The sequence below is a fragment of the Nelumbo nucifera genome, chromosome 2 (genome assembly GCF_055504915.1).
Source record: "Nelumbo nucifera cultivar China Antique chromosome 2, China Antique-T2T, whole genome shotgun sequence".
Lineage (NCBI taxonomy): Eukaryota > Viridiplantae > Streptophyta > Magnoliopsida > Proteales > Nelumbonaceae > Nelumbo > Nelumbo nucifera.
Window position 1 is genome coordinate 46,047,764 of NC_142650.1, and position 72,089 is coordinate 46,119,852.

Here is a 72,089-nt window from a genome sequence, read left to right on the forward strand (position 1 = left end):
ACTGAGCATGGGTTCCATTGGAGTCTTGATTGATTAAATGATCGGCCCAAGGGAATTTTCACTTTCCAACTGATGGTTTAGTGTGACCTTGGAAAATCCGGTACAGAAAGCCCGTGTAAATTGCAAGTATCCAGGTCCAGTTTGATCAATGATGGTGTGGATCTATTGATAAGAACAACAAAAAGATGAGGATCTATTGATTAGAACAACAAAAATATGAGGATACAAATAGCAGCGGCAGAAGAAGAAGAAGAGGAGAACGCACTAAGTTGATTTTGCACTGCCGCCGGTGGCTTCCATGTTTAGTGAGATCATCGGTTGCCAATGGATGCTTCTGGACTAGGCTTAGCGGAGGAGAGTATGGGAGGGAGACATGTAAGGTTGCGTTTTAAGTTTTTTTTTTTTTTTTTATCCAGTTCAACCAAGGGGAATCTTCGGTCAACTCCCCCTCATAAATCGAAAATTCAATTAAGGATGTATGAAAATCCGATTCAATTCCGCCCCACCTAATAAATGTAAAATTTATTTCGGTTCCCCCGCCACAACAGATAAGTTAAAGTTTTGATCCCATTATTGTTAGACAGTGTATGCCCTTAACTCCAATCATAATGATGTACATTATGACATTTAATGTAAATGAATAAAGTACATACTTGATTCATGTTATTATGGTGTGTTTTTGTGTAATACACTTAAACTGGACACATATGAGACTCATGTTAATTTAGAATCTTCACAGTCGTTGGATAGATCTGTGGAGATTTATCTTGCCAAGGCTAACATTGATGTGCCGCCAAGTTGGTTGGAGTGGCTTGTCTCAGCTGCCAGGGTAAGACCTGAGGTACATGCAGTGTGGGTTTTCTTGAAACTCTGAACCGGACCAGAATTCCAGTATTACCCTAGACCTTAGAGATAGATGGGCAAAACTGAAATGTTACACCTAACCCTTAGACTCGATTATGATACTACACTAGGTGTCGGATTGAACTATCTTTGATATGCCAATCAGTGAGATCCTTAAAGGGGGTCAAAACCTGGGTATGTTGGGACAGTTCGAGAATTCATCTGAGTGGGTGATCATAGTGACAGGATCAACCCCTTTCTCAGACAGATTGAATGATCGGGGATGCACTATCTTTGATGGAAACCAAAACTACCGGCAGTTGATTTTAACCGTTGAAATTTATTTTGCAAAATATATTTATATAGAAATATACATATATATTATGGTTTCAAAATGTTTGCAAAAGGTTTTAATTCCCGGGATCCATGTGAGTAGAGAATGCAGCACTGTACCTTGCAGCCGAGGGAGAGGTCCTCTCTTGTTAGGTAGTGTTTGATCATTATGGGCTGAGAGGTTAAGTGTAAGACCATTGAGGGTAATACCTGATGGGCTAATCTTGCATCTGCCCACAGTCCTTGGGTTTTTATAAGGTGGCTTGACCCAAGGACCATTTAGTGTAAATGTTGGGCCCATTAAGAGCCCATGGTGATGGACTCGGGGGTTCATTGTTTCCTACAGTGAATTCGGCCAGGCCTTGTAACAGAGGCTGGGCTGAACCCATGTGGCTGATGTGTAGATCAATGTTTGGGTCCCACGCCATACAAGGATATCCAACTGGACAGCAATTTGGAGGGTAAGTGAGCAGATAGACTTAATGGGCCTAAAACCCAATTTGAACTGGCTTAATGAGATTAATTAAAGGAGGGCAGTTTTGGGATTTAGATCAGCAGATAGGATAAGGGATTGTCCCTATCCACTCAGAGAGTCCAGATCTAAATAAATATTTGGATCATGAAACTTTTAATTAGATTAGGAGGGCTGATCTTTATCTACAGATTAGATAAGGGATTATTCTTATCTCTTAAAGAGAGTCTAGATCCAAATACAAGATTTGGATTAGGAAACTCCTAATGAGATTAGAAGAACCTCTCTTTAAGGCTATAAATAGAAGAGCAGGGCGGACCTCCAGATCATCTAACAGAATGTTGAAATCCAGAGAGAGACAACACAGTTTGATTGCACTGTCTCCTTCTCTCCTACTCTTGCCGCCATACCAGTTCGATCTCCACCTGTGGGAGCGATCAAGAAGGTTCTTGATATTATCTTTTGGTAGAAAAAGTAATATGAAGTCGTGCTCACTAGCCCTCCATCACATTCTTGTTGAAGAATTCAGTTTCTTATTGAAGAGTCGTCCTATTGATTCTGCTTCATCCTGCACCGTGTCATCTTCGGCGGAAGCAGTCTTTGGATTTTTCCCTGGGCGTGAACACCTTCATTGGAGGTTATTATTACTCCATATCAGGTATATCCCACCACTCTCTTTTGGTTTCAGATCTGGTCCGGTTTGGTTTCAAGATTGATCATTGAAAATATATTTTCTAAAATAGGGAATGCGATTCCCACATGGGAGAGAAAAAATTTTTGAAATTTCACCCAACCTTCCTGCAGGGTTCGACCATCCATATGATGGATCTCTCATCCCAACGGTAATCTTCTTCTTCATTCGAATCGAACACAGCAGCGACGTCTCCGTCGTCTTCTTGCTCACCCCAGGCGAAACATCTTCTTCCTCATTCGAACCAAACGCAGCAGCGTCTTCATCATCTTCTTGCTCACCCCAGGCAAAACATCTTCAATCATCGACTTCTGAGGGGGAGATGACTGAACCAGTAGTGTCTTCTTCTTCCTAACCGAATGCAGCAACGTCTCCGTCATCTTCTTGCTCACCCCAGGCGAAACATCTTCGATCGTCGACTTCTGAGGGGGAGCTGACCAAACCAACAGCGTCTTCTTCTTCCTCGAAGAACCGAGCCAACACTGTCTTCTTCTTCCTTGAAGAACCAATCGAGCAACATCTTCTTCTTCCTCGAAGCTACCAATGGTAACTTTCAGTTTTCTTCCTCATTCAAACCGAACGCAGCAATTTCAATCTTCTTCCTCATTCAAACTGAACATAGCAGTTTCAATCTTCTTCCTCATCTGAATCGAAAGCAGCAGTTTCAGTCTTCTTCCTCATTCGAACCGAATGTAGCATCTTACTCACCGAAGCTAAATTTCAAAGCTACCACAACGTCTTCTTCTTCCTCATTCGAACCAAGAGCTCTAAAGCATCTTACTCATCGAAGCTAAATTTCGAAGGTCAAGCATTTTACCGCAACGTCTTCTTCTTCATCATTCGCACAAAGACTGCCTGTTTTCCGGCACAACGCCTGTGCATCAGGTTCATTTTGGTTTGGCCAGCCGTGCATTTACTTTGTTACATTTTTCCCTAATTGGTTGCCGTAAGGACCTCTGTAAATGAATATTTGAATGTTAACTAATCTAAATTAAGTGTTTAATGTTGATTAAGATATGAATGTCGTTACCCTAGGTTATTGAACATTTGTAGGTATGAATAGCCAACGGAGTGTCGGGAATGAATGTCTGAATAGTTTGCAATATGATACTAAGTATTGCTATTGCAAACAAAAATGCATCCTCCGAATTTCAACAACTCGAAATAACCCACAGAAGTTATTTTATAACTGTCTTAAAATCCGAGGTAATATTTTTAGTGGGATGATATTATTTGTTAGCATCGATATAAGGCATGTATAGTGCTAATGACATGTGTTGCACTTGCAGGAGCAGGTGTTTGATAGCCTAACAACTAAAAGTTATTCTATTGGTGGTTGAAAATTTTTTGAATGGGCAATTCCTCGAGGTTGGTCCGATGAGGTTACATTGGGAAATCGTCATGGTGATGTTCTGGAATGCCTTGAAAAAGTGGAGAAAGCAGTCGATGTTTGCATAAGACAGATTGAGTCTATAAAATCAGTCCATGAGTTAGCTACTGAAGGGATGGCTACACTTAAGTAACTTGTTTTTGTTCTTTTTGTTATTATTCTCCTTACATTGGTGTTTTGGAAATAGTTCATCATTGATGGTGAATACGTAGGTTTTAGTGTTTTTAATATTGCGTTGAAAGACTCCCCCTTTTGTTTCCATGTTGGTGAACTATTTTTGTATCTTATTGTAATTATTTTGACTTTTTAAATATCAGTATATAAACATAAATTGCTTAGAAGATATTTTTTTCTTGACTAAGAAGTATATCTTAATTCATCCAAAATACCTTCCGACAAGGGGCAGAGAAGCTCAGGCTCACCAGGAAGTCCGTTGGATCGGCCTCCGAGCAATTTTGCCAATTCCTAGAAGCTGTCCCTGAGGGGGGCGCAGGGGTCGACAGGCGGCAGAACCACCTCCACAGTGTGGGGAGAGGTTCCCTGGACGTACCCAGATGAGGCGAAAATGCCCTAGGCCAATGGGGAAGGCCGACGGTGGGAAACAGTGCTTTTGCAGAACCATCGTTTTCCACCGCCGGCCCGGGCCATCAGGCTGATGGGAGATCAAAAGGTGTCGGGATGCTCAGTGGGTGAGTGGCAATAGAGGGAGTGGGTTTGGTGACCATTGCACCCCTTCGCACCCACCGGATCGGCCTCCGGGCGATTTTGGCAATTCCTAGAAACGGTCCTAGAGGGGGGGCGTGGGGGTAGTCGGGTGGTGGAACCACCTCCACGGGGTGGGGGGAGGTCTCCTATAGGTACCCAAATGAGGTGGACACGCTTCGGGCCAACAAGGAAGGCTGACGGTGGGAAGTTGTGCTTTCGCAGAACCACCGTTTCTCACCGTCCACCCGAGCCATTAGGTCGATGGTCAATTGGAAGGTTTCGGGATGCTCGTTGGGTTAGTGGCAGTAGGGGGAGTGGGTTTGGTGTCCATCGCACCCCTTCGCACTCGCCGAATCGGCCTCCGGGCGATATTGGCAATTCTGATAAGCGGTCCCAGAGGGGGGCGTGGGGTAGTCGGGCGGCGACACCACATGCACAGGGATGAGAGAGGTCCCCTGTACGTACCCAGATGAGGTTGAGATTGCCCGGGCCAATGGTGAAGGCCGACGGTGGGAAATGGTGCTTTTGTAGAACCATCATTTCCCACCGTCGGCTCAGGCCATTGGGCCGATGGGCGATCGTAAGGTTCCAAGATGCTCGTTGGGTTAGTGGCAGTAGGGGGGAGTGGGTTTGGTGGCCATCACACCCCTCAGCACCCGCCGAATTGGCCTTCGGGCGATTCTAGCAATTCACAGAAGTAGTCCTGAGGGGGGCACGAGGGTAGTCGGGTGGCGGAACCACATGCACAGGGATGGGAGAGGTCCCTTGGTGTACCCAGATGAGGCGGAGATGGCTTGGGCCAACGGGGAAGGCCGATGGTGGGAAATGATGCTTTTGCAGAACCACTGTTTCCCACTGTCAGCTCAGGCCATCGGGCCAATGGGCGATAAGAAGGTTCCAGGATGCTTGTTGGGTTAGTGGAAGTAGGGGGAGTGGGTTTGGTGGCAATCCCACCCCTCCGCACTCACTGGATCGGCCTCCGGGCGATTTGGGCAATTCCCAGAAACGGTCTCGGAGGGGGGATGCGGGGGTAGTCGGGCAACGAAACCACATGCACAGGGAGGGGAGAGGTCCCTTGGATGTACCCAGATGAGGCGGAGATGACCCGGGCCAACGAGGAAGACTAATGGTGGGAAACGGTGTCGTTTCCCCTTGGTCATTTGGCTGCAGCTCGTACCGCCACATCTTTTACACTCGAGTGGCCATCGGTCATTGACTTGCACCGCAATCCCATCGATTCTATGCCAGCCTTGGACCCCGTGCATGGGCGGCCAAGTTATGGGTCAATCACAAAATAGGTATGGCATATACCTCCAGCCTATGGTGATGTCTGTCGACGGGTAACCCACTGACCGATTGACATGCATCACGCTACAGTGCTCTTGCTTTGCAACGGATTGCCCCTTGGTCGTTGGGCTGTAACTCGTACCGCCATAGCCTTTACACTCGAGTGTCCATTGGTCATCGACCTGCATGGGCGGCCAAGTCATGGGTCAATCACAAAATAGGTATGGTCTATACCTCCATCCTATGGTGATGTCTGTCGACGGGTCACCCACTGACCGGTTGACATGCATCACGTTACAGTGCTCCTACTTTGCAATGGATTGCCCCTTGGTCGTTAGGTTGCAACTCGTACCATCATAGCCTTTACACTTGAGTGTCCATCGGTCATCGACCTGCATGGGCGGCCAAGTCATGGGTTAATCACTAAATAGGTATGCCCTATACCTCCAGCCTATGGTGATGTCTATTGACGGGTCACCCACTTATCGGTTGACATGCATCATGCTACAATGCTCAAAATACCCCCTAATCCTCCTATTTAAACCCCACCCCCATCGGAAGCAGTTATCTCATAAGCACCAACCCCCACTACCAAGGTTGTCGGAAGTCCACCTATCATTCGGCTAATACACGGTATTCTATTCGTTCTTCTTATAGACGTTTTCTATTTGCACTAGTAGTTATGACTGATGATCTATATCTTTTTTTGCAGGTGTGTCTTTCGTTCACAAACACATATGGACTCCAGGGTAGATAATTCAATCTTATGCATTTGCAGATTCAATGGTGAATCAGTTGGCATTACTACAAATGAGACAACAGAATTTGATTCATTCGTGCTGAACATTTGTAGTAGTTTTGGGATCAACCCACGTGACGCGAAGATATATTACATGATCCAATGCGAGGAGAAACGCACCCTCAAACTTCGTAACCAAAATGACATACAGACACTTATTCGGTTCAACACCAAAACTTCGGACATTACAGTTTTGTTGAATGAACCAACAAGGGATGTGGGCTGCTTGAATGATTATGGAGAACCCGACTCTGATGACAACGACCAAAGCATGCATACGTGTGTTGGCTCAAATGATATGTCTGACAGCGGTAGCATGGCAGCAACAATGTGGCTTGGTCTTATGACCGGAATTGGGCAAGTGTTCAACGATGTGACTACATTTCGGACTGCCTTGTCTAAATACTCTATAGCCCATAGATTTTCCTATACATATAAACGGAACGACAAGACATGCATTCATGCACAGTGCAATATGGACAACTGCCAGTGGATAATTCGAGCTAGTGCACTGGGAGGAGGGCCTATGGTCCAAGTGCATACATACCAATCTCAACACTCACACACCACAGCTGCATCATCCTCTGTAAGTCTTCTTAGGTCGAATAAGTTTGTAGGAAATCTTCTTGTTGAGAAGATACGAGATAGTCCATCATACAGGGCAACAGACATCATGAAGGACATCAAACGTGACTACACATTGCAGTTAACGTATCAATAGGTTTGAAGGGGGAAAGAGGTCACAAAGGTTCTAATCAACGATAGTGATGATGATTCATACTCACGTATTCCATGGTTTTGTGAGAAGATTCTCGAGTCCAGTCCAAGTTTGTATGTCACTTATAGTATCGATGAAGATGGTCGTTTCAAGCGACTCTTCTTAGCATTCCATGCATTTATTCATGGATTTCACTATGGGTGTTGGCCACTACTATTTGTAGATGGGGCGCACTTAAATGGGAAATATCAGAGGAAGCTTCTAGCCGCCACTGCAATAGATGCCAACAATGGAATGTTCCTCGTCGCACTTTCCATCGTCCCCGCAGAGTGCCTTGAGGATTGCACTTGGTTTATGGAACATCTTAAAGCAGCAATAAATGATGATAAAGATGTTGTGATTGTTTCGAATAGGGGCAATCGCTTGGTGGATGCGGTCCAACGGATTTTTCGACCAGATCTGCATGCCTTCTATTGTCGACACCTCATGGAGAATCTAAAATTGTACATGACACAGCTTCGTTTATCGAAGGAGTTGCATGATGCAAGAAAGTCTATAATGTTCAAATTCATGTATGCGAGATCTACCGACAAGTATGAGGCACTAATGGGGAGGCTTTTTATATTAAATGAATGTGTTGGCAGTTGAGTAAGGTCTATTGAACCTGAGCATTGGGCGAACTCCAAGTTCCCAGGAATGCGGTATGACCAAATGTCGTCTAACATTGCTGAGACGTTCAATGGATGGGTGTTAGACATTCGTGATCACCCTATAAGGACCATGCTGAACACGGTTGAAATTGATGGAACTCCTCTGGAGGAGACATTGCAAATCCCAGGACTGCACAACACCGGTAAGGAAAAGGATCGAAGATAAGTTGCATGTGACAATTCACAATAGCATCCAGTTCCAGGTTTTCCGTGCATCTGTTGATGAGTTTGAGGTCACAAAGGGGGAAAGGCAGTATACCGTCTGATTGGACCAGTAGATGTGCCAGTGCAAGGAGTGGCAAATGAGTGGCCCCTCATGTGCACATGCATGCATGGCCATATCGTACACGGGTTGGAATGTGTACGAATTTGTTGACCCGTACTACACGACTAAAAACAAAGGGTCATATACTCTCAATCGATACACCCTATGTCGTCCCATGAGTTGCATCCAACATCCATGTCATCGGTCGTGAGTGCAAACATTGATACTTCATCATCTACTACACTGCGCCCACTGATGACAAAACGATCACCTGGCCGACCCCGGACCAAACAAATTGAGTCCTAGCCTGTTGAGAAAAAGGGAGGTTCATTGCGGTTGGTGTGATAACACAAGACATTATAGGAGCACGTGAAAGGCACCTATTGAGTAGGGGTATCGTCCCTATCACACCCCACCCCCACCCAACCTTCCCCTTGCTTTATGTTTAGTACCTATTTGGAAATTTTAATGTTAGTAGTTGTATTTTCCCTATCTGGAAGTGTTAATGTTACTACATGTATCCACCCTATCTAGAAATTTTAAGATTTTAATGACAGAAGTTGTGTACTTTAGATACTTGTTGGTGGTTCTGTTGCCCGACTACCCCTGTGCCCCCCCCCCTCTAGGACCATTTCTGGGAATTGACCAAATCACTCGGAGGCTGATCCGGCGGGTGCGGAGGGGTGGGATTGCCACCAAACCCACTCCTCCTACTGCCACTCACCCACCGAGCATCCTGACACCTTTCAATCGCCCATCAACTCGATGGTCCGAGTCGACGGTGGGAAACGATGGTTCTACAAAAGCACTGTTTCCCACCGTCGGCCTTCCCTGTGGGCCCAGGGTATCTCCGCCTTATCTGGGTACTTATAGGCGACCTCCCCCACTCCATGGAGGTGGTTCCACTGCCCGGCTACCCCCCCCCCTTTTAGGACCATTTCTGGGAATGGCTGAATTGCCCGGAGGCCGATCCAGTGGGTGCGGAGGGGTGGGCTTGCCACCAAACTCACTCCCCCTACTGCCACTCACCCATCGAGCATCACAAAACCTTCCAATTGCCCATTGGCTCGATGGCCCGAGCCAACGGTGGGAAACGATGATTCTGCAAAAGCATCGTTTCCCACCGTCGGCCTTTCTTGTTGGCCCGATGCGTCTCTGCCTCCTCTGGGTACATATAGGGGACCTCTGATGGGATGAGAGATCCATCATATGGATGGCCAAACCCTGTAGGAAGGTTGGGCGAAATTTCAAAAAATTTATCTCTCCCACGTGGGAATCATATTCCCTATTTTAGAAAACTGCATTTTCAATGATCAATCTTGAACCTAAACCAGACCAGATCTGAAACCAAAAGGGAGTGGAGGGTTATACCTGATACGAAGTAGCAATAACCTCCAATGAAGGTGCTCACGTCCAAGGAAAGATCCAAAGACTACTTCCACCGAAGATACTGTGCAGGATGAAGCAGAATTAGCAGGATGGCTCTTCCGCAAGAACCTGATTCTTCAGCAAGAATCTAATGAAGGGCTAGTGAGCACAACTTCATATTACCTTTTCTTCTAAAAGGTAATATCAAGAACCCTTCTTGATCACTCCCGCATGTAGAGATCGAACTGGTATGGCGGCAAAAGCAGGAGAGAAGGAGACAGTGCAGTCAAACTGTGTTGTCTCTCTCTGGGAATCAGTAGTCACTCAGATGATTTTTGTTGTATACTAAGGGTTCGCCCTGCTCTCTTATTTATAGCCTTAAAGAGAGGTTCTCCTAATCCCATTAGGAGTTTCCTAATCCAAATCTTGTATTTGGATCTAGACTCTCTTTAAGAGATAAGAATAATCCCTTATCTAATCTGTAGATAAAGATCAGCCCTCCTAATCTAATTAAAAGTTTCATGATCCAAATATTTATTTAGATCTGGACTCTCTGAGTGGATAGGGACAATCCCTTATCCTATCTGCTGATCTAAATCCCAAAACTGCCCTCCTTTAATTAATCTCATTAAGCCAGTTCAAATTGGGTTTTAGGCCCATTAAGTCTATCTGCTCACTTACCCTCCAAACTGCTGTCCAGTTGGATATCCTTGTATGGCGTGGGACCCAAACATTGATCTACACATCAGCCACATGGGTTCAGCCCAGCCTCTGTTACAAGGCCTGGCCGAATTCACTGTAGGAAACAATGAACCCCCGAGTCCATCACCATGGGCTCTTAATGGGCCCAACATTTACACTAAATGGTCCTTGGGTCAAGCCACCTTATAAAAACCCAAGGACTGTGGGCAGATGCAAGATTAGCCCATCAGGTATTACCCTCAATGGTCTTACACTTAACCTCTCAGCCCATAATGATCAAACACTACCCAACAAGAGAGGACCTCTCCCTCGGCTGCAAGGTACAGTGCTGCACTTTCTACTCACATGGATGCTGGGAATTAAAACCTTTTGCAAACATTTTGAAACCATAATATATATGTATATTTCTATATAAATATATTTTGCAAAACAAATTTCAACGGTTAAAATCGACTGCCGGTAGTTTTGGTTTCCATTAGAGAGAGTGCATCCCCGATCATTCACTTTGTCTGAGAAATGGGCTGGTCTTGTCACTATGATCACCCCCTCAGATGAATTCTCGGACTATCCCAATATACCCAGGTTTTGACCCCCTTTAAGGATCTCACTGATTGGCATATCAAAGACAGCCCACTCCAACACATAGTGAAGTATCATAATCGAGTCTAGGGGTTAAGTGTAACATTTCAGTTTTGCCAATCTTTCTCTAAGGTCCAGGGCAATACCGGAATTCTGGTCCGGTTCAGAGTTTCAAGAAAACCCACACTACATGTACCTCAGGTCTTACCCTGGCAGCTGAGACAAGCCACCCCAACCAACTTGGCGGGACATCAGTGTCAGCCTTGGCAAGATAAATCTCCACAGATCTATCCAACGGCTGTGAAGATTCTAAACTAACACGAGTCTCATATGTGTCCAGTTTAAGTGTATTACACAGAAACACATCATAATAACATGAATCAAATATGTACTTTATTCATTTACATTAAATGTCATAATGTACATCATTTTGATTGGAGCTAAGGGCATACACTATCTAACAACCTCCCCCCACCCCATGGAGGTGGTTCCGCTGCCTGACTACCCCCGTGCCCCCCTTTCGAGACCGTTTCTGGGAATTGGCCGAATCGCCCAAAGGACGATTCGGCGGGTGCGGAGGGGTGGGATTGCCACCAAACCCACTCCCTCTACTGCCACTCACCCACTGAGCATCCCGACACCTTTCGATCGCCCATTGGCCCGATGGCTTGAGCCAACGGTGGGAAACAATGCTTTTGCAAAACCACTGTTTCCCACCGTTGGCCTTCCTTGTTGGCCTGGGGCGTCTCCGCCTCATCTGGGTACTTATAGGGGACCTCCCCCCACCCTGTGGAGGTGGTTCCGCCGCCCAACTACCCCGTGCCCCTTGGGACCATTTCTGGGAATTGGCCGAATCGCCCAGAGGTCAGGCACTCCTAATTGCTACTTCACATTGCTATGTGACGCTATATTTTGAGCAAATATTTGATCACAAGGTTTCAAGGCAATATCTATAAAAAAATTGCTTTTTGCATTACTTTACGCCTTTCATCTATAAATTTACGTAGTAAGAGCTGACCAATCGTTAGCTCTAATTCAAAATTTTCTATTGTTAATATATGCTCAGAGTCGTAAGGTGAGAGAAAGGAAAAATAAAATGGTTTTCAATCATCCTCGTAAGATCTTCAATTTATCGGATACGGTTCCGAATGAGTTGAGCCTTTATCTACCACCTAGTAACATTGATATTTCCCTACTACAAACATACTATATGTTAGTATTAACTTGAGACATATAGGCATGTGCTAGCAAACAAAATTCACATGTACTCAATGGGTCAAAGTCAAAATGTGAACCCCGGGCGATGCAATCCATGTACTTCATAACAAACACTCCACACTCGCTACCACTGCAAAAAAGATACACTTGTTGACTCAATAACTACCTAACAAGTACCCCTACACCTAAGCATAGATCATACAACACCTACCCAATCTATTGGGGGGCTAACTCAATGAATTGAAACGACCAACTGATGATCCCAAGAACAAATGGTGACAATTTTTTTCTCAAAGCTATTTGCTGCCAGATAATGTAAAATTGAGTAGACACATAAGCAATTGGTCTCATTATCTTATACCCAATTAGTAACGTAAAAATCAACTAATGATACATACCATGGATCTTGCATACGTGTCGTGGAGGCTGCTATTTAAGGAACTATAGGCTTTGATTCTGCAGTCCACCATATTCACCACCAGTGTGAGCCATTAGATAAAGGTATTAAAACCTTATTGCACATCAATATTTCGTAGGGCTTCAACCATTAATAGAGAACATCGTTGCGGGCATCCGATAAATACAACTGCATTACAAACAAATAGCATTGGAATTATATCACAAAATGAATCACAAGCATATGGATTTTAGTCACATTGCAATCAACAACCCATACCGATGTCATCGAAGACACATAGCATATGTTCATGGTGTTGGTGTTTCTTGCCTTCAGCAAAAACCAATACGCATCAATGACCTACACAACCACACATGTCAAATTAGCTACATTGACAATTAGCCTTGTATGACTTGCAACACTCCCTTAAACTAAAATAATACCTCATCGTACAGCCATGCTTTCGGGTCGAAGAGGGGCAATAAACAATCCGGGGTCAAAAACACAACACCATCAATCCATACTAATTGATCACTGCCATAACCATTAATCAACCTCGTTACACAATAAAAAGATAACGATACAAACAAATTCTAGTTTAAAGCAAATAACTTAGATAGACACAATCTACTAAACAGTCATGCGCACTTGCCCTTTCTTGTGGTTCTTTAAGAACCATTTCACAACTTCAAGGTCCTCCTTTGGGACCAAGTCCTTCATCTTAAAATAATTCCACAATGCACATGCATCAACCGACTGCAACAAATGTTCAATGAATAAACTACTAAGAAAGTCAAATCAAACCAAAACAACCCTACAAATAACCCCAAGACAACACCAACAGTTATCATTTCACCTTCGCCTTCACTTCTCTTTCGCTACTTGCCCTTGCTGCCCAGGAGCTTAGAAGGGCAACACCACCATGCTACTTTGCTTTCGTTCTCTCCTTGCTCGAGGAAACTTACGTTTGTAAGTTTTGGTAATGGAGGGTGAACCATTAAGAATTTCCCCAGATGGGGCTGCAATACTAGTCCGTTCGGGAGATTGCTCTACCTCCGTGGTACCACATGCAACTCCTGCAGAAAAAGTCTGCACCATAATCATCATCGTCTGGCAAGTAGTTTTCCAAACCTTCATACCCATCACTAAATGGTGCTGCATCAAGGTCCAACCCATTATTTCTCATCATTTTGCGAAGCCTATTAACTTCATCATGAAGTTCCACGTTCTACTTTCTTGTCGAGTTATACTCTTTAGCCTCTGTACATAGAATTTGATATTCCATAGATTCCACGCAAGATTTGCAAAATTTTTGAAAAATCAAGTTAAAAGCAATTTAACAAATCTCAACATTAGCAGTAAGTCAACTTGTATATAACTCAAAACATGTATGATACGCTAATCATACCTTTTTCCCAGGCCGACGCCACCCGTGACCAGCATCCTCTCCATCATAAAAAGGTTCCCCACCCACACCATGGCCCCCTCCGTCCACAAACTGCATATCAACACCAAAGGTTAATAACTACCATGTACTTAGATCACATAGAGGACTCCACTATAAAGAAAAAAAAATTAAAAATTACGCAACCCTCTGACCGAACATCCACTAAGGCTATCTCCTGGCTAGTAGGGTTCAAACCCTCAATAACCTGTAATAAGTTTATAAATCCATATGAGATCTTCAGTTTCCACCAGAACTAAATAAATAAGAACTACAAACACCACAAGTAGAGGAGCGGAAGTGAGAACTGTTTCCGCCCTAGCTTTCTTCAACAAATAGGCCCTCTTCAACTTCCATTGATACCCCATATTCCCCCACTTAAGCAAATGAGGACTAGCATCAGGAACTGAACTGAAGGACTGAATAATGTTGTGTGCTCGTAAAGCCATGCCTACAAAAAAAGAAATCCGCCAATAAATGATCATCAATTGAATGAGAATAGCATAAAGAATAAATAAAAAAAATTGAATGTCATCCACACTAACCATCAACACTGTGTTGCATCGAAATAGACATCTGCTATACGAGGATGAGCCTCTACTCGATCCAGCACCACAACTGGAAACAAACTGATCAAGACCACCGACCAAGAATTGATGTACACATTTACCCTAAGCATAAAGACCAATACGTTGTAAACCATCAACGTATCCAGCCCAAAAGGAGCTCACCCTCGAACTGCCTTGGGGAAACAACACACAACCGAACAAGAACAGAATAATCAGCTTTACCACCTCCTCAATGTACAATCTTCTTTAGTCTACACCACACAAGATCCAGCTCTATAGAGGCAGAGTGATTTTGATCAAAGCCAAAAGATCTTTGTAACAATACACTACCAACAACGCTTTCCGATAGGGAAACTATACTACCCGACAGGCCAATACTCGTTATCACGGCAACATCAGCCTCGCTGAATTGCACAGTCCTTCCACCAACTATAAAACACTGCCTAGTCGAGTCCCACAATTTCACTAAATAATTCAATAGGGATGTCTTTACAATCACCTGTGGAAAATCCAAAAAGTGTCCAAAGAGAGTCTCTTGGAGCCTTCTCTTGTGCTCCAAAACTTAGAGACAAACTCTAGTTTCAAGTCAGGTAAGCAGCTCCGGTGGTGAATTTGATGATGATTCATTATTGGCCAAAAAAGGAGAAATATGTACACTTGCACCAGCCGAGTTACCATAGTGGAAAAGTCAACGTACCGGGACAAGCAAAATAACCAAGCTCCTGTTTTAACAACTCCAAGCGTAAAAAGAATTTGATGATGATTCATTATTGGCCAAAAAAGGAGAAATATGTACACTTGCACCAGCCGAGTTACCATAGTGGAAAAGTCAACGTACCGGGACAAGCAAAATAACCAAGCTCCTGTTTTAACAACTCCAAGCGTAAAAGAGTTGCTTTGCACCAGCCGGGAATCGAACCCGGGTCTGTACCGTGGCAGGGTACTATTCTACCACTAGACCACTGGTGCTTACGCTTTAAAAATAATAAATATACCTAACTAAAGTTATGATTCTTCATATTGTCATAGCCAAAACAATTCATCTTAGGGGTGCAAATGAATCCGATCCTATTTGGTCGAATTGGAATCACCCCTATCCGATTTGATATTATATTATATATATATGTTATTTATTTATTTATAAATATATTTTTTATATTTTTATAAATTTATTATATTATTTATATGTATATATGATAACAAATTTTGTATTTTTTGTTTTTATTCTATTTAAATTAGTATATTTTATTTTTCTTTTAATAATTTATTAAATTTTAAATAAAACAAGTTGGATTAGATGAAGATCAACTTATTGATGATAGGATTCAAGTTCAACTCAAGTCCTATCAGATCTGATCGGACCTTCAGAGCAGATCAGATCCCATATGAACATTGTTGGATCGGATTTGAATACCCTAATTCAAATCCGGTCCAATTTATTTGCATCCCTAATACATCTAAAGCCACAATTCTTTGTTTAACCCTATACTAAAACATAGGGTGAAAGACTTAAACCTCCATTGAGACTTCTCTTAATACTGAAACATCCCCTCATTTTTTTGTATTAGACTTAAACCTCTCCTGTCAGATCTATAAAATTGTTTTCTCAAACAGAAGAATTAAAATGATTGATACAACCCTGCACTAAATTTGGAATTTAATGGGTCTAGTTAATTTAGAGAAAAAAAATCGCCTTCAACATTGGAATAGTGACAAATTTTGATTAGCGTTTAAAGTTTATATTACTGCTGCGTTTTTCTAACGAAAGATAGATGGATTTATTATTAGTTCTTTTATAAGGAAATTATAATATGTTTTGATTTTTTTTTGTTTTTCATAAAAAAAAAAAGAAAAAATCTTTTGACTATTCGTGGTTTGAAGGAAAATGTAAGGAAATAAAGAAAAAGGCAGAAAAACCTTTACAAACCTTGCATTGGTTTTTCTATCTTTCCCTACATTTTCCTTCAAACCAAACATAGCCTGTATGTTTCTCTAACGAAAGATGACCAGTTCTTATAGCATTACCAGTTCTTCTATAAGAAAATCATATGGAAAAAGGCAGAGAAACATAGGCAACGGATGCGTGATTTTTGTCCGCAGGTCTTAGTCCAATTTAAAAAGTGAGTGAATGCTTCAGTATTTAGATAGAACTTTAGGGGAGGTTTAAGTCTTTTAAATCAAAATTAAGGCTGCATTTGGCAAGTCTTTTTGCACGGGCTTTGGGCTGTTTAGAAGCCCGGAAGCTTGAATTTTGAGCTTTTCCCATTTGGCAATAGAAATATTTATTCGGGAAAAGCTCCAATCCAAAAAAGAAGCCAAAAGCCCGAATTTGGGCTTTTTCAGGAAGCTTCATGGCCCCACATATATGTCCACACATGGACCCACATGCATGTCCATCAATGGCATGTGGGGCCCACCTTGTAAAATGTATGTGGGCCCCACATACATATCCACACATGGACTCACATGCATGTCCACCAATGGCATGTGGAGCCCACCTTGTGGAATGTATGTGGGCCCCACATACGTGTCCACACATGGACCCTACATGCATGTCCACCAATGGTATGTGGGGCCCACCTTGCAAAATGTATGTGGGCCCCACATACATGTCCACACATGGACCCTACATACATGTCCAATTGTATGTGGGCCCACCTTGAAATATGTATGTGAGCCCCACATACAGGTGCACATAGACCCACATGCATGTCCACCAATGACATGTGGGGTCCACCTTATTAAATGTAGGTGGGCCCCACATATGTCCACACATGGACCCTATATGCATGTCCACCAATGGTATGTGGGGCCCACCTTGCAAAATGTATGTGGGCCCCACATACATGTCCACACATGGACCCTACATACATGTCCACCAATTGTATGTGGGGCCCACCTTGAAAAATGTATCTGGCCCCACATACATGTCCATACATGGACCTACATGCATATCCACCAATGGCATGTGGGGCCCACCTTGTAAAAGTATATGGGCCCCACATACATGTCCACACATGGACCCCACATGCATGGCCATCAATGGTATGTCAGGCCCACCTTGTAAAATGTACGTGGGCCCCACATACATGTCCACCAATGATATGTGGGTCCCACCTTAGAAAATGTATGTAGGTCCCATATGTTAAATGAAAGGTTTGTTGGCCCACACACAAGATCTATTTGCAAAATCTCGTCCTATTATTTTACCATCAGATCTTCTAAAAAAGATTTACCAAACAGACACTAAGTCAACCAATTATTAGAACTTCCTCCACTTTCACTAAAATTTTGACGCCGTGGCATCTACCACCCCTTCTCGTAGAAGGCTAAAAATATAATAGAAAACGCTAATGTCATGTTATTAACATTTGTAAATACGAATCAAATATATATTTAATAGCATCATATTGTATAAGAGTTTCCATTTTTATTTTTTCATCATTATGCACATGCGCTACACTAGTGTTATAAAAGTTGAAACATTATCAATGTTTTTGGGATAATCATATAGGCATTAGGTATGGTTTGATCTTCACAATGTCGCACTCTAATTTATAGTTCAATGATTCAATCTACAGATTTTTGGGCTTGGACCTGAGTTTCTTGTCCAATTCCAGCCCAACCTAGAATCGTAAATAATATGTGAATAAATAAATATGCATTCACACATATACATACATATATATATATATATATAATATGATATATTATATATTTTTTCAAATCATAATATTATATATATATATTAAAATTAGTCTGTCCACGTCATTATACATTTCCTTGCTTCAAACCTCCCTTTCTAATTTTATGTTTTTTCTTTAATTTTTAATTTTTTAATTTCACATAATTATCCATTAAATAAATAAGGAAACCACATATGTTTAACTATTTATAACAACCATAAAGAAAGAATGATTTGCTTTTTTAATGTTTAGCCAAGTGGCACAAGTTTCCCCCACTTCCTCCTAAATTGTCTCTAATTCCTATTTATCTCCTAAATTATCTCTAACTCATATTTATCTCTTAAATTATCTCTAATTTAGTAGAGAGATTCTCTCCTAAACTATATCTAATTCCTATTTATCCTCTCTCCCACCTTTTATCTATATCTATCTAAAGAAAGTTTCAATTAAAAAAATTCAAAACTATTTAAATGTTATAACGAAATTATATACTAAATTTAAAATATTTATTCAAAAAACAAAAAATTAATAGATTTAATAATATTCATATTATTAATAATTCAATATTTTTACAAAATTCATCATGAAATTATGTAGTAACAATATAATTTATAATTTTACGAATTATTCAATTCAAATGTTATTCAAATAATAAAAATTTAACAATAAAAATAAAATATTATTTAAATATTTCAATAAATAAATATCTTAGATAAAAACATTAAAAATACCTAAATAATATAACAAAATATTTAATATTATGTAATAAAATAAAAATAAATAAATAAAATTCAAATAATGATAATTTTTAAATGTTTTACATATTATTTAAATATTTAAATAACAAAATATTTAATAGTTTAAATAACGAAATTATGTAATAAATTTAAAAAAAATCTTAAAAGTAGAAACATAATTATAATAGAATTCATAATATTCATATTAATAATAATTTAATATTTTACAAAATTAATAACGAATTATGTAATAATATTACAATTATAATTTTATGGATTATTAAATTCAATAAATAATTAATATTTTAAGAATTTAAATAACAATATTATTCCAATAACTAAATAATATTGTAAATAACTGATTTCACTTACATCAATTAATAATTATAGAAAGTAACTATCAACAATATTATATTTGTTAGTAATAATTTTACAATAACAGTGTATATTCATTATATATTTATATATACTATAATTAATATTATTTTATTTTCAGTAATTATTTATTTTTTTTAAATATGATTTCAATAATTATTTATAAATGTGTTTTTATTTTTTTATTTAATAGATTTTTCAATAATTATTGAAGATTAAATAACTATTATTTAACTTTTGAAATTTAATTTATCGTATTTATTGTATTTTTGTTATAAATTTATTTTTAGTAATTATATATTTTATAATTTATAGATTAATACTTATTAGAGATTAAACTATTATTTAAGATCACACTATTTATTGACTAATTTAGTATATTTTTTTAATTATTGTATTTTTATTGTATATCTATTATATTTTCATTATAAACTTATTTTCAATGATTTGTGTATGTTTGTAATAAATTTTCAAAAATTATTGGAGATTAAACTATTGTTGTTTATTAGAGATTATAGTATAAATTTAGTTGAAATTAGGAGTGTTCAATGACTGGTTTAGTTTAATTGTAGGTTGTTTCGCCAACCAAATCTATTCGATCAAGTCTGTAGTTTGTCACTTGAAACCGATTGACCATTAGCAAAAACTCACCAACTCGGGTTGTATTGATTTGGGTCTATTTTTTGTTTAGAGTTTTTGTTCAAAATATTCCAACTTAAAAATTATCTTTAAATTTCATAAATTACAATGATATTATTAAAAAATAAATTACAAAAATTAAATCTATGATATAAAAACATTTTAGACTAACAAATATGGGAATTTTCCTACTTTCCCATATTAAAAAATTAAATTTAAAATATAAAATATTAATATATATTTATTAAACCAGAGCCGGTCTGAAAATACTAGAAAACCAACCAACTCGGGTTGAGTTTGATCGGATTGTTTATTAAAAAGTTAAAATATAAAATAATTATATACTCTTATGTATTTCTATTGTTTAACTTTTGCTTAACAAAGCACGGGTCCCCGTCACCATGCCTCTCCTTGCTCCATTATCTCCACCTTGCATTCTCTTAAACTTTCTCTCCTCTCCCCTTTCCACCACTCCCATTAAGCCATGTAACTCAACTACCTAAAAATATTCATATAATCTCTCTCCTAAGGTATCTCATTTAAACCAATAGGAAAGTATCATGTTGTCCCACTTAGGGGTGAGCATTATTCGGTTAAAACCGAATTACCGAACCGAAAATTTTGGTTTCGGTTTTTTCAGTTTTTCGGTAATTCAGTTAGGTTAATTCGATTTTTGGGTAATTTGGTTAACTGAAAAAACCGAATTAACTAAAATTTAATATATAATATATAATATACAATATATGATATATAATATATAATATGTTTAATACTTATATATTAATGTATTATAATGAAATTAAATTTCATAATATATATTATCGGTTATAATATATAATATTATGTATATATTAATTAAATTCAGTTTTAACCGAAATAACCAAAAATTTTGATTTGGTTATTTATGTTTTATTATAATTCGGTTTTCATTTTTTAATTTCGGTTTTAAAAATTATGGTTTATTTAGTTCGGTTTTTAACCAAATAAACCGAATGCTCACCCCTAGCCCCTCTCCCTAATCAATTCCTAAAATGCATCCCCCCCAATCTATATCCATTCTCCCTCATTAAAAATATTTATATTAATTAATAAATAGTTAAATACGGTTAATATTTAATCCCACCCATATTCAGAGAGTATTAAATAGTGTTATTACCAAAGATTAATAAATATAGTTAGTAAATTACTAAAAATTAAATATTCTTATTAGTGTGGTTAGTAAATTACCCAAATTTAAAAATATTGTTATTAATTAACTCATTAGCAACATTTTATAGAAATTGAAAACTCTTTAACTAATTTCTATAAAATTGAGAATTATATTTAACATTTATCAGAAAGTATAAAATTTTAGTTATTGTTATTATTATAATTAATAACCAAATACAAATGGGGGAACAAAATATTATAATGTTAGAAAATGAAATTATTAATTAATTTATATTAAAACATAAAAGATAAAAAATATATTTAATAACAATTTAAAAAATTTCAATAAATCCCCATAGTTACACAAATGTAATAGTTTTTTCAAAAATTTTCATAAAATAACATTTTTGAAATTAAAAGATATAAAGTATTTGAAAGTTTATTTAAAATGCATTAAATAATTTTTGAAATTTATTAGAATATTTTGGAAATTATAGGAAAATTTATTACATTTGATGGATTTTGGAAAATCATTGAAAATTTATGGAAAACTATGGGAAATGGAAAAGTATAATTTGAACAAATAATTACACAAATTATTAAGATAAATTAGTATAATATTGGAAAAAGGAAATTATTGGTTAGTTTATATTAGAAATTATAAGATAAAGTAGTATAATTCTATAAGTAAACCATTTAAAAAGAAAATAAATTATCTAATAAAAATTTAAATAAATTTGAATAAATTTTCAAAATTACACAAGTACAATAAATTTTCCAATATTTTTATAAAATTATATTTTTGAATATTAAAGATGATTTAGTGTACTTTTAGAAATTTACCATGTGGTTGATACTCAATATATCCTTTTGATCATTTCTATCATGAAATTGAATATTGGGTTGACAGGGACAGTGTTTTCAAAATTGGCTCAAACTAGATGGTTAGATCAGAAAAATTGGGAATTGGACACCATTTTACCTCAAAACCGCTTTTTGTCCAAAAACCGTTTATTTGGTTAGCGAACTACTAACTTGGGCGGTTGAACCATCAACTCAGACAACCGTTTTTGGCCTTTTTTATTTTTCTAATTTTTTATTTTTTTGTTAGAGCGGGTCATCAGTTCGAACCGAACAGTCAAATCGTTCGACCCCAGAACGGTTCCTTGTCTAGTCCAATTTTAAAAACCCTGGACGGGGAGTGGGCGCCTTACCTTGAGCTTGGCTTAGTGTGCGACATGGCCTAGCCCAAGGCTCGGTCCATGGACTAGCCCGACCCATGGCATGGCACGGGTCAGTGTAGGCTCGAGCCGTGGGCCGTGCTGAACCGACCCCCTAAATTATTCTAGAGGAGGGAGGCACGACTTGGGACGCCCTGTGGGCCAGCACGACATGACTCGCACTTTGTGCGGGCCACATGCGGGTTGTGTCATGTCAACCCAGCACGACCCAATTTACACCTCTACTTGAACCCGCCCAATATTGGGGAAGGGATAAGGAAATTCGAGGATTCTCCATCCTTGATGAGGAGTGGGGTGCTTTGCCCTTGAACTCGCCCGACTTTGAGGAATAGTTACCTTGCCCTGAACCCGCATGACAATGGGTATGGGGTAGAGTGTCTTGACTATGGGGTAGGGAAAGGGATGGGGTGCCCTGCCCTGAACCCACCCCATTGTCATTCCTATAAAATTGTTAATTATTAATGGAATCAATAAAAAATGATAGCTTTTATAATTATTTTTATTTATTTAAAATTAATAAAAATTTCATCTAAAATAATAAAAAGAATAAAATTATTAATAAAATTAAATTTATTAAAAAATATTTATTTATATTCAATTATTAATAATTATTTTTTATAAATCAACATTAAATAAAAAATAAAGAAATTAAATATTTCAGATTTTCACGTGCACCACACGGGTCCTTGCTAGTATATTTTATATTATAAGACTCCAACTACTATGGCATTGGAAGGATATTGTGCCTAAGACATTGATAACCAACCAACTAATATATGTGTTATTATCAGTAACTAATCAATTAACATTCATTCAAATGGCATGAACCCAGTTCGTATTTGGTTTCATATGCTCAAAACATGGCACAAGAGTGGCTAAAACCTATATACTCCAAAATCGCATTGTAGGCTTGTTTAGTAATACCAGCATTTTATATCTGAATGCAGATAATATTGTTTTGAAATCTGAATATATATGAATTTTGAAAAATGACTATTTTATAATTTTATCCATGTGAATGAATTTGTTTGGTTTATTACATATACGTTAACATTGAAATATTATATATATGGTTAATTTTATGACATAATCATAAATGTTTATGCTAATTATTGAAAGAAAATTAATAAAATAATTAATTATTTGTAAAATAAAACAATTGATACTTTTAATAATTATTCATTTAATTTAATAATTAGTTATTAGTATTTATGTAATAAGGTAATAATAACAATAATTATTATTTTGAAATCTGAATATGAATTTTGAAAATAAAATAATTAATATGAATATGAATATAATTATTAGCAAATAATATATAAATATTAAATGTTCTCAGCCATTTAAATTAGCAGTAAATAACTGTTGAAAATTAATTATTCATTAAATTAGTACTTAAATAATATTGGTAATTTATTTATTTATTAATTACTTATTATATTATATTGTTGATTATTTAAACTGTGATTAATGATTAAATAATTGATTAATAATAATTAATTAATACTCAAGTAATGTATTAATCAATTTAAGTAATCATTTTATGATAAAAATTGGTATAAAATTAAAAGTTATTAGAACATCATCACCACCGTCATCATCATAACTTTGTACCACGTTGTTTCATTAAAACGGTTCATGGGTCAAATTCGGACTTGACTTTTACCAAAATTTGAATGAAGTCAACCCGAAGCCTCGAACCCGATAGTGTAAAGTCAGGCCGGAAGCCCGGCCCGAACAGGTCTAGTTGTTTGGCCATTATGATCAATTTAATGCCATCTCCGTTGTTAAACTGTGTACGTTTAGATCTTTGACCTTAGTTTCGTATTAGGTGAATATAAAAGTATAAAACCGTCGAGAATATTTTGTGCGAAACCAAGCAAATTTCCCAGAGATCGAGGGGAGAGACCATCATTTCTTAATTATTATTTTGTTGAAAAGGGTCCAAAGGCTCCGCCCCGGTCCATTCGGATCTGCTACCCACACCGCCACACGAACACTATACAGCCGTACATTGAGAACATTCACGTGCAAGTACGAGGAGAGATGTTCCCAATGTGCGGGAAATTGCAATCCCGAAAACGCAACTCAACTTTGACGAGTGGTTTGTTTCTTTCTTGGCCACGAAGTCAGGAATTGTTCTGTTCTCTCTTCCGTGCTCATCGTCGTTTCTTATGCATGCCTCTGAGATTTCATTCACGCTGTCTCCGTCTCTCTCTCTCTCTCTCTCTCTCTCTAAATCCATTATTTTCTTTGGTTAATGCTTAGTGTGTTTAGCCTGCAAATCTTGCTTGCTAATGGCGGCTATACTTGAGCTTGAAGACCATCCTAAAAACAATAAAAATCGCAAGAGGATCGAAAGGAGAAGAAAGCTTCTTGTTGGAGACAAAGTTGAGGTATACCGTATCATCGTTTTTCCTTCGTATATATATATATATATATTTAATGTTGGGCTCTGTGTTTTATGCGATTTTTTTTGAGTTTCTTTTATTACGTTCCAGTTTTTTTTTTTTTTTTTGTGTGTGTTCTCTGGAGTTGAAGCAATTGTTCTTCGTTTGACTATAGCTGCATTGTTCATGCATTGTGTTGTTTATCCGGGTTACCTGTTTCTATTCTCTTGCTTGATTTTGGTGAACTAGTTGAGGGTCGCCGTGCTTTGTTGGGATTTTTCTGTCCCGATTTCATGAGTGATTGAGTGGGGAGGACCTTTTGCTTTATTTAATGAATGGTGACAAGCTAGTCTATCACCGTGTTTCGCTTTCACTTTTATTTTCGTTTACTTATAGTGAAGAGGGATTGCAGGTAAGGAGTGTGGAAGATGGGTTCGCTGGGTCGTGGCACAATGGAGAAGTCATTGACTGCGGCCATAATTTCCGTTATATTGAGTACGAGTACATTCATCTTGACGACGGCTCCGCGAAGCTCATTGAATCGGTTACCGTCACATCGGCCATCGAAGGTTCCATTCCCAGGAGTCGGACTCCCCCTAACTATCGTGGCTGTATAAGGTCGGTCCCCCCTCGTCTTCGTTTTGACGAATGGAGCTTCCACTATGGACTATGCGTTGACGCATTTCACGAATGTGCTTGGTGGGAAGGCGTGGTATTTGATCACGACGATGGCTCTCTCAGCAGGCTGATCTTCTTCCCCGACTTGGGTGACGAAATGAGACTAGGAATAGATAAGCTTAGAATTACCCAGGACTGGAATGAGGTGACGGAAGAGTGGAAGCCTCGTGGGTTATGGGTGTTTCTTGAAGTACTTGAAAAATACGAGCGGGATTGGCCCCAATTTGCTTCGCCGAAGCAGATTTGGTACGATGTAAGGACTAAGGAGGAATTTTTGGAGAAAATTTCAGAATGGACTGCTATGACGAACCTGTGGGACTGGGACAATTTGGTGAGGGAGGTTGTGAGTGCCTATATGGATCTAAACGTGGAAAAATTTCTGGACTATATCAACTCTGATTATGGGGAAGATTTGGCTGAGGTGCAGAGTAAAAAGAGGAAAACCATTGAGCCTGGATTTTCATTAACCGGGGGTGTTTCTGGAGGACTGCTTTCTGAACCTGCTGGAGAAATTATTTTGAAGCCTGAAGGATATTTGACTGATTCACGGACTAAAAAAAGGAAAATTAGCTCTTTGGGATTATCTACAAGTGATGTTGGTTTTGGTTGTCAGTTAGAGGAACCTAGGGTGAATGCGGAGGGAGGTGATATTTCTCAGACAGAGGATAAGGGGTTGGTTATTAATCCACTGAATGGCACCAATTCATGCAGCCATGATGAAGATGTATTCGTGCAACCACAGGATTTATTGGTGTTACCTTCGGATTTGGACCTATTTGCTTGTGCTAGTGGTAGTGCTAATGAAGAAGGGGTCAGAATTCCATTGGGCATTGAAGATGCCACTCATGGAGTCATTCAAAACAAAGCAGATGGTCACTGGGGCAGAAATGATCCAACTAGCAATGAACACATTGGAAATCCTACAACTCCTAATGCAAATGCAATGTCCCTTGTGGGTTTTATTACAAGTGGCAAAGAGGAAACTGAAAATACCTTAAGCAGAGAAAGTGAGGCTCAAGGAGGAGGATCTGTTCAAGATGATCGTAAAAGCAGGAAGGATTCAAGTTGTAGTGAGCCAAATAACAAACCTGCACATTTGCAATTGGGTGCCAACAGTATATGGCTACCTGTTGTCCCTGACCTGATTCCTGGAGCTGGTTACTTCCCTGATGCAATTGCTAAATATTCACGTAATCCAAAGAATAGGAGCAAACAAACTGGTACCAACCGAGAAGCTAAGATGCACCTCTTATATTTAGGCTGGAAGGTTGAGTATAAAAAATATAAGAAAATGTACAGATTTCGCTTTACCTCACCTGAAGGGAAGCCCTATCTTTCTCTTATTCAGGTCTGCCAAGCCTTGATGGAGTCTGCACAAGATGTTCAGATTCAGAACCCCCATAATGACCAACAAATTTTGGCTTGTAAACCTGCAGAGCTATTTGATTCTAGTTCCAAACCAGTCTCTTTGCCATGCGAAGGTGATGCCTCCCCTTTATGTGCAGAAACTTTGATGTTAAACAGGGAGGAAGTGGGAACTGGACAGTTAATCAAGGAGGACGTGGGAACTGAAGAACCTTGCAAGGATATGGTACATATTGAACCGAAACATTGCCCTCGAGCAGTTATAGTTTGGTATCTGATTGGATTGAAGGAGCAAACAAAAGAATATGACAAAATTGGAGCAATTAAAAGTTCAGAATTGAGATCAAAATCAAGGGGACATCTCTCATCCCTTGGGTGGAAATTCTGGTATGTCAATAAGAATGGGAACCGTGAGATGCGCTATTGTTCTCCAAAAGGGAAAGTTTATAATTCTCTTCGAACAGCTTGTGCAGGATGTATTACAGGAGGAGGGTGTCCTGAAAGTAGTACCATAATTGAGCAGTTAAAGAAGAGAGTGACTGCAAGGAAGGTTTCCAAGCACCAATTAGTTGTTGCAGAATTTGCATCAGAAATTATATGTCAGAAATATGAGGAAAGTATGCCACTGCCAGACTATCAGTCTGAAAAAGATTCTACAGAGTCTTGTGGTTCATCACAATTAACTAAGCAAGCAGAGAACTTAGACTCTACCAACCCAACTTCTGTGCTGCGAAGCCTGCGATCAAGCAAAAGAGCAAGGCGAGTTGTGAGATCAAGTCCTATGCATCACACACCTAGAACCATTCTATCCTGGCTGATAGATAACAACGTGGTCTTGCCAAGGGCAAAAGTGCATTACATTGGGAGAAAGAATTGCCCTCCAATGGCAGAAGGGCGTATTACATGTAATGGAATCAAGTGCAGTTGTTGCCAGAAGGTGTTTACTCTCAGTGGCTTTGGGGTTCATGCAGGTGGCTCTTATCACCGACCTGCTGCCAATATTTTTCTGGAAGATGGAAGGTCTCTATTACAATGCCAAGAGCAAATTAATAAGCCGAAGATGTTAAAACCAGAACTACATAGGAGAATCAAGAGTAATCGACACAGCTATGAGAATGACTACATATGCTCAGTCTGCCACTATGGGGGCACACTATTATTATGTGATCAATGCCCATCATCATTCCATTTGAGCTGCCTCGGTTTAAAGGTGCCTTTTGTCTTATTCCTATAGTCATATATAGGTTCTAATCATTTGAACTTTTTATGAGAAATTTGATTACATCAGTGAATCTCATTGAAAAATCTTTTTGCTTTGGGTAGGATCTTCCTGATGGAAAATGGTTTTGTCCTTCCTGCCGATGTGGGATATGTGGAAAGAGTGAATTCAATGGAAAAACTGAGCAATTTACAGATGCATCTGTTCTTTATTGTGATCAATGTGAACGTGAATGTGAGTTTAACTCTTACCTCATTTATATGTGTGTTCTGTTTGTCTGCTTGTCTGCATGCTCATCCTTGCCTGTCTTTGTTTGTGTACATGCTTGTGTAGACTTATGTTTGTATGTACATGTTTCGGCCTATGCATGCATAATTGGAATTACAACGTTCAAGGTATACTTATATATTTAGTTTGATGTAGATCATGTTGGATGTTTGAAGAGAAGAGGACATACAAAGGTGGAAAGTTGTCCAAAAGGGAATTGGTTTTGCAGTAAAAATTGTGAAAAGGTACTTGAAATTTGTCTATATTTATTTTCTTCCAAGGTTGTTAAGAAAGTGGAACTTCAGTCTTAATCTAATTTATTGATTGCTCTTTACCTTTGATCTTTGTAGTCCTTGCTTAATTTTGTGCATTTGGTGTCTGTTTTCTTCATAAGCACATTATGCCATATATTGAAAAGATTTGTATTCATGTAATGATGAAGAAAAAAATGGATCTAATAAAAAATACAATCAAATTGACCCAAACAATAACTGATGGGGAGCAAAAATAAGAATAATGACATCTTGGAAGAAAATCCATAATTTCTTGAGGTTCTTAGGTTTACTATCCAGCAATGTAACAATTAAAGTTGCATGGGTCATTGTGTTGAAAAGATTTGTCAGTATTATCAATCATTTACGAAGGAAATGTAGCAATAAAAAAAAGCAAAAAAAACTGGAACAATCCTATGTAACCATGCAGCTTACCAATCAAATTGACCCTACATATTTTTAGTTTATTACAAGCTTATCTGGCCCCCTGAAAGTTTTTTTTCCCTTGGCTCCACCTCTGGTTGGGACCACTGACCACTTAAACTAATTTCTGTTTGCGGCAGATGAGCATACTGACTTTTTTTTTTTAATTTTAAAATAACTGAAGTCACATATGTATATTTTAAAAATGATAATATGTGTATGTGCTTGGTAAATCTTTCCTTCTATTGTTAAAACTATATATATACACATTAGGTTTTGGGAGGTTGGTTGGCTGGGGATTGAGAAGCCTTGTGATCTCTGTCCAAGAATGTATAGATTGAGTTGTAGAAACATTTCAATTGCCCAATGCTATGAAGTTTCTCATGATGGAGCGGTGTGGTGCCCAAAGTTCAGAAGGCCTCTTTTTGACTAGGAAATGGAGGAACGTATTAATATTCTTTCTAAGATCCAGGGAGCAGAATTGAATTTGGAAAGAGTTGATTCTAGATGGAGGAAAGAATGTAGTAAGGGAGTGTTCACAGTGAAGTCTTTTTACAATGCCCTGGCAAGAAATCAAGTAGAAAGGGATTTTGTAAAAGGTGTTTGGGGTAATCCTGTCTCACCTAGGGTAGAGGCCTTTGCTTGGCTAGTGTCACTAGACAATATTCTTACACAAGATCACATCAAGAGTAGATGTTATCATTTGGCAGGAAGATGCTATCTTTGTCTAAATGTGTTTCACCTTTGTTTGGTTGCTGCAAGGATTATTTGGGGGTTCTGTTTTTCAATCCTCAAAATGGACATGTGGATCCCAAGATCTTCAAGTGAAATTGTTGTATGCTGGTCAGCCTTGAATGGACATAGGAAAGCAAGGATTATCTGGAGCTATGTTTCTGTTGTAGTTTGTTGGGAGCTTTAGAAACAAAAAAGAAATAGAGGCATCTTTGAAGACACACAAATCTCATGATCATCTTGCTTTTAGAATATGTAACAGGATTATAGAATGGATCATGATTATTCCAGATTTTGAGGGGGATAGTAAACAATCTTCGGTTCTAGTTCATGGAATGTAATGAATATTGATATTGGGAGGGGGATTGAAGTTAATTGTATGATCCTGTTTCGGATTTTGTTGGCCTTTTCTGTTATTTTCACTTTCTTTGGGTGATATATCATCACCTGTAGCTTTTACATTGTAATCCTTTTTGTTATTGAATATTTTTTTTCTTTTTCTACTGATAAAAAAGTAAAAATTTTCTTTTTCTCTATTGCCAAAAAGGACTGTGGAACAAAACAGTGTGACAATGAGCAACAATTATGCAATGGTGTACATGTAGAATGTGGAAAAGCTTAAAGCAACATGTGAGTGCATTATAATTGCCAAAATACATGGTATACAGAAACCTTAGACTTCAAGAACTTTTATTCTCTTCACTTTTTGGTCGGTAATTTTTATTCATTTAGTTAAATAGCATTTCAACTCAAATAGTGACTTCTGCAATAATAGAACTAGATTGACCTCAAACAGAGACTGCTCGAGTGTGGTTAGACTCTAAAAGATAGTTCCTAGAACAACTAGTATGCAATTTTAAAAACTGTATATGACTCTTAGAAATACATTAGGAATTCTACAGAGACAAAAATAAATATTTGAGAAACTTCAGAGGGATTTTTTGTGGGAAGGGTCTTGGGGAGAAAAGAAGTTTCATCTAGTGAGGTGGGATAGGGTGTGTAGGCCAAAAAGAAATGGTGGTTTGGGTATTAGGAGGGTCAAAATCTTCAACAAGGCTCCCTTAGGTAAGTGACTGGAGGTTTGGAGAGGGAGTCTCTATGGAGGAGGGTTGTAGTTAATATGGGCTGGTGAGGTTTGGGTGGGAGTCAAGGGAGGTTTCCAGATCTTACAGGGTGTGTCTGGAAAGGGATATTGCGGTTCAATCAAGAGTTCAAAGCTGCAGTCAGGTTCAAGTTGGGTGATAGGTCAAGGATAAGATTTTGGGAGGATGAGTGTTATGATGTGGGGAAGCTGTGTGAGGTGTTCTCGAAGCTGTACAGGCAGACTGAGCATCACATTGCAGTTGATAAGTGTTTCAAAATGAGGGGAGATCAGATTGTTTTGTGCCCCAAATTTGGAGACCATTGCTGGATCAGGAGATAGAAGAATGCAATCATCTGTTGGAAAAGTTACAGAAGGTTGAGTTTTCACCCTCCTTGAGGGATGGACTGTGGTGGAAAGAGTGCAGGAATGGGGTGTTCACTGTGAAATCCTTCTACTTGGTAATGGCGAAGGATCAGCTGGTCTCAGAACTCATTGGATGGGGGGAGTTTGGGGGAACCTTGTTCCACCTAGAGCGGAAGCATTTGCTTGGTTGGTTGCTTTGGATAGTATTTTAACAGTTGACTACCTAAAAAGTAGGGTTTTCTCTCTAGCAAATGTATGTGTTTTATGCTGTTCGGATGAAGAGATTGTTTTCCACTCATTCTTCCTTTGTAAGAATGCACAAATCATTTGGAAATTTTACTCCTCTCTATTTGGGCAAAGAGTGTTTTAGCCAAGGTCTACAGAAGAAATTTTTTCCTCTTGGCCAAGATTTGGAGGAAGAAGGAAAGCAAGGATGGTTTGGAGCTGCATCCCCTTTGGTGTGTGTTGGTCCTATGGAATGAAAGAAATAGAAGGCTTTTTGAAGACAAAGCTAAAAGTACTGAAACTTTGGTGGCTCTGGTGGGAAAGCTAGTAGCGGATTGGGTTTGGATGCTCCCAGATTTTGATCAAGCCAGGAGATCAAGTTTGGGGGAGAATTTCTGGAGTATGATGGAAATTCAACCTGTGTAATCTGTTTCAGTTTCTGGTTCAGCCTATATATTCTAGACCAGAGTTTTTTTTTTTGCTTGTATTGCTAGGTGACATCTTGTCACCTATTGGCTTTGGATTGTATCCAATTTTTCTGTTTAATGAATTTTCTTATTATTCTTCAAAAAAATAAATTTACATATATCAGGGGTATGCCATGAATAAATTGTTACTTCTAAGAGATCATCTGCTAATTCTTGCTTCTACAGAATCTCTTTTTGCTATAGCTAACAAAATATCCTTGCTTTGGAGAATGAATATGTAAAAAGGGCGTTGGTTGTTTCTATTATTACTTATGGTGGATTAGATTTTATTTATTTTCTTTTTCTTTTTTGATCAGTAACCAGATCAAAGAAAGTTTATTCATGACATGAGAGAAAACCCCCAAACTTTCAAGTGGTGGGACAGTAAACAGCATGTGGCTGACTGAGCCTGATACTTAAATGTATAGACATGCCAGTTTGAATCAACCTTGTGGCTGCTCCCCCAGGCCTGGTGGTCCGCAATCAGCCTTATCACATGCCATATATTTTCCTTTATCTTTAATATGGTTAACATCAGATAGTGTATGACATAAATAATTATATTGGTTAAAATCTTGTTAACATCATTTATGAGATACTATGACTTGTACAGTTATAGGTAATGAACTCTTGGAGAGATGACTAATATAATGAATAATTTCCTTTCCAACTATTAGCTCACTCATCATGTAATTTCTGATTTTGTGGTCTCCTTGCTGCAGATATTTATGGGCCTTAGAAAACTTATTGGAAAACCACTTTCTGTGGGTATGAGTAACTTTTCTTGGACTCTTTTGAAATCCATTAAAGATGATAGTTGCCTTGATTCATCTGGTAATGAGGACACGACAGAGCATCATAGCAAGCTCAATGTTGCACTTAGTGTAATGCATGAATGCTTTGAGCCTATTAAAGAACCTCGAACCAAGAGTGATCTTGTTGAAGATGTTATATTCAGTAAATGGTAAGCTACCTCTTTAACACACTAAAATATTTTTAGTTCTGATATCGGTGATCTTCATGACCCTCATTTATCCAGGGCAACTTTACATTATTTATCTTTTGTTTTTAGTATAAACTATATAATAATATGCAACTTACATATGATACTCACATTTTCACTTCCTTATCTTCAATTATTTTAACTATGGGTGACAACTTTCAAAATAGCCTGATAAACAAAAGGTAGTAACTGTGGTATGAGGCAATTATGTATGCTCTTGTTTCTCAAAGACAGGTTTAATGGTAGTAGAACTAGCAGAAACAGAGGGAAATATTGGCATAGAACAACTATATTTAGAGTGTTAAACTTTTAATAATAAATAGTAGGGGAGAGGGGTATTAAAAGTAATTTAAGATTTTCTAACTGATTGTCATCTTAAATTTTGCATTTAATGGTACTTTAACAAAAGAAATTAAATTTGGCATTCAAATTTCACTCTCTAAGTCAACATGACATTAAATTCTAATGTGTATTTCTCCCATCTTTAGACCTGGCAATTGGGTTGGGTGGGTCGGGTACGGGTTGGTTTAAGACACATTGGGTTGGTTTCAGGTCAGGTTGAATTTCAGGTTGGTTCAGCAAATGCTAAACCCTAACCCTAAATGTTTGGGTTAGGGTTGACCCACGGGTCAATTTGGGTCATCCCAAAAAATAATTGCAATTTTAAAAAATAAAGAAAAATTCCAAAATTAAAGGAATTAACCTTAAATTTCCAGAAATAAAATAAAAAACTTGAACATTTAACAATTCAAGGAGTAAACAATAAAGAGTAAAGATTAAAGAGTGGAAACTTCTAACAATACATAAATGGTCCCAATTAGAACTAACAATTGGGTCAACGGGTTGATCCATGACCCAACCCAACCCAGTTTTTTCCGGGTTGGGTCAGGTCAGGTCATTCTCAAATTCAGGTAGCTAAATATGAGACCCTAACCCTGTTTTTTCGGGTTGGGTTGGGTCAACTTTTTCCAGTTATACCCATCCTATATCTCTTCAAATTTAATACCATGCTTTAGCATTGCCATTTGTTAACAAAAAATGTATTAAACAGTTAATTACATAAGGAAATGTTTTATGAGACAGTTCATGTGCCTCAGATAAGCCTTAATCCCAACTATTTGGGGTTGGTCTAACATACATCCATCCATGGCACTTATAATTCCCCCTATCACTTTTTATACTTTTGAGTTTGTTATTATTCTTTCTATCAAAAAATCCTGTCACTTGAAGAAGTTGTTGGTCATGGGTGAAGGAACACCTTCACTTTGTAAATGTTTCCATCTAGAATGTTGATTGTCCACATGCAAAGTACATGCTCCCACCCTTTATATGCAACACGTAGCATACACTTAGAGTCTATATGCTTCCTTTATTACACACTTAGATTTTCATATTAGTATATTGTGTATGCAAGTTATTATGGAGTTGCTCATATTAACATTACATATTATCCATTTCACGATACTGAACAGAATGGAATTGCGGAACAGGATTCAATGTAGCTGGCCGGCCTGGCCCCATATAATTGGGACATGGCTTAGGGGCTGCTTGATAATGGCTGAAGTTGCTGAATTGAAAGAAATATTACATAGCCTTTTACTGGATAAGATAATCAAATAATAAAATATTTAGAGGTACATTAATCAACCCAACTTGGCTCACAACCTCCTTAATAAATTATTCACTAAAAACAAAGCAATAAGTCATTCAGTTCCATCACTTCAACTGTTATCAAACAGCCCCTTAGATGCTACTGCTGATGCATGTATTTATGTATGTATGTATGCATGTAAAAATGTAGAGTAAATCTTGATTTGGAGAGACTACCCAAATTCTGGGGCCTCTATAACTTGAGACTTATCCCATGTTTTTAGGATTGTAACCCACTGTTTTATAGGTCCCACCTAGTAGATTGGCCAAGGTAAGAGTCAGCATGGACAGAAGATTAATATCATCTTATTGTATTTACTTGGATATTGTAAAATAGTTATCCTAAAGTAAAGAAAATCTATAAAATAATGCCCAAATCAAATGGTTAAGAATCACCGGACTGTGTTAATTTTTTGATGCAATGGAAGTTTTTCTATAGGACCCATTGAATACTGAGACTTGATCCTTGAAACATGAGATAGATGGCAATAGTTGCCTAGGTGACTAGGTAACTTTAGCTGGGTGCCTTGTTTGAATGCCTTGCTTATAGCAACAAGGCCCCAGGCAACATAATGACAAGGTGGGCACTGAGCTCCTTATTATAATATCATTCATATGGCTACATCTTACTAATATGTGTTTTAATACATTTTATGACATTACTACATATAATATGATACTTTGTTTTAAGGGTTTACCATTTAAATTTAAAAGATCGAAGTGTTTTGGGAAGGGAAAAAGAAAGAAGAGAAATATAAAGAGTCTTTTTTTTTATTATCTCTATTCCCTCTCTTACACTAAATGAAACAGCGGCTCCACCTTTGTTATTTCCTCTTTTACTTACTCTCCATCTTAAATTTTATTATATAAAATTGTAGCCTTCTTTGGTAGCTAATTTGCTGAGGGTGAGCCTTAGTGCAATGGTTGGGTTGTTCCATTGCGACCTGGATGATCAGGGTTCAAATCTTGGAAACAGCTTCTCTGTGTCCACAGGGGTCAGGCTGTGTACATCTGTCCCTCTCCAGACCTCGCATTGGAGGGAGCCCTGTGCATTGGGCATCATTATATTAATAAGAAAAAAGAAAGTGTAGTATAGCATTATATTATGAAAATTTTCTATTAAATACTTTTTTTTGAAGAAGGTAAAGTATTGCATTATATTAATAAGAAAAAAGAAAGTGAAGTATAGCATTATATTATGATAATTTTCTATTAAATACTTTTTTTGAAGAAGGTAAAGTATTGCATTATATTAATAAGAAAAAAGGAATTACATTGGTCCATATACAATGAGAACCTGTACATTGGGAATATACAAAAACGGTAAAAGAATTATCTAAAAAAAGGTCCATCTTCCAAAAAGGAGCTAAGATGGACATCCTGAAAAGCCCTTTGTACACCTAACCAAGAACATAAAATGCTCCTTTAAGTTTTCTCTTTATTTATTCCAATTCAGTGTATTTGTTGTCACAAATACGATGATTCTTTTCCCTCTAGATAGACCATAAGTATTCCATAACATTTTACCCCTATTGCTCATACCCTCCAGTCTCCGTCCTTGCAACAGCTGTATTACTGATTCGGGAAGATAGAAGTAAATTCCAATTTCCAAAGCAAGAGAATGCCATAAACCACAGCTGGTAAGAGAATTTGCAGTGGATGAAAAGGTGACTTGAAGATTCCAGGACTTCATTACAAAGAGAACATAGATCATTAATCAAATGCAACCCTCTTCTTATCAACTGATCTGTAGTCAAGCATATTCCAAGTGATACAGTCCAGACTAGGAAACCTATTTTCAAGGGGAAGGGGGTGTGGGTGCACCATATTCTAGCTCAAGGGAAATCATTTTCCTGCTGAAGAGACAGTCTGTTATAGAAGGAATGAACTGAAAATTGCTGTCTTAAATACACATATCAGTATTATCTTTCAAAGTATTGAATCAATATATTTGAAATACTATGCCCTAGACATGATTATTTTCCATTTTTTTAGAGGAAATTTTAGGCTTTTAATAAAGAGAATCTCTAATTTTTTCAATTAACATGCATGTTGAATGGTATATAAAACCAGGGAACTAGGCAAAACTTAGTTTTTTATTTTATGAAATTCTTATGGCTTAGGCGGGCACCTAGTCAACTAGGTCCTAGGTCCAGGCACAGCTCCTTGTACTAGATCCAAGTGTCTCTCATTTATGTATACATTTTAATTTAAATCTTATAGTTTCAAATTATTATTATTGTTTTTGTTATGGTACTCATGTGGAAAGGTGTCTGTCTTGTTTTAATTAAATTTTGGACTTCTTAATTATGGTCCCTTAATATGTTATATTTCAAACTTATTTTTCAAAGTTCTTTTGTCATTAATCCTTTCTTTGCATCAAGACCTCAAGCATCATTGCCTTTATAATAAATGCTTTCTTATTATCTTTGTTCTGTTTATATCCTTTTTCCATTAATTTCTCCTTTTCTCTTTGACATTTGAGCATTGTTGCCTCTTTCTAAAATGCTGATACATGTTGTAGCTCTGAACTGAACCGACTGAACTTTCAAGGATTCTACACAGTGCTTTTGGAGAGGGAAGATGAAATAATATCTGTGGCTACTGTCAGGTATGCAACATTGTCACATCATGCATTTCTTTTCTTTTTCTTTCTTTCTCTTAGGTTATGATAATCTGAAATTTGATTGTCCCTCTGTATAGGGTCTTTGGTGAAAAAGTTGCAGAAGTACCCCTTATTGGTACTCGAGTCCAATTTCGCCGAATGGGGATGTGCCGCCTTTTGATGAATGAGCTTGAGAAGGTTATTTTCATGAACAACTAACTACATAAATATCTAAGTGTACCTAGGGCTGCAAGTTGGGTTACCCAACTCGAAGAATTTCAAATACATCAGGCTCAGGTTAGGATTTGGGTCCATTGAAGATTTAACAAATTCCTAACCCAACCCGACCCAACTTGCACCCCTAACTGTACTTACCAGAAAGAAAATAAGCTTACATTCAGTACTTTTTAATGTCACAGTTCACTATTCCTCCTTTAATTTATTTATTATGAACAAGTTGAGTATTTTGTGGCATTTAACTATCAAAGGCACATGGATCAAATGGTGATCCAGATTGGATAAAGATCTGAGTATAGTTAAAAAATGAATCAATTCTAATTTAGATCTTTTTTTTTTTTGCTTCGGGATCTTAAATGTTTAGGTTGAATGGATTTGTCTCACATAATATGGAAATTATGGAATTTGTACATAATGATCCAAATCCAACTTAATTACAGCCTTGTCTGTAGTATTGTTGTTAAGACTGTCTTGGTTGTTTTGAAAATGTGCAGATTGTTGAAATGTCTTGAAACAAAGGATAATAATCTCTGCAGAAACATTGTGGCACAGAAGCAAATGTTGTTGCTATTTCTTAAATTCATTTGTGATTTGCTCACCCTTTATATTCTATATTTACATTGAATGGCACTGGAATTTGTATGCCTGTTCATATATGTAATGTGCTGCAACTTTAGAAAAAAGAATGCTCAAATTGGGAACAAGTTGAGAAGATAAATTAGTTTGTGTTGATACAATGCTCATAATGTTCTTCCTTCTGTTTTCTGTCAGAAACTTATGGAGTTGGGGGTAGAGAGGCTGTTTTTACCTGCTATTCCTCAAGTGCTCCATACATGGACCACTTCCTTCGGGTTCTCCACGATGACAAATTCTGAAAGACTAAAGTTTCTGGAATACACATTCCTGGATTTCCAGGACACCACAATGTGCCAAAAATTGCTGACATAAACATCAATAAAATCACAATATCAGGAGGTATTCTGGGGTCCTTTCTCTCACTTCTGGAAAGGTTAAAGAAGCCTTTAAATGGATTGTGTGTTTTATTCATAATATGTATTTCTGCCTGTTTTACAGGAAACTAAAACAAGCTTGAGGCCAAGTTTGACCAGAGTGATGAAAATCCTGATTATGAAAGCTGCATTGTTGTCTCCAAACTCCAAAGTTATTCGGGCATACCACATTAATCAAAGTGGAATCATAAACAAAAAAACAATTGAGTACGTTTCCCTTCTCATTTCCTCTAACTGTTCTTCACTACAATGTACTTACTATGACTCATGGCCCCTATCTGATGCTGTGTAAAGACAACAAATTATCCACACATGGCTCACAAGATTGTTATTTATTTATTTTCTTTTATGGGAGGGTTGTTCTTACAATGTTTATGAGTTTACAACTCAACCATGAAAACAGTTTGGAATAATAATACATGCTTATTTTCATCCATTCAGTTTATTTCTGTGTCAGCCACACCTAGGCAGCTACCCTTGTTAGCCAAAATAAGGTACCAAGAAGAAATGTTACTGAGGGAATTGCATGCTTAATATGATTCTAGTTCAATATAAATAAGTAAAATTATGGGTATATGCATGGATATATGGATCGCATGTACCTTCATCATTATCATCCAAGCCTTACAAACTATAATTTACCAGATATGTCTAGATAATTGAGTGATAATTTATTAATTTGGTTGGACATAAATGTCTACTGAAGGTTGGCATATTCATTATGTTCATGAACATTAACAATGACTTTGCGTGTAAAATAAGGGGGAAAGGAAAACCAATTTTTATCATTTTTATAATTTCAAGGATGTTTCATGTTATTGTTAAGAAAAGACCAATAATAATATTGAAAAAGAAAAAATGTTGTTGTCTTTGTTTCTACAGCTGTAGACAGAAGAGACAAATCCAAGTTCTACATTGCTGGAAATTCAATTTCATTGAGTGATCTAATGGTGCAGTGTGAATGATCCAAGAGTTGGAAAATCATCAGATCCCAGCAGAACTGATCTAAGTCTATTATGAAATATCCAAATTTTATGATGGAACCACATGCTTCTAGTGCCATCTAAATTATCCTGTCTAGTATAAAACATCTCTGCAAAGTTGGCATGGATCACAACTAGTATGCCAATTAGGGGGAGCTTGTCATTCAATTATGTCTACCAAGGAAACACCAAGCATGCATTTAATACTCTCTCCTGTCAGAAAAAGGAAAGAAATAAAAAATAAAAATAAGAAATTCAATCTTTTCTTTCAAAGTTCAAGTAAAGTTATAAATTTCGAAGATGAAGTAGCACTTAAGATGTAGAAAGAAAACACCATTTATCTTAGACAATGTATGGTAGAAAGAAAACACCAATTCTTATGGTAGGAAGAATTGGCATGTGAATTTCCATGACCTTGGTAAATCATCCTGCCTCCATATTTTGGGTTTGTAAGATTTACTGGTCATTTCTTAATGGTGATTAAAACATTGACCTTTGTTGTCATGCCAGTATTACTCCAACTCCAAGCACTGGCAGCAGTTTCTGTGCAATGGTCAGGACAGCTCTGCCAAATTTTGTGGTACCATTTTCTCTTTGTCACGTCTGAGCCATTTACTACTTGTCCTAGGATGATCCTCATGTTACTTCTAGAGTGCTGACCTTGTTTCATTTCGGTAGGTGGGGAGTTGAACTTGAACACAGGCAATCCCACAGTGATATCAGCTTAGGGTGTGCTGGGCTTGGAAATATTCTGAAAGACAAGAAGACGAACTGCTTCAAGTGCCATAGGAGGAGGATAATTATTGGCTTGTGGGAGCTGAACCTCTTTCGACATCCACAGATGACTAGATGGTTGATCTCCAATGTGGCCATTACAAAGTTTAGATGGATTTGACTGCAAGATGCATAGTCGGGGGAGCTGAACCTCTTTCGACTTCTTGTGAATTTGACTGCAAGATGCAAAAACAGGGGCTTCAATAAAGTGTTTGTTATCAGTCAGTCACTAAGGTTCTTCAACCTTGAAGGGAGCCGCCCATCAAACACTAGGGTTTTCAATTTTGACACCTATACACTAGGGTTTTTTGTTAGAGGTGCTCTCAAAGAGTCTTTGGGGGCGGCTCCTGGGAGCCGCCCATCTGGGTTCTCCTTCCCCTTCCTCCCTCTGGTTTCTCTCCCTCCTCCCTCGTTCAAGTTCTTTGTTTTCCGGCGAAGGCAGTCTTTTGGTTTCCTTCTCTGTCAGTTTGTGTTTCTCCGGCAGTTGCTATTCATGGTGAATCCTATTTGCGGTTCTCCGGTTGACGCTGTTCATGGTGAGTTCCGTTCTCTGTTTTCCGGCGATGGCAGTCTTTTGGAATCATCCTCTGTCAGTTTTGTTCGCCATCTGTGGTGGATTGGAGATGTGCTTGTTTACTTCTGTTGGTGATTTGACTTTACGGTTTCTCGTTTGCAGAAGATCTTTTGGTTCTCCTTCATCCATCGTTATATTTTGTTCTCTTGAGAAATTGTTTATGGGTTTTTGATTGGCCTTGTCAGATTTTTTTGTATCAATTTCTTGATTGAATGAAATATGATGCCTTATGGCGATTTCAAAAAAAAAAAACTAAGGTTCTTCAACAATGAGAGCATGTTATCAATTATGAAAGCCTTTTTTTTCCTGTTTGGTTAAATGTATAAATTCTTTTGTTGTGGGGGATGTGATTAGTTATGGACGCTTTGTTTAAGTTCCATATTCCCGTACAATTTGAGGAATTTTATAGATAGTGAAGGTTTCAAAATATAATGTGTACTTGAAGTTATCAACTTTATCTTCTTTTGTCCCAGAGTTCAGGTTTCAAGTTAATTCTTTTCTTTTATGGTTGTGACTAATGTTTGGTTATCTCTCCAAAACCTTATTTCACGTTTTTCTGTATCAACAATTGGACAACATTTAGCGGATTAAATAGCCATATAATAAAAGAATACATAAAGATTTTCAATTTAGCGGATTAAATATCAACAATTGGACAACATTTAGCCACCACCCCTGACCCAACGAAAAGAATACATAAAGTTTTTCCTGTTGAGTTTGGGTCTAAAGCTATGTATGTTGTATTCAATTTAGCATCTCTCTAATACTTATTAAAAGAAATCCTCTCTCTCTCTCTCTCTCTCTTTCTCTCTCTCTCTCACTTGTTATATTCATTGTTGACTAAAGGTAATCTTTTCTTTCTCCATAATGTAGAAAGATCCTCTGTAAACTACTTTTCCTATCTTTTATTTTCAACAAAATTCCATTCTTTTAAAATTTTTAACTTTATATTGAATATTCATTTTCCTTTATTAATCCTCCAACAGATTTGGGCTTTAAAAGAAAACTCTTTAAGATTTACTTTTTAATTTGTGATCATTGTTCCAATTCCAATTATAAATGATGCATTGCTAATATGCCCATATGGATGGTATAGAATAGTTTGAACTACTATTGGTATTTTAATTCCATGGAATTCAGCCCATGTAAATTTTATTTACCATTTCTATCTTTATAGTTAAAATACTTGAATATAATTCTAATATTTATATATTTTAATTTGCAAGTTCAGCCAATATGTTAAGTGGAATTGCATTGGAAGATCTTCTACATAATTAGAGAATTTGATTTTTTAAGTTTTTGTACTATTCAATTGGATATTGTATTTGAACAATTTCTTTTGGATATTTTAATATCTAATTTTTGAATTAATAGATTTCATTTTAAATTGTTTTTTATTTAAGCTGTCTAAGTTTTCATGTATCAATTTGTCAAATGGTTGGCTGTTAAACATAAAATGCTAAATCAATAAAAAATTCAGGTACCACAAAAATGCTGAAATTAAAATGTGTATACTTTTTTTTTTTCCTGAAAAAAGAGGTCTATGCTAGCGGTTGTGTCCGACAACTTAGCTATGAACACAATAAAAAAATTGTAATTACATATGATCTAGAGTGGCAGTCAAGGACCGCCAGCTTAGCCAATAACAATACCAAATGCAGCGCGGCCTTCCCTACCAGTTTAATTATAAACATAAGCGAAAATGGTGGCTACATAGGACTTAGGTCGATGTCTGCTGCCTTAGCCGCTAACAAGATCTAAAGTGGCAGCCCTGGACCAATGTCTTAGCAAGGCTAAGCCGGCGGCTTTAGGGATTTTAAACCGCCTTGGACCAGCCAGTTAAGGCGGTGGTCGTTTCTACCTAAACTGGCGGTTCTGGTGTTTTTCTTGTAGTGACAAACTCATAGATTAAGAAAAGATATGAATATGTAGTGTAAAAGAGTTGAAATTATATATATTAAAAGAATATATGAGGTCAAGCTTCCACCTAAATTATAAAATTCAAGGAACAAAGTTTTATAAAAATGTATCAAATGGGCCATTGGACAATTAAAAGGTGAAAGACAATTTTAAGTGCAATTAAAATAAAGAAATTTTGTTATAAGATTTGTCAAATAAATGAAAATAGAGAAAATTCTGAAAGATATACAATGCTAAAAATGAAGGTATAAGCTGAATATTTATGGATTAGTAGGAATGCAAGTGGGATTGATCCCAAGTCTACTGGTCTAGGCTTCTAGGGTTCATCTCTTCTCGATGGACCAAATGCCTTGTGGCGTGTGCAACTAACAGACCAGATCAAAGATTATTTTGGGTGGAGTTGAGACCAGTATGCGATCTTCCTGGCCCGACAACTCCACTTTTATTATCTGGTGCGTCACTCGGGCTGCTTCGCGACCGTCTTCCAAGACAGCCCATGGATCCATTTGGTTGTATCGTGATTAGGTAGGTGGGTTGACACTTGACAGTATATTCATATTTGACTTCTTGGACTACCTTAATTTAGGTCGTGTTTGGTTTGCAGGAACAGGGTTTGGAATTAGAATGGGAATGACCCGATTCCAACTGTTTGGTTGGATGGAATTGAAGTCTCATTCTCATTCTGATGGAATTGCATTCTTCCATCTCAGTTGATTTTAATTCTCATTTCGATTTCTATCTGAACCAAACAAATTATAGAAATAGATTGTTCCGAATTCTGATTCGGATTCCACGACTGCATACTAAACGGGCCCTATATATGGTTATATTACAAGAAATACAATATGGGCCCCTACTTGCTTGGCCTTTTTTTTTTTTTTTTTTAGTGGCCCACTTGGTCATTTGTTATTCTGGTTCTAAACCCTTCTACGTAGTAATGGGTTATGGTCCACTTGCTCAGAAGACTCAAAAGTGGAATTGATAGAAGTCTGTATTGGGGTTGAGTTCAGTTTAGAAAGGTTGTTTGCAAATGAAAGCATATTTCATTGCATAGCGATGACGTACATAATAATCCCAAATCCCAAGCAATGGAAAGATGAAAGGATGATGATATAAAAAAGAAAGAGAAGATCAGGTTCTGTATTATCTCTTGGTGAAAGAAAAGCAAGGAACACTTCCCTTTTCCTTCTTTCTTCTCTTCAAGGATTCTCTTGCCCCTCTTCTCCATTTAAAAAAAAAGAACCTGATCCTAATCCAATTTCAGAGGCTCAACCCAAGAGATAGAGAGAACAAATATCCATAAACCACTTTCAGAGGCGGTGTTACACACTGCTTTCCGACTAACTTCTAGAATAAATTAACCAAAAGAAAGTTTTGAAGTAAGACTGGGAAGAACATATTACATACCCCACCCACTAGTGTTTTTTTTTTTTCTAATTATTTTATAACATTCTCTCAAAGGACCCACTAAGTTGCATGTCTCTCAAATTAATTTTCATGTGCTTGCTTGTTGTATGTGATGTGTTTATCTATGGCCTTGGTGTTTGGATGTTCTTGTCCATTATTATTTTTATATGTTTGTAAAATGGGCTTAGAAATGTGGGCTCAAGGCTCAAGCTAGAGTCTAGCCTAGGTGAAGGTGACACCCCCTCCCCCCCCAACCCCAACTTGCCTCCGCACTAAAAAATGCAACAATAACAAGAGTGAGGATCAAAGACGACAATCCATGGGCCCAAGGCCCATCCCAAGTGGCCTGTCTCTCCTTTGCTCTGCCTCTGCGTTGTCAAAGGCAATAATAATATATCAATGGCAGCTCATATATTATTAAAATGCATAACTAACACCTCAAGCTGGAATCCGGAAAAAAAACCCTAATCCCACAAGTCCCCATTAAGAAGCAAGAACTCCGTTCCATCACCCATGACCCATGTGTGTATATTCATGTGTGGACATAGCTCCCTCAGCTAGTCAGCTGCCCTTGCACTTACATATACCAAAAGTTTTGATCCAAAACCTCCACCACCACCACTCTCTGCCGCAAATTTGTCACATCACCGACAAGGAAGAGACATATCAACCTTGATAAGGGTATTTCAGTAATTGTAAACTCTTAAAACTCATGGAAAATGACCAGAATATCCCTTCTAGGCCCATATGCTCTCACCGCCACCAGCCCACCACCGCAAGTGTATAAAACCTCACATGAAGCTGGATACCCCGTACCTACCTCCACGGTTCACATGCAACAGGGATACAACAACGGTATAGATTGATGCAAAGAATTGAAATAAATAAATAAAGGTCTCTCTCTCTCTCTCTGTGGTGTGTGTCCACAGTCCACAGCCCACAGCTCTGTTCCTCTAATGGCTCTTGCCTCTGTTTCTCCTTCACCTCGATACGTTGTTGGATGCTGTTTATTGAGTCTATACTTGATTCTGATTCAATCTCACGTAGCTACGTCGGCTCTACTGGTTGGTTTGAAGAAGCACCACAAGAATAACAACCAGAACGGCAGACCATATATCCAATCCAACGAAACCGCCTGTAACCTGTTCGTTGGCAGTTGGATTCGCGATAATACATACCCGATATACCAGTCCTCCAACTGTCCCATCATCGACCCTGAATTCAACTGTCAAATGTACGGTCGACCGGACACCGATTACCAGAAGTATCGTTGGAAGCCTCTCGACTGTGAGCTCCCCAGGTACGTAAATGTTTATCTCCACCATCCCATTTTATTTTGATCATGCATGAGATATTGAGACGATACCTCTTTAATTTCTACCTTTTGATGATGAGTACGTGGCGTTTGTAGGTTCAATGGGCTTGATTTTCTGGTGAGGATGAGAGGGAAGACGGTGTTGTTCGTGGGGGATTCGCTGGGGCGGAACCAATGGCAGTCTCTGATTTGTATGATATCCACGGCGGTTCCACGGTCGCCGACCCAATTGGTGAAAGGAGATCCTCTGTCCACATTCAAGTTTTTGGTAAGTTAAAGGACTCTCTGCTGCTGCTGCTCTAGACGCCAGATGTTCAAGCTTTCTCCTATTTTGTTTCCATTAGGCATTAGCGATAGAAATGACCTGAGAGCTGGCGGAGAATCCAAACAAATCTTTAATCCAGTTCATATTTCTTGGTGATAGGAATACGGAGTGTCTGTATCGTTCTACAGAGCTCCATATCTGGTGGACATAGACGCGGTGCAGGGGAGGAGAATTCTGAAACTGGAGGACATTTCCGGTAATGGGTACGCCTGGAGTGGTGCCGACGTTTTGTCTTTTAATTCCGGACACTGGTGGACTCACAAGGGAGCTCTTCAAGGGTATGTTAGCATTGTACGAATTATAACAATACAATTCCTTCCAAATTAAATTATTCAAATTTAGTGCTGATTCTGCGGTTTTAACGCAGATGGGATTACATGGAATCAGGAGGATTACTGTATCAAGACATGGATCGTTTGGTTGCATTCAAGAGAGGAATGAGAACGTGGGCTAAGTGGGTTGACTCAAATGTCGACAGAACCAAAACCAGGGTTTTCTTCCAAGCTATCTCACCTACACACTACAAGTAAGACTTCTCTTTCTCTCTCGCGCACACACAGAGACACTCGCATACTGACACAGTCACAGAGAGGTGACAGAAGATTAAAAGCAGGACAAATGGCCAATTTGTGTTTCAACTCTCAACTCCTTGTTTGCTTGTTCGGTTTGGATCATACAAAAGGTTCTTTCCTTAATGATCATGAGCTGGGCTCGGCTTATATTAATATTCCTCTCGTTACGTAGGCTGCTATTTTTGGAAAGGTATCGTGCTTTTGTCACGGATTCACGTCAGAATTTACTTTCCTCCCTTTCTCTTTCTCTCTCTCTCTCCCTCTCCCTCTGCACTGTAGTTTGTCTTTTCTTCCGTTCTATTTCTCAACATTCAGTCAATGTTCACGTGCACTGCCGACGTTCACAAATCAGAAGAGGGGTTCCCTTTTCTAAGATTACCACGAAACACGCAATGTATTAACCAGAGTCTTGTCTAACTCGGAGTATTGGATTAGAATACCAATCAGGGCTTAATATTCGAAGGTTGGATAAATAGGAAGTTCCATAGTTTCTGAATTCTTGTCGGTGAATCCTGCAGTACAGATTAACCTGCATCATGTCTAGTGTCAAGACAAAAAAGGTTAGATTCTTCCAAGCTCATTGTGTCCATTGTCCAATCACATGTGATCGAAGCGAAGGAGAGTCCTTGCTTCATGCTTGAAAATTGAAATAACAATTTTAATGTTCTTTTTTTAACAGTGTATAATCCAAGTCTCAATGTCCTGCTCTAATGGTGACTGTGATTTGTGATTGTTGTTGCCGCCAGCCCTGCAGAATGGAATTCAGCCGCTTCGGTGTCGAAGAATTGTTACGGGGAGACAGCGCCTCTTAGTGGAGCAATCTACCCAGGAGCCTACCCAGATCAGACGAGGGTAGTCCAGGCCGTGTTGAGAGACACGAGCACCCCCGCCTATCTGCTCGACATTACGACCTTGTCGGAGCTCAGGAAAGACGGTCACCCTTCCATCTACAGCGGGGACTTCAGCCCCGAACAGAGGGCAAACCCCGATCGATCTGCCGACTGTAGCCATTGGTGCCTCCCAGGCCTACCCGATACATGGAATCAACTATTCTACACTGCATTGTTCTTCTAATTAGTCGAACTATACATGTAGAATTTTGTCATTCACTTTGATTGGCGTTAAAAGCTTTGTCATAAGATGATTGATTCCTCTCTCAAGAATTAAAAACCACATTCTCGCTAATTGCTTCTTATATTTTATTTTATTTAATTTCCTGTAAAGCAATAAGCCAGAATTAACAGGGACTCCATTTTTTTCCCCTGTTGAGTATATTGACTTGGGCCAGTCTTGGCTTGGGTTTACGAACTCTAACTGCTTGCTGGGACCTGGGTCTAAATATATGCGTATATTATGTGACGATAGAGCATAGTCCAAAGTCCAACCTCTCTACTGGATATGAACTGTGTTTGATTCTTTCTAAGAGAAAGAAACCTGTGATGTGATATCCTCGGTTATCAACATTGGTGCCATGTAGAGAGCAGAACTCTCTCACCTTTACCCAGAAGAAATCAGGATAATGCCTCCTTAAGAAAAAAGAATAGAATAAAAGTGGTTGCCACTTCTTTAAACTTCAGAACCTACCTTTCATTTCCTTTACCTTTTCCTTCAAACCAAACATAGCCTTATATTGTTATATTCTTTTGGGGTGAACAAACCTCAAATTTTCTAACTGTGAAAAAGCAACGGAAGGATAATGTCGTTGAACCAACAGTGTAGTGTCTAGACTCTAGCTAGGTACGTTATCCTAAAATTCCAACCAAAGTCAAAGGATGATGAGATGAAGCTCTTTTGTGGGAAAGGTTTCATCAGGCGAACGCTATTCTTCCACCAAACACCCCAGGATGCTAACATGAACCTCATTGGCTGTCCTAAAAGCTTAAGCTGTCAGCTGTGAGGACCCTAAATATATTTTTATTCTCTAACACATCCCTGCTGGCCTGCACCGGAAACTCATTGAATACTAAATCACTTGACCGAACAGGTTCTCAGTCTCATACCAGTTTAAAGAACCATTCAACCTAAAAGCTTAAGCTTAAGCTGTTAGGTGAGGTTCCTAAAGAAGTCTTTATTCTCTATTTTTGATTAATAAGAAGTCTTTATTCTCTAACAATAGCAACCTTATTTCAACCTTCCTGTGAGAAAGAGGATGCTTAAACCTGAGTTGAATGAACATCAGTTGACAAAGAAGATGATGATAGAATCAGGTTCTGGATGAAGAGAGCTGATTTTTAGTGTGCATGCTCCTTAAACTGATTTTGAAGTGGATATATCAGTATTTCTGCAGTTCGCTCGAAAAATAACGAAAACCTATTTACTTAGGCCCAGTTAGGAAAGATTACAAATAAAAAAAATATACATATAAATAATACAAAATACAAGGCTTTGCACTCTACTACTCCTTCCAAACTAATCCTTATGAGTTATGATGAAATAGAGGGGGTCAATTAGCTATGTCTTCAACAGCAGAATTGTCTATCTTAAGTTTCAAGTTTAATTCTTCCTAGCATCTCTGACTGTCGCTTTTGGGCTTTTCTTCTTGAACTTTTCGAGTCCTCAATTAGTAATGATCACTCTTTGCTACTGCCTATAATGCTTTCTTTTTCTTCTCTATATGACTGAAAAAAGAGATATACAAATTTACAAAATCAAATTAAGGTAGCCCAAAGTTCAAATGAGGTTTGGGCTTTCATCGATTAAGCGAGTTTTATATTGGAGGCTTTCGCTAGGTGAATTGTATCGGTGTTATTTTGCTGACAATTGTTTTTGGGAAGCTTCATTTAGTTAAAGGGTAAGGCCCTCTTGGGCTTGGACTTGGAGCAGTATCTTGTGGGGGTAGGAAATTCCTTAAAAAAGCTTTGGTTCTGAAGAGTGGTGAAAGTGAAATTGCTTTCGTTACCCAACCTACCATTTGGAACAAGACATATATAGTTCAAACTAGAAAGCAGTTCCTCTTTCATCAACCTCCTATTAAAAGTGTTTGATTAAAACCCTATATCTCAATACTATAGTCACACCCTGGAGGCTACAAGAAGTTTCCTTTTTCTGTTTTTTCCTGATGCAGGATCCCAATATGTATTTGTATTTTAGTTGTTCTTCGTAACCCTTTATTACCCAAAAAGAATATAGGCATTGGAATATCAAAAAATGGAAAGATGAACCATATCTACATATTTTAAGTACATACATACATCAGGGAACAGCCTAAATATTGGAAATAAGGCTCAGTTTGGAAGGAGTATAAATATAAATATGTAGAGTGCAAAACCTTATATTTTATATGTATTTGCACCGTACATATTTGTATTTGTACTCCTTCCAAACTGAGCCTAAAGTACTCTCGCCAATATGGGTGCTGGAACACTTGTTTGCACTTTGCAGCCATCCTTGTGGTGTCTACCTATTACACCACATTCTTTTTCTATCTGATGTAAATTGTCCTTTGGGTTGCAAGTGGAGAAGATCAATTATGATTGATTGAAATTCTATCAGCACTGTTGTGTCTTGATTTTCTTCTCAGCTTTGGTTTTGATTTCTTCCATCAACTGTGTTGAGATGCATTGGGGCTTTCTATGCTAATATTTGTGTTTATAACTTTTTGCATGAGTATGTCAAGTTCATGAACAACCAATCAACCATCGTGTAGCTTTCTTTACATCTTGCTGCTTCTGCAGCAAAGTTCAACATGTCACCAGCATATATTATTAAAACGCATTATCTCACCCTTCAAACCTGTTCCTTGTACTTCAGTGTGCGCCATTTATCTATAATGTGGTTACTTTTGGCCTCAATGGTCCACCGTCTGAGGAAGTCAAACATCTAAGATATGATGACACAGAATGCCCACAAAGTCAAACATCTGGCAGTTACAACTTACCAAATTTTCAGTAGAATTAAGGCTATGTTTGGTTTAAAGGAAAAAGGTAAGGAAAGGCAAGGAAACCTATACAAGATTTGTAAAGGTTTTTTTATCTTTTCCTTCCTTTCCCTACTTTTTCCTTTAAACCAAATACAGCCTAAATGTCACAGACCAAGTCCTATTTCCTTCATTGTATTTTGACACCATGAAAATGCTGACTACTTCATGGTGACACCATGAAGTCACCATGAAAATAACCTTTACTTTCAACCATTTCAATCTGATATCTTTTAAATATTTCGTGTATAAAAAGGGCTGCCTGCTTTTCCAAAGGTGACTTCTTTGTCTTTAAAATTGGGTAGGTGTGTATTGTCTCAAGTCTGCTTCATTTTCCCTATCATACTGATTCTATTTAGCTATATCATACAGATGAACAAACTGTTTCATATTGGTCCCAACATCCAAGTATGCACCAAAGAATGAGCTAATATGATCAGAACTCTCATCTGTAGGTATGCCTAAAAAATATTTACCCTTCATATATATTGGACCCATTTATGGCGATTTTCATAAAGCATTTGAAGCCATTCATTGTCCTGTAGATCAATATGGACTTGTAAGTGATTCCCATCTTCATCTGAACTCATCACTTGCATCATTCCCAAAAATGCATTCCTCAAAATGTCTTTCAGACCACCAATTTTGGTAAGATTTGGTGGTCTAGACCATATAATGAACATCCAGGAGGCAATTTCGGCAAGCATCATCTAAGCCTGAACACCCAACTCAAAATGATTAGGTCTGCAACATGGGTGGGCCCAACTTAAGCCTGAACAGTTCCAACTTGCAATTTTACATGGATTGGACTTGCATTTTCGGTTATAGTGCTGAGTTTGGGTTCAAAAATTTGTTTTGTTTTTTTCCAAGTTAGACCTGGGCCTAACTCTTAGTAGCCCTAACTTGATGATGTACATGCATATATGCATTCACACACACAGTTTTAAAGTGGACTAATTGATAAACCCAAGCCCAGGTTGGGTTTGGATACTCTGGACCAAAAACCACAGTTTTTTTTTTTTTTTCCTTCTTTTTGATTGGGTCCAACCCTAACCTTGAGTAGTAGAGGCTAGACTGAACCCAACCCATGTCCTAATGTCCAAATATCTTAACTTTTGTCACTTTTTTTTTTTTTTTACACAAATTGGATTCTCTGACTTAATGAGAGTAAGAGCATTTACCTAAGTTCAGTCTAGCCCCTATTATTTTTCATTTTATCATTTATTCAAGCAAATGCATTTACCCAGTCTTTTGTTTCTTTGCTAAAATAAAATAATGATTGTTTTATCAATAAAAAACCATTGTTAAATAGGACAATTTTGTCCATCACGTTTTGACAAATTTCCTGTGGAAAAGTTATTTGCCCATTTGGGAGGGTAAGTGATATTGGAGAAAAGTCATTTGCCACGGGACCCATGATTTCCAGAAAATAGAACATGAATATTAAATTTGTGGGGAGATGTTTTTAATGTGCCGCAGGATTCCCACGCTTCAAAGTGGGTTCAGAGTTTTTGCTTGCAGAGAATCCCGTTGCACTCAGAGATCTATGATGATCAAAGTACTTTTTATTAAAAAAAACAAAAAATAAAAATAATAATAGATGCAAGACGGTTTTAGATCCATTAACTATGAAGGTATGAACCTTGAAAAACTTAAAGGTATATTTATTAGGGGCAAACGGTTAGGTTTACGACGATGCATGAGTGAATGTGGAGGTGAAATTCTGTAAAAGAATGGCTTGCTTAGCCAAGAACAAGTTGAAATTTACCAAAATTTGGCCATCTGATTCGCTGCGTCGAGTCAAATAATGAAGATGCCCTTATCTATTACCAAATTTACCAAATCTCAGCCGCAAGAGCTTGCTGAGACAAGAACAAGTTGAAATTTACCAAATTTACCAAGGACCCTATTCTAGTAGAAATCCAACTGAAACGATTTGACCACCAGATCCATCAAAACTATCTGAATTTCCTGAAATGCTGAAATAATTTGGTTGGTATCGTTTTCGACAACCAGAAAGGAGAAAGTAACTTCAAGTGTGGGGACCTTGTGTGTGTTTTTCGCATCAAAGCTAACGTGTATCCTCCGTAATGCAAGAAGAATTGCATCGGGCCCGGCAAACGGTTCATTCAAATTTTAACAAGATCCCAATCCGAACCCACCCAAGTAGAACCCCTACTTCCATCCATCCATCATGAGCAGAGTACACTGCTTGAATTAAGTTATACTAGCCACACAGAGCACCAATTTGATGGCACAACAATTTACATGGAATATATAATAAGGAAAACTTTTTAACAGATGAACAAAAAAGCAAATATATATGGAGCAATACGCAGACTGCATACATTGGTATTTGCCCAGAGTACTGGACACATTGAACCAATAGATACTTGTAAATTAACCAACAAACTTATCAAAAAGAAAAAAAAAAAAAGGACAGAAAACCTCTATTCCAACTTCCATTGACCATGGATATCACTTATACAACATTTTGGACCCTTTTTTAATAGGATTGCAGAGCAAAGCAACTAATCTATCTCACACGATACTTTTCTGCTAAAATTCTGGTCTAACATGTTCCTCTAGAAAAGGCATTAGCTTCGGATAGTTAGGCCTGGAGAACTTATTTCCACTATTCTTGGCTTCTTGTTGATGAGCTTACTTGGGACCTTAGGCATGGTTGTTGCGTTCAACTGTTGTTCATAAGCTGAGGCATGGACTCCTAATGCAGCCCTTCCTGAAGGGTCAAGATTATTAGACCAAGCCGAGTCCCACTCAACGGCCTTGGCAGTGCTGCAAGCCACACTTGCACCTCCTGGAACGGTCAATCTTGCTGAATTCTGCATGGTCAAATAAAGGGATAAGCATTACCACTGCAATCAATTTCTTTTTAGGCTCAGTTTGGAAGGAGTACAAATACAAATTTGTAGAATGCAAAACCTTGTATTTTATATTATTTTGTATGTATTTGCATAGTACATATTTGCCTTTGTACTCCTTCCAAACTGAGCCTTATTTCCAATAAAAAAGTTCATTTGTTAGTTCAATTGCTTCACCTGTGGAAAGAACCTTTCAAAGATCATTCTATAGTAGTAAGCTTCTTTAGTGGTAGGTGTATTATGAGGGAAGATATTACTTGCATTAAGCATCATCTTATCCATCACCTGTGACAAAATGAAAATAGTTGAGATGTAATAGAGTATAAGTATGTGTGTGTGTGTGTGAGAGAGAGAGAGAGAGAGAGAGAGAGTACATGTTGTGCAGCATGGGCCTTGAGGCCATCAATCCAGCTATACCCAACACCATCGCTAAATTGCTCTTTTTGCCTATAAAGAATATGCTGTAGAAAAATGAAAACATCATGTTAGTAGTCAAAATCTAATTAAGGAAATAACCAAGAAGGCTGAAAGTTATGCTAGACCTTTGGCAGATAAGGTTGTTCATCATCATCAAAAGCCTTCCTGAGAACCCACTTTTCGATCCGTCCCTGATCAGGTTTTATCTATTCAAAATAGACACATTCAGAGCAAGGTTCAGAAAAAGACAACATTGAAAGTAGAAATGCCTGAACCTTTTCCACACACCATCTTCCACTCAGGATCAATATCCATTGCAACGTTGATGAATTCCTTATCTAAGAATGGCACTCGTGCTTCCAGACCCCAGGCAGAGGTTGCTTTGTTAGCTCTCAAGCAATCATACTGGTGAAGAGCCTTTATCTGTGAGTTTGGAAAAAATGAGATCATCTGTTGGCATCTCTCTCTGTTTCCTTTACAGGACATTAGGTATGACAGAAAAATTTCAGTTAGAAGCAAAATCTTTTACCTTCCTACAGGTCTCCCAGTGGAACTCTTCCTTGTTGGGAGCCTTGTGAAAATACAAGTACCCACCAAATATTTCATCAGAGCCTTCTCCAGAGATCACCATCTTCACTCCCAATGATTTGATCTTGCGAGACATAAGAAACATAGGAGTACTTGCCCTGATTGTAGTGACATCATATGTTTCAATGTGATAGATAACATCTTCAATGGCATCAATACCATCCTGTGACACCCAGAAGAAAAAAGCATGAACTTTTTTTTTTGTTTCAAAACAATGTGAATAAATCATTTTTCACCTCAAGAAGTATAAATTTAGTTTGAATACCTGAACTGTAAAGTGAAACTCATGATGAATGGTACCTAGATAATCGGCAACCTCTTTTGCAGCTTTCAAATCAGGGGAGCCCTGAACATCAGAGTAAAGACTAGAAACTGAGATGCAAAAGCATTCTAGAGCAATTCTATTGTATTCGTCATGAAGAAACTATTAGGACTAACCTCCAGGCCGACACAAAAGGAGTGGAGCTGTGTTCCCCATTGCTTGGCAGCCTTTGTGCCTGCAAAATATCTAGCCGTGATGGAGGCAACTAATGATGAATCTAGACCCCCTGATAACAGAACTCCAAAGGGAACATCAGTCATTAGCCTCTTGATTACAGCCTGCATAAATTAGAAAGAAATACATAAGAAAAACTTCACTTTGCAAGTGGAACTTCAGGTTTATACATGGATTTACATTTGTTTTCCTTTCTTTCTTTGTACAGTTTAAGCATGTGTACGTGTGTTGTGTAACTTAATGAGATCTGTTCAGTAATCTCACATTCTCAAAAGCACGTCTGAGGATTAGCGGATCATATGGAGTTGATGGAATAGCCTCAGAGAACCAAGGAGGGTTGTACCATCTCCGCATTCCACCTGCTTTGCTTGAGTACAAGTGACCAGGGGGAAAGGATTCAAAATGTTCACAATCATCATTAAGTGCTTTCATTTCAGATGATACCCAAATTGATCCTGAAGACAAGCAGGGGAGTGTAAATTAACTTCTGTTCAGAGCTTTGAATTTGTAATTAATCAGAAATATTGCCTACTTAGCTCACGGGTTAATGAGATATACCATCAAGTCCCCAGCCGATATAGAGGGAGGTGATCCCAATGGCATCTCGGGCAACAATGAAGCTGTTGTCTCTGGTGTCAAATAACACAAACGAGAACATTCCATCCAACATGTCCACGAAATCCTCTCCATACTCCTCATACTGCAAAAGAATGTCCACAAAGAAGAGTTGCTTCAGTTGAATGTAACTTGTAACCACAAATTCAACAATAAATCGAAAAAAGTCAACCAAAATAAATTTGTGAGACAGTTCAGAAGAACACAACATAAAAGATTAACAGAATTTACTGAGATTAGCTTTAGACATGATAAACATGCAGGGGGAGAAGTATCCGGTATCTATTATCCACTACTGAAGAAAATAAATCCATTATCCAATGGATCCCACCCAAAGGAATATCTTGAGTTGATTCTCAACCTCCCCCCCCCCCCCAAAAAAAAAAAAAAAAAAAGAAAAGAAAAGAAAAGAAAAGAAAAGATGAAAGATGTTTGATTTGACACTTTCTTCTAAGCATTAAAAATTAATTCCCGGTAATAAAAGAAAAATAATAAAGAAAGCATTATTAATTACTTTCCCATGTGAAATACAAGTATGATGCCATTTTTAGTCTTCATAATGTCACAAAAGACAGGAACCTTAATGAGATGGATTTATATACATTATAGAATTTCTCTGGTCCTTAGTTCTACAGCTTTTAGTCCTTAAAGCAGGAAGAGTATTTAACACAATATATATTGAAAAAAAAAAATCTTCCCAAGAAAACTCACCAGATGGGCTATAACATCACAATCGCTTCCGGTTCGGAACTTGTGATTGTGCAAGCGGCTTCTCAGTTCTTCATGGTTGTAGATCTCACCATTTACCTGCTCCCACGCATAAAAATAGCTTAGCCCATAATTTCCTTGACTGAGAACCATCTAAAACTAAACCAACTTTGAGATAGCACGAGTAAGTTTACTCTACACTACAGATGGGGTGGCAAGCTGAGCTTTTTACGAGCTGCTCAAGTTCGATGAATTTGGCTCAGCTCGGTTCCAGTCGAGCTCGAGCCTACTAGAGATCGGCTCGAATATATATATATATATATATATATATATATATATATATATAATAAAAATATTACGATTATTAATTATTATAATTCTTAATTTTTTAAATATAAAATAAAAAATTATATATAATTTTTTTCTAAATATTTTTATAGTAAAAAAAATTATAAAATATAAAATGAGCCAAGCCAAACTGAGCTAGAACTTATGAACTCTTGACTCGAGCCAATCTCGAACTAAAGGTTTTGGCTCAAACCGAATTCGAGCCAAACTCGAACCTGGTACTATTCGGTTCGGCTCGGCTCCAACCCTAACTACAAAAAACGCAAATACTTATTTGTACTGTTATTAATGTTGTTTGACTCACTGTAACGACGATCTTCTTATCTTCGTTAAAAAGAGGTTGGTCCCCAGAAGTTGGATCTATAATAGCTAGCCTCTGATGAGCCAAAAAGTTTCCACCGTGCTGGTAAATCCCACTCCAATCAGGTCCCCTGTGCTTCAATCTGCAACACTAATTTGTGTTATATACTTTCTTTATCCCCACAAAAAGCAACTTGAACAATACGGGTATATTGTTGCAGTAACTAATTAATACATGAAATAGCTTGGAGAATCCTTAAGAGGAGCTAAGCTAACAGTCATAAAGAACGTAGGTTGTTTGTGGGTATAATGATACTTGAATACATGCTTGTATACTCCCAAATTAAATATTAAACATGGGACCCAAGTTCCATCCTTGATTGAAATAAATGGTGACGGGTCGATTGCCCTAATTATCAGATAAAACAAAAGTTATCATTAACAAATAGGGAAAGAAAAAGACAAGAAGTTGCTCATGAGAGATAGAGACCTGTCATTCTGTCATTCTGTCAATGTTAATTTTAGTAGCCAAGTGGGACCTAGTCTGATGTCCAAAAAAAGAGGGGAGAATTTGAGAAAGATTTACTGAAAATAATGCTACTTTGAGTTCTTCAATAGCTTTCTTTCTCTCTCGGTCGTTCGTTGGTGGGTGATCTCTTTTTCTTCATTATATCAAATAAATTAACTATAGAGTGATGCTAGCATTGAGGAGAGGAACAGGTAACTGGCATCTGAACCGCCCGAATAAGCTTGAGTTGGGTACCGTATATGTGCCGTGGATCGCCATCCCGAGGCACATTTTTTGGGTGTTCTGGAGGCTAGAGAGATGGCCAGATCGGGCCAACCAACACTAACAAATACCGTCCAGTCAAGGTTCGTTATAGTTATACAGAGGAAAATGAAAACCAGATAAGTTAAAGGAGAAGAAGAAGTTCCTTAACGGATGAAAATAATAAATCTCAAAATTAAGCGAGGGAGAGATCGTTTCTACTGTCAACATGCAAAAAAAAAAAAAAAAAAAAAAGAATAATGAATGAGAGAGATTGCCTGCGAGAGAGCTCGAGCACTCGAACCCTTTTCGCCTGCGAATCATCAGAGCTACCCAGAACTGCAAGTATCCCACACATGATCTCTCACTCGCACTAAAAAAACAGAAAGGGACGGACGGAAAGAAAGGCAGCTGGTGCGGCGAACTGAAAACTGAAAAGTGAAAAACACGTATACAGCCCAAGTATCCCAGAGACGTCTATTTATAGCAAAAGTTCTGCGATAGAGGTGGCCCCCCCCTACTGGCTTAAACGACGACGTTACCTCGCGTCATGTGGAAGAAAGAATATGCCCTATATGCCCTATGCCCCTAATAACATTCATTGCTTAATCCCTTCCCAGTTCCCCCACGGGAACCACCGGACGATCGGTCTCCCTCTCGTCGATGATCGCCACGTTGCGTCACCTGGTTCGTTGTCTTCGCCTCTCCTCTCCCTTATTGGCTTAGTTCCCTATCTATAGTTTTCTGCCTCTACTTTCTTGGAGACGTTTATCCGTTTGTAGTTAGGTGGCGTCTGTTCTTAATGCTGAGTTGCTAACACAGTTACATCTCATCTCTTGCTCAGATTTATTTGGGCAGTCCGGCCTCCCTACTACTGACGTGGATTTGATACGGATAGATGCTAATGTGGATAAGGATGTAAAGTTGGGTATCATGTCTTTCCCGGCATCATAGATTTATTTGGAAGTGCAAATAATGGAACTGAAAGTGCTGTGCGTCTCTCACTCCACTACATGTGACTCTGATATAACTCTTCTTGGTTCGTTTGAACTTTGAAGTGAGATCTGCTTCTCAAACAGCGCACCTCACATCGACCTTACAGGCACATCCCCATGTATTGAGAAATGAAAATATTTTTTCTGAATAATAATAGATAAGTATGAGAGATGTTCTTGACATATGGTAGGATGTTCTTGTGAGATTGGTGTGAGTCAGAGTTGCCCATCAGGTTATCAAGCCAAAATCAAAACGAATCCGTGGATCTGCTCCTCACATCAACCACACAGCATATTGTAGCCATACATCAAGAATATACCTTTATGAATCACAAGGTACAAGTATAGAAGATATTTCTTATGGGCCGATGCAATGTGCTATACAGTTGATGTGAGTAGTAGATCCAGTCTCAACTAAAACAAGATTTATGGTCAGTTTGATTCATAGGAATAGGGATTTAAAATTGGAATTAGAATGGGCCCATTCCAATTTCAACTGTTTGGTAGGAAAAATTAGAATCCCATTCCTATTCTTAGTGGAGTACCATTTTCCCATTTGAGGGAATGACCATTCTCTCCCCCTCCTTCAGGAATAAAATCCCATTCCAATTGATTCTAATATTTCCATTTTAAATGATGTCTGAAGTCTGAACAAAACAGACTATAGAAATAGGCAAATTCAAGTCTGATTGTAAACCAAATGGACCCTTAGATTGTAGACTAGATGGTTAGAAGGATGTAGACCTGACTACTCCCTGTTGGAGGATGATCTGACTTCCAATCGAGCAGCGAGCTAGAAGAATCTGCAAGACAGTGGATCAGAGAACCTAGGGTGGCTAACCCGGCGAGGTCGCTCCGATGCTTAAGTTAGTATAATGTAGTGCGAGCTGAAAGCTTTGAGAGCTAGAGAGTAGAAAAATCACGCGTACCTTGTGTCATTGGGGTTGGTGCCTTTATATAGTTGAGCTCTCGCGGGTTTTGCGGATCGGTTCCGGGATCTTCGTCCTGAGGGGATCCGTTTCCGCTTTAATTGGGGAGTAACGTATCAATTAATAAAGTTTATCAATTCCGCCCGATTCAGGCGGGGAGAAGATTAGGCCTGCCGTTACGCGGCGTGATCCCGTGAGGTTTAGGGTCTACTGGAGAAACTTCCGGAGTCGTTATGTGGCGGTTCGGGTTGATACCCTGAGCTGATACTTCGGTTCTTTAGTTCCAAACTGGATTGAATTCCGAGGTGCCCCGATGCCAAGGTGACCCTGTGCCAAGGTGACTCTGTGCCGAGGTGACCGAACACCCGAGCTCAAACATTGCGAACTAGTCTTGCTAGGCTGAGTTGTCATCCCTTGGTCAGGTCATGTCCACATGTCCTCTTCTCGCTAGGTGGGGACATCCGACAGAGTTACTACATCTTTCCTCTCCCTGGGTTCAAAATCCTGTTCGACAGCCCGAACAAAATACCGGCCTGGAAGGGGAGATACTTTTTTGTCCGGAACCCTGAGGGGTGGCCCTTCCCGACTCACTGGCGGGTGGCCATTAAAGACCCCGAGGTGAGGCTAGATGCGGAGACCAGGGCGATCGTTAACACCTAGAGGGACCTCGGCCTGGAGATGAGAGATTTCTTGGCCGAGGAGAAGCTTGCGCGAGCTAGGCTGAGCCCTCCTGGTAGGCCTCCACCTCAGTGCTCATATTCTTTTTTATTTTGAATTTTCTTCAGTTCGCGACTAACCTTTTCTTTTTCTCTTGCAGTAGCCATGTCGGAGGTCGATGCAGAGAACCTTCTGAGGAGCTTGCAAAGAGGAAAAAAAAGGAAGGCCTTGCTGGGAGGCCGGTCCTTTTGCCCTCGTCTTGCCCGAGGTCGCTGCGCCAGAGCCGATCTCTGCCGAGCTTCCAGAGGAGGAGGTCCGTCCCCAACCTCCTATCGTGGACCTAGATGAAGACCAGGACGAAGGAACTCCACCTCGCAAATCAGAGAGCATTTCCGCGCCCGAGCCTCAGCTCTCGAAGGAGAGCATAATGACCCCTCGAATCGGGCTCCTCAAGAGTAAGGATTCTGTATTTTCTGCCGAAGTCACAGAGTGGGCTGACATGCCCACAAGCCAGCTCGGAGGCTGGGCTGCCAGCTACTGTATGGTGGTGAGTATTTTACCTTTATAATTCATTTCCTTGTTCGCTTTTTAAGGGTACTTACCTCTGCTTTCTTTTTGCCAGGTGAACTCCGCCATTCACTCGTTGGTCTACCAGTTCGAGGTCCGCCTGAAGCGATCTCGGGAAGATGAGGAGAACGCTTGGAAACTTTACGACGAGCTAGACTTAGCTCGGGGTGAGGTTCTTCAGGCTAAGAAAGGATCTCAGAGTCAACAGGAGCTGATCTTGGCACTGACTGAGGAGAAGGAGAAGCTCCAATACGAGAACAAGAACCTCAATGCGATGATCAAAGAGTGCACCGAGATCTTCGAGACCGCCATTCAAGAGGGACGAGCTGAGGAGAGAGAGCGCGCCATCGAAAGCTTCAAGGAGTCTCCAGAGTTCCACAATCTCCAGGTCGAGTACGGATCGAACTCTTACCAGTCTGGCTTCAAGCAATGCAAATGGCTGATGTGACAAGTTTTCCGAACTGGACCTTGGAGTTGTTTTCATGCTTGACCTCACTCCCGAGATGGCGAAGGAAGCCAACGAAGAACCCAGCTCCTCCGAAGAGGAAAGCGACGATGAAGTCCCCGAGGCGGGCCCATCAGGTCGAGAGGACGCGAAGAAGGATTGCACGGACATTGACCTACCCGGTAGTTTAGATGCATGATTCTTGCCTCTTTTCTTGGACCTTTATGATATACACCCCGAGCCTCCGAGCTCGGTTCATAGTGAAAGTTTCTCTTTTTTTCTTTTTTTTTTGTACTCAAAACTTCACATTAATGAAATACAAGTATTTTGGCTATCTTTGTGTGAAAAATTTTTTAAGTGTAGATAACTCCCGAACTGGCAAACTAAACCAAATAGGAGCAAGAATTTTTTTCTAAGTGTTGGTTACCCCGAACTGTTGAGCTAACGAGCTGGACTACGAGTAGGGATAACCGGAGTAAATTTTTTTCTAAGTGTTGGTTACCCCGAACTGTCGAGCTAACGAGCTAGACACCGAGTAGGGGTAACTTCGCATCATTGTACGCCGAGGTGGGCGGACACTGTAGGGTATATACCCGACCTGTCCGCCGAGGTGGGCGGACACTGCATCATTGTACGCCGAGCTATCGGGCCCGGCTTCAAATGGGATCAACCTGTTGTTATATGCCGAGGTGGGCTAGACATAGTAGGGTTTGTACCTGAACTATCTATGCCTCAGGCGTGAGGACTGGTTTGCTTATGCCAAAGAGGCGACTAAGACTTGTCTACCCATGCCGAAGAAGCGACTAGGACTTGTCTGTCCATGCCGAAGAGGCGACTGAGAATTATCTGCCTATGTTGAGGAGGCGACTAGGACTTATCGTAGTCCCGAGATCTTATGTCATCTTGGCAACATGACCCTTGGGCTACTGGAGTGACTCGTAGTCCTCTCTCCAGTTCGGTGATCACAAGTAGTACCTTTCCCGAACACCCGTCTTACTCGGTACGGACCTTCCCAATTCGGTTCGAGCTTACTAACGCTGGGCTCAGGTACCATATCCTTCCGAAGAACTAGGTCGTCGATGCGGAAGTGTCGCTTTTTGACCCGAGCGTTATAGTACCGAGCTACTCTCTGTTGGTAGGCTACAGTCCGGATGTATGCCAGGTCTCCTACATCTTCTACTAGGTCTAGGTTGGTACGGAGCTCGTCATCATTCATCTCCTCGTCATAAGCTTCCAAATGTAGTGTAGGCACCTCGATTTCTACTGGGATCACCACTTCTGTGCCGTAAGTGAGGTTGAAAGGAGTCTCACTTGTGGCAGTCTTGATGGTAGTCCGGTAGGCCCAGAGGACACTAGGTAGTTCGTCTACCCACAACCCCTTGGCTCGAGCTAAGCGAGATTTCAGTCCGCGAAGTATGGCTCTGTTAGGGACTTCCGCTTGCCCGTTCTCCTAGGGGTGTGCAACCAAGGTGAAATTTTGTTGAATTCCCATTTTGGCATATCAATTCTGAAATTTAATATCCTTGAACTACTTCCCATTATCGGAGATGAGTACCCGAGGTAGCCCGAAGCGACATACTATGTTCTTCCAAAAGAAGTTTTGTATGTTGCGGACTGTGATTGTTGCCAAAGGCTCAACTTCCACCCACTTCGTAAAGTAGTCTACTGCTACGATCAGAAACCTCCTCTGTCCTATCGCTGGTGGGAATGAGCCAAGGATGTCAATTCCCCACTACGCGAAGGGCCATGGGCTAGTGAGGTATTTTAGATCGGCAGTAGGTCGGTGGTGGATGTTGGTGTGCCTCTGACACTTGTCGCACTTCTAGACGAGCTCGAGCGCATCTGCCTTCATCGTGGGCTAGTAGTAGCCTTGCCACAATGCCTTTTGTGCGAGAGCCCTGTCCCCAAGTGTCTGCCACACAAACCTCCATGGGTGTCGCGGAGTACGTACTTGGCCTCTGAGGGTCGCAAGCAACGCAAGTTGGGGAGCATGAAGGACCTTTTGTACATCTATCCGTCTATAAGGACATACTTAGCTGACTGGCACTCTACCCTTCGGGTCACGTTGCATTCTGCAGGGAGGGTCCCGTGAAGCAGGTAACTCACGAGTGGGTCGATCCAACTCGATTCCGCTTGTGCTACGGGAGCGACCTCTACTCCCCCCCCTGAGAATGCTAGGCCGAGGTAAGTTCTCTATATACACAGTCCGCATAGTGTCACTGCTTGTGCTGGCTAATCGAGACAAGGCATCGGCCTTAGCGTTCTTGGACCTCAAAATCTGTCTGATGAAGTAGGAAACGAAGCCGCGCATGATCTCTCTAACTTTGGCCAAGTAAGCAGCCATAGTGGGGTCGCGAGCTTCATACTCATTAGTGACTTGGTTGACCACGAGCTATGAGTCGCTGCATATGATGAGGTGCTTTGCCTTCATTTCCCTTGCTATGAGTCGCTGCATATGATGAGTCGCTGCGTATTCCAACTTCACCTCACTTGGGCCGTACAATATCATTCCTGCACCGCTTCCTTGCTGGTTGGACGAGCCGTCAATGTGGAAAATCCAGGGCTCCTCGCCTCTGGTCGGACCTGCTCTGATCAGGACAGGGGCCGTGCTGGTTGAAGCTTCCATCGTGTCTTCGAGCTCAGTCAGCTCGGGAGTTGCGGTACTAAATGTGCATTCCGCCACAAAATCGGCCAAGGCTTGGGATTTGATTGTTGTTCGAGGTTCATACCAAAGGTCGTACTCACTTAGTTCGATAGCCCACTTGGTCAATCTACCAAACACCTCGGGCTTGAGCAGAACCTGTCTCAGAGGCTCGTTGGTGAGGACGACGATGGTGTGTGCTTGGAAGTATGGATGAAGCTTACGAGCAGCTATGATTAGCGCGTATGCTAGTTTCTCGATCTCCGGGTACCTAGTTTCTGCATCCTGCAAAACTTTGCTAATATAGTAGATGGGTCGTTGGACCCGATCTACCTCTTTGATTAGTACCGAGCTGACCACCTCGTCACTCGCGGAGAGGTACAACTTTAAAACATCCCCTTCCTCGGGTCGGGTCAGAATTGGGGTGGTACCTATGTATCTCTTTAGCTCATCGAAAGCGAGCTGACATTTTGCATTCCATTCGAAGTCCTTACTCATTTTTATGGCTTTAAAAAAGGGTAGGCAGTGATCTACCGACTTGGACATAAAGCGGCTCAGGGCGGCTATTTCGCCAGTCAGCCTCTAAACCTCTTTTATTTTGCGAGGTGGTTTCATATCTAAGATGGCCTTTATTTTTTCTAGGTTGGCTTCGATGCCACGTCGATTGACTATATAGCCTAGAAATTTACTTGAGGTGACTCCGAAGACACACTTGTTGGGATTTAATTTCATATTATATTTTTGTAAAATTTGAAAAACACTTTGTAAATCATCCAACAAAAAGTTTGAAAACTGGGTCTTCACAACCATGTCATCAACATAACATTTGATTTTATTGCCGATTAACGGCTCAAAAATTTTATTTACAAGGCGTTGAAAGTTTGCCTCGGCATTTTTAATCCGAAGGGCATGACCTTGTAGCAATACAATCCGAGCTTAGTTATAAAGGCAATTTTTTCTTCATTGGCGGGGTCAATCCTAATTTGGTTATAACCGGAATAGGCATCCAGGAAGCTTAGCAACTCATGCCCTGAGATCGCATCCACTAGGCAGTCGATCTTGGGCAGCGGGAAGCAATCTTTAGGGCAGACTCTATTCAGGTCGGTGTAATCGATGCAGATGCGCCACCCAGCTCGTCTTTCGGGCAGACTCTATTCCGGGGCAAGGTTGCGCTTCTTCTGTCTAACCGGCCTGACTAAGAGGTCGGTATTTAATTTATGAGTTAGAATTTTGGAGTCTATTCCGTGCATCTCTGTTGCGGACCAAGCAAATATATCTAAGTTTTTGAGTAAGAAGCTTACTAGTTGGGAGCGAAGTGGCTCGTCGATTGAAGCACCGATCTGGTGAGTCTTGGCCGGGTCATCGGTTGAGACTGGGATGTGGACCATCTCCTCTGTTGGGGCAGCTTGCTCGTCGGCATACTCCGCTGGTCGCTCGAGCTCAACATCTGCCGCTAGCTTTGCCTTCCCCTTGAGGGCATCTACGTAGCACTTGCGAGATTCGAGCTGGTCACTTCGCACGACTCCTACTCCGTAGTCCATTGGGAACTTCATTGCCAGATAGTAGGTGGATACTACCGCACGTAGGACGTGCGTAATGGATCGACCTATGATACGAATAAAAAGTAACATATTTTTATCCCCAAATATTCATTCTTTACACTAAATTAGCACTTAATTGGACTCATTACTCTTGTATTTCGATTCAGGGCAAGCAAGAAGGCGACAAGAGTTAAACAAGGCTAATCGGATGATTTTGCACAATTTCGGCACCGTTCAGTAATCTTCGCATAACTCTCAACTCCGGACTCCAATTTGGATGATTCAAGATGCACTAGAAAGATAAGGGATAACTTCACAACTCTCATGTTTTGGGTTTTTATAGATTCAGTCTGCATCAAGGTCAAAATCGGACTCGAAGTCAAAGAAAATTCGTAGTAAAGCCCAGTTCATAGCTGAAGCCCAATTCGCAGAAACGCCTTGTAGCAGCCCAAATTATTAAAGAAGCCCAACTCGAATTCAAGAATGAAGAGTCCTATCAGATTTAAATTTCAAATGTAATTCTAGAAGGATAAGAAGATTGAGATTACTAGATAGGATAGGATTAGATCAAAACTAATTAGGACTTTCTACTTTTGAGGATAAAAACAACCCTCCTCCTAAAGCTATATAAGGGGGGGGGGGGACTAGCTTCAGCACTCAATCAATTCGAAGATCAGTCCATCCATCTGGGAAGCAGAGCAAGAAGGAGTCGACAACCATGAGCGGCTAAGCTTTTCTTTTCTGATTCAAGGGGGATTTTCGATTCAATTGTGTCATCATGAGGTTCTGTGTTTAATTTAAATTATTGCTTTTAATTCAAGTATTCATTGATTCTTGTGCATGTTCTTATGGATGTTAATGTTAATTAGTCTGACAAATTAATTAATGTTGATCTTCCTACTGCTATCCATGGTTCGATGATCCGTAATTGTCACAAATAGTGGTACAAGTAGCAATTAGGTTATTATCTTTTTGGGTCAATTGTTCGTGACGGCCTTTGACCAATGTATTGGCATGTTTTAACCTAAGGGGAATCAACAGAACAAGATTCAATAATTGCAGCTATCTCAATTATTGTTATTTTGGTTTAATTGTTTTCACAAAGGTTATTGCTATCATTAATTGATATGGAACGCTATCGTACCCAGTCGGTTAATGATAAGTGTTGATCGAATGCTGGGTTTGGTCAACTAATTCAGGAAAACATGAGGTTTATTATGGCTATCCTAATAAATCCTAAGGTTAAATACTTGAATTGCAAGACTGCTGAAGTTTACCTATGATTGATGACCAATTGACTCAATCCGAACCCTTGGATCAAAATTCGGTAAGACTGAATTTTCCTTGTTAATTGTTATTTGCTATTTGCTCTTTTGTTATTTTAGAATTTTAATTAATCAAATTTCCCACTCTTTAAAATTGCGCATTCGGCTGAGAAATTACTAGCTCCCTGTGGGATTCGACCTGGTACCACAGTTACTACAAATTTATTGTAAGGTGGGACTAGAATTAATTTTGAGGGCTTTGACAACCCATCAACCTACTATGGCGTTATAGGGAGAGGGAGTCGCGACCACCAAAAATGCGTGATCAAACCTTGCGATATTTGGCCACGTGCTGACCTCTACAGGTATTGTCACTCGTCCGAGAGGTCTGACCTCCTCAACGCTAAAGCCTACCAGGGAAGTGTCTGTCGGCTTTAGGTCGCTTTGCTATAGCTGCAGCTTGTCGAAAGTGTCCTTGAACAGTATATCCGTCGAGCTGCCTGAGTCCACCAAGATACGTTTGACTTTGAAGTCGTTGAGCCTCAGCTTTATCACTAGAGCGTCGTCGTGAGGATACTGGATCCCGCGCGCATCGTCCTCCATGAAGTAGATTGGTTCTTTCTTCATTTTGTAGTTCGCGGACTGAGGTTCGTCCGTCTGCTGATGTACACCTTGCGATGATGAACCCGCTAGTAATCATATTGATTACCCTATGGATCGATCTCTCCTCGGACAACTGCCATGGTGGCAGCTCGTTCTGCCTGCTGGTCTCAAGGGCATTCCTTCTCTGGTTCCCCTGTCGGTCTGCTTGCCGATCTGCCTGTCCTCTCTCTTCTCACTATACAAAGTTTTTTAAGTATCCACGGCGGACGAGCTCATCGATTTCATCGTGGAGGTTCCTGCAGTTCTCCGTGTTGTGCTCGTGGTTTCTATGGAAATGACAGTAGACGTTCTGGTTTCTTGTTGCAGGATCTCCCCTCAACCTGGGAGGCCATTTAACGAAGGAGGAGTCCTTGATGGCCATTAGGATTTCTCCTCGCTTAGCGTTGAGCAGTGTGTAGTTCGTCCTTTCAACAAGTGGGGTCCTGGAGCGCCAACCTGATTTGCGAGTTCGCGAGGGAGATCGGCTTCCGGATTTGTTTCTTCCCTTACTCGGGGACTTGCTCCTTCTTCTTTTGTGTCCGTCATTACTTGTGTTGTCATTGCCTCTTTTTCTTTTTTCTGTTGGGTTGTCAGTCTTCTGGTTAATTTCCTCTTCAGTGCCGATGAACTAATAAGCTAGCTTGAGGAATTCGGTGATGTCTTTGGGTTTATTGGCCACCACATGTCATTTAAACTCCCTGTGAGTTATTCCCTTCTTAGCTGTCGTGAGTCTTACTGCTGGGTCTAAGTCTGGGATCTGCAGGCAAATGTATTGAAGCGCTTAATGTAGCTTCTAATCGACTCTCCTTCTCTCTGAACCACATTGAGAAGGCTTTCTTGTGACTTCGGGCACTTCTTGCTGGTGATGAAGTGCGAGGTAAATAAATCTGCGAACTGTGACCAGTTCTTGATCGATCCCGACACGAGGTTTCAATACTAGGTCTGAACTACCCCTTTAAAGGTAGTGGATAAGGCCACACACATACAGGACTCATCAGCCCCAGCCAGGTGCATCTGGGACTGGAAAGAGTCCACATGATCATTAGGATCGAAGGACCCGTCATACTTGTCTAAGGGAGGCATCTTGAAATCTTTGGGCATTGGGGTCACCAAGAATTCGGGAGACAAGGGAGACGACTTGAAAAGTAGGAGAGGAGCGGCCTTTGTAGCTATACTGCTCGCTTCTTCCTTACCTTTAGCTTGCCCTTCTTGTTGGTTTGGTCTCGCTGGCTGGCTGTTCTGAGCTGATGTACAGCGTGTCTTGTGACGCCTCTGTTGTTGCCTCTTTACCGGCTCGACATTAGTGCTGCTGATTTCAGTGTCCTCTAGTATCGTTTTGCTGCGAGGTAGCTCTTGGTTTTTTGTGGGATTCTAGGGCTGGCTATCATGGGCGGAGAGGCCCTGTCTTGAGTTTGCACCCCGAACTGGTTACCTGCAAGTGATCCGTCGTTCTCTTGCTGTGAATGCCGAGGAAGATTGGCCCTATGAGGGTGAGTATCCCCGGACCTGTTTCCGATGTTCCCTTGTGTGGCAGGTGGAGTAATCTGACTGTCTCTCCTCCCACGGGGTGAGACCTGACTCCTGGGAGGAACTGGGACTTGGGAAGTCTCTTCGCCTTGGTGGGGAGATCGGATGACATCCTGGTTGACGCGAGGTCGATTTTGATTCTGCTGGGCTCCTGGGTGCCGAGGTGGAACTGCCTGTTGGTTCTGCGGTAGTGGAGGGAACTGCTGGTAGAAGAAGTACTGATGGTACTGTTGGAATTGCTGAACATGTTGCATTTGAACCTAGATGGCCCAAACACATTGCACCAGGTCGTTGAATTGGGACTGTCCAACTCCGAGGGGAACCACAGAAGGCTCAGAAAAGGTTACGCCTACCAGTGGGGGAAGTGGGGCGTTCACCTGTGTGGTGCTCGGTGACATGGTCAGCGTTGGAACCCCAGCCACAGTAAGCGGGATGGTGAACTGGCTGGCGCACACTGAAGGGAGTTGGGGTTTTCCCTCGGAGACGTTCATCTCGCTGCTTTGTCTGGCATGACTAGAAGATGCCATTGATGTCGAAGAAGTAACTTGTAAGAGGGATGACTTCTCGGTCGATTCCGACGGTGCCAATTGATGCAACGCGACCTGACTACTCCCTGCTGGAGGATGATTTGGCTTCCAATCGAGCAGCGAGCTAGAGGAATCTACAAGACAATGGATTAGAGAACTCGGGGTGGCTAACCCGGCGAGGTCGCTCCGATGCTTAAGTTAGTATACTGTGGTGCGAGCTGAAAGCTTTGAGAGCTAGAGAGCTGGAGAGCTAGAGAGCTAGAGAGTAGAAAAATCATGCGTACCTTGTGTCATTGGGGTTGGTGCCTTTATATAGTTGAGCTCTCGTGGGTTTCGCGGATCGGTTCCAGGATCTTCGTCCTGAGGGGATCCGATTCCGCTTTAACTGGGGAGTAATGTATCAATTAATAAAGTTTATCAATTCCGCCTGATTCGGGCGGGGAGAAGATTAGGCCTGTTGTTATGCGGCGTGATCCCATGAGGTTCGGGGTCTACTGGAGAAACTTTCGGAGCCGTTACGTGGCGGTTTGGGTTGATAACCCCGAGCTGATACTTCGGTTCTTTAATTCCGAACTGGATTGAATTTCGAGGTGCCCCGATATCGAGGTGACCGAACGCTTGAGCTCAAACGTTGCGAATTAGTTTTGCTAGGTTGAGCTGTCATCCCTTAATCAGATCGTGTCCACATGTCCCCTTCTCGCTAGGTCACGCCAAATCACCCTTCATCACATATGATATGAGAGACCAAAAACGAATTAATTTTTGATAGTTTAATTTGTGTATGTATGCCCCATCCCAAAGATCCAAGGGCAGAGGGGAACCATGGGCCCCAATGCCTTAACAATCCCCTCAATCTCTATTGATATTTCACTTATACTTTGCTCCCCCAAATCAACGTTAATTAACATAAAATCCTGACTCCAGAGATAAGATATGTAACTGAGACAAGTAAAGAAAACCTAAACCTGAATCATCATCATCATTATCATGTTACATGGTGTTAGAAAATTGGTCGTCAAATTGAACTACCTACACCTGCGTGGGTTAAAATTAATGTTGACGGAGGCACAAGGTTAAATTATTCCAACTACAGTTTCTTCATGATAATAAGTTCATTGAACCACACATGCAACATTTTGTCCTCACCCCTTAATCCCCCATAAATTATCATATGTAACACACAAAGAAAAAAAAAAAAAAAAAGAAGAAAAGGATCATATGTAACACATAAAGTATCATATGTAACACGCAAAAGTATCATACTTTTTCCGTGAATTTTGGCAAGGCACAACAAGGCATGGTGCGAATTTCCAATCCAATCCATACGAGCTTGGCTTCGGTCAGTGCAACACCCATTCGAAGAATATTTTTATATTTATATGTTTTATTTTATTGGGAGATATTCCCTATATAATGTTGCAAGAGACTGTTTGAATAGTGTTTGCATGGACTTGCATTGATCGATACTCAATTTAGGGATGCAAACAGATCAGATCAGATTTAAATTAATGTATATTCAAATCTGATTCGACACTGTTCATGTCGGATTCAATCTGATCGGATCTGATAGGACTCAATTTGAATTCGAATCCTATCGGTAAGTCAATCTTCAGATCTGATCTGATCCGACTTGTTTTCTTTAAAATTAATAAATTATTAAAAGAAATAAAATATACTAATTTAAATAAAGTAAAAACTAAAATACAAGTTTTTTTTTTAATTATTTTCATCATATATACATTTTTATGTAAAAAATAAATAATATAAAAATATATTTATAAATAAAAAATAACATATATATTATATATATTTATATTTATAAATATATAATATCTATCGGATTGGATCTTCCCGAATCAAATAGGGAGGAGGGATCTATATCCGAACGAGATGATCCGAATTCGACCAAATAGGATCAAACCTCGGATCATGATCCAATCCATTTGCACCCCTAGCCGAACTCAACCTCATACATTCATTTTGTTGTAAGAATAACTTCGTTTCTATATTTCCTAATTCTTTGAGAAATTGAATCTAATCCAATTCAGATGATCAACTTGTGATCTCAAAATCATATTCAATGTAAAAAAGCAAAATGAAATCCATCAACCTCATCTGGCTGTTAATTCCTCATGCTAATCAAAAGTTAAAATAATTGAAAAGTCAAAATATCACAAGTTAGAGCTCACAGCCATATCCCACCGTGAATTGAGAACATCTTCCTATAAATAATAAATATAAGTATAGGAAATGTTCTCCATGTACGGCTAGGACATGCTGTGAGGTTGGTGTGAATGTGCTGTGTGAGGAACAGATCCGGACTCAAATTAGAGGGGTCAAGGAGAAGAGAGGAATTGCGACTCGGACAAATGTGATGTTAATTCTGTACTTGTCATGTGGGTGCTGGCAGTGGTCTCCATTGTCTAGGGGTTTAAATTATGTGATGTGATAGGTGCTGATTTACAGATTATATAATTTTTAGGGTTAACTAGACTGCGCTCCACCTTAGAAATCTGAAATTACAGTCTCCTCCTAGCGTCTGTTTGGCATTGTTGCTGTTGCTCCAGAAAACAGCATCACATTAGTGCCATGTAGGAGAAAATGGTGCTCCAGGAAACAGCCATCTGTTTGGAACCGTTTTTCCCTAGAAAACAGTGCTCCAAGCCATACCTTGGAAATCGGGAAGGCATGGCTTGGAGCAACGCCAAATTTGGCTTTTCCTAGAGCTACAACTCATTGCTGCCAATAGGGCAGTGATGTGGCAGTGGATAATGGGTAGAAGTGTAGAAAACATTTCCTGGAGTATTGGTACCAAACAAAAAAAGTAGTTGTTGCTCCAAGAAATGTCCTACCTGACAGCAACGATTCCAAACAAAATAAAAACGGTGCTTCCAACCCACACATCAGCAGCACTGTTTTCTCATCTGCAGTATCGATGCCAAACATATACCTAGTCTACTAGTAGCCCCCCCCCCCCCCCCCCCCCCCTCTCCCCCAATGGTAATGGAGACGCCTTAAAAAATTTGATTTATGGTATATTTATACGTATGATATTATACTATATATATTTTTGGCTAAGAAAATTGAAGTTTTTTTTATAGAGTTTGAATATGATACTGGAAAGACATGATATGGGA

At 39.5% G+C, this 72,089-nt stretch overlaps 3 protein-coding genes and 1 non-coding gene across 7 annotated transcripts; 2 read left to right on the forward strand and 2 right to left on the reverse strand.

Annotated features, from left to right (window-relative positions):
- Window positions 1-15,388: 15,388 nt before the first annotated feature.
- TRNAG-GCC (transfer RNA glycine (anticodon GCC)) lies at window positions 15,389-15,459 on the reverse strand. Its single transcript has one exon. It is a non-coding gene; the product is annotated as a tRNA-Gly (tRNA).
- A 9,003-nt stretch (window positions 15,460-24,462) lies between these two features.
- Window positions 24,463-41,058, forward strand: LOC104602702 (uncharacterized). Of its 3 annotated transcripts, none has more exons than XM_088897113.1 (11): window positions 24,463-24,713; window positions 25,120-27,960; window positions 28,074-28,203; window positions 28,393-28,481; window positions 32,525-32,766; window positions 36,980-37,066; window positions 37,159-37,258; window positions 38,069-38,272; window positions 38,372-38,514; window positions 39,801-39,891; window positions 39,969-41,058. In XM_088897113.1, exons 1-8 carry the CDS (start codon window positions 24,615-24,617, stop codon window positions 38,243-38,245), a joined length of 3,765 nt encoding a protein of 1,254 aa, XP_088753239.1. In that variant the 5' UTR covers window positions 24,463-24,614; the 3' UTR covers window positions 38,246-38,272; window positions 38,372-38,514; window positions 39,801-39,891; window positions 39,969-41,058. The 3 variants fall into 3 exon arrangements, with proteins under 3 accessions (XP_088753239.1, XP_088753238.1, XP_019054186.2); XM_088897112.1 differs by having other exon boundaries at window positions 39,801-39,870; XM_019198641.2 differs by lacking the exon at window positions 39,801-39,891.
- A 3,724-nt stretch (window positions 41,059-44,782) lies between these two features.
- PMR5 (Pmr5/Cas1p GDSL/SGNH-like acyl-esterase family protein (DUF828)) lies at window positions 44,783-47,313 on the forward strand. The gene is made up of 5 exons (XM_010266304.3): window positions 44,783-45,265; window positions 45,377-45,548; window positions 45,705-45,883; window positions 45,973-46,131; window positions 46,924-47,313. Exons 1-5 carry the CDS (start codon window positions 44,922-44,924, stop codon window positions 47,249-47,251), a joined length of 1,182 nt encoding a protein of 393 aa, XP_010264606.1. The 5' UTR covers window positions 44,783-44,921; the 3' UTR covers window positions 47,252-47,313.
- A 5,027-nt stretch (window positions 47,314-52,340) lies between these two features.
- LOC104602575 (asparagine synthetase [glutamine-hydrolyzing] 1) lies at window positions 52,341-57,575 on the reverse strand. Of its 2 annotated transcripts, XM_010266303.3 has the most exons (13): window positions 57,495-57,575; window positions 56,452-56,590; window positions 55,803-55,898; window positions 55,035-55,176; window positions 54,741-54,931; window positions 54,419-54,580; window positions 54,246-54,326; window positions 53,922-54,143; window positions 53,681-53,815; window positions 53,518-53,598; window positions 53,350-53,436; window positions 53,153-53,260; window positions 52,341-52,936 (listed from the first exon to the last, which is right to left on the reverse strand). In XM_010266303.3, the coding sequence occupies exons 1-13, from the start codon at window positions 57,572-57,574 to the stop codon at window positions 52,691-52,693; spliced, it is 1,770 nt and encodes a 589-aa protein (XP_010264605.1). In that variant the 5' UTR covers window position 57,575; the 3' UTR covers window positions 52,341-52,690. The 2 variants fall into 2 exon arrangements, with proteins under 2 accessions (XP_010264605.1, XP_088753028.1); XM_088896902.1 differs by lacking the exons at window positions 55,803-55,898; window positions 56,452-56,590; window positions 57,495-57,575 and adding an exon at window positions 55,323-55,507.
- Window positions 57,576-72,089: the final 14,514 nt, after the last annotated feature.

Coding starts and splice junctions, on each gene's coding strand:
- PMR5 (XM_010266304.3), top strand. CDS start 44,922: ATGGCTCTTGCCTCTGTTTCTCCTTCACCTCGATACGTTGTTGGATGC. Junction 45,549..45,704: donor TGTCCACATTCAAGTTTTTG/GTAAGTTAAAGG, acceptor TCTTGGTGATAG/GAATACGGAGTGTCTGTATC. Junction 46,132..46,923: donor ATCTCACCTACACACTACAA/GTAAGACTTCTC, acceptor TGTTGCCGCCAG/CCCTGCAGAATGGAATTCAG.
- LOC104602575 (XM_010266303.3), bottom strand. CDS start 57,574: ATGTGTGGGATACTTGCAGTTCTGGGTAGCTCTGATGATTCGCAGGCG. Junction 56,591..57,494: donor GTGCTCGAGCTCTCTCGCAG/GCAATCTCTCTC, acceptor TTAGTGTTGCAG/ATTGAAGCACAGGGGACCTG. Junction 54,932..55,034: donor TATCGGCTGGGGACTTGATG/GTATATCTCATT, acceptor GCTTGTCTTCAG/GATCAATTTGGGTATCATCT.
- LOC104602702 (XM_088897113.1), top strand. CDS start 24,615: ATGGCGGCTATACTTGAGCTTGAAGACCATCCTAAAAACAATAAAAAT. Junction 28,482..32,524: donor GCAGTAAAAATTGTGAAAAG/GTACTTGAAATT, acceptor TCCTTGCTGCAG/ATATTTATGGGCCTTAGAAA. Junction 32,767..36,979: donor GATGTTATATTCAGTAAATG/GTAAGCTACCTC, acceptor TACATGTTGTAG/CTCTGAACTGAACCGACTGA.